Below are 72,089 nucleotides of genomic sequence, written 5' to 3' on the forward strand. Positions count from 1 at the left end.
ACCTCTCAGGAAAATCAAAATAACTCTGCAAAATGTTACTACTTCAAGAACTGGTTCCAGACTTCAATGACCTTGGTATATCTACAATGGGTAAGTCTTAAAGTTGTGATTTCATTTACTTTTAACGCTTTTTATTGTTAGATTGGTGCAAAAATTCAATCTTTCATGAAATGTTCAACCACTGGACGATGTATACTTATTAATTTTCTAAAAATTCCATTTTTGTTGGCTTTTGTAATTGTTTGTAGGAATTCATTGAGTTTGATGAAACCTTCTTTGCTTACTGGGGACAACACATGCTAATGGGCCCAAAATATTTTCGTGATCCGGTAGGAAATTATATTATGGTTGAATTTGAAGATTGTTTGATGGAAAACCACAAATTTCAGATAGCTAGTGAACTTGCAAAGTTTTATAAGTTGGATGATCTCTATTGGTTAGTGATCCTTTATTGTGGAAACCGATATTTCCAGTTTAGAATTTTCAGTTTGCCCATGGAAGAAATATATTATCCTGCACCCAACATGGTTCCTATGCCGCAACGCACTTTGTCTTCTTCAAGGTTTATGACTTGTTTTAAATCCGAGATATTGGTATCTGAGGTACTATTTAAAACTTCACATCATTGTATTTGGTTATCTAAATCATTTGGTTTAAATGATTTTTTTATGTTTAACTTGGTTGTAGAAAATCATTCGCCTAGACGACTCGTTTGTTATTTTTCGGGGACATGAATTGACTATCAACAAATTTAAACTTATTGATCCGCGTCAGAAGAAACATGATGTTGGTATCCAGAGGTTAGACAATTGAGATTTTACAATACATGAAGGCGTCTTAGAGATATGTCAATACTACAATCTGAAGGAAAACAAAGCCATACATATGAATTATGTTGACAAATATACCTTTTTATTCAAGGTTTTTTCTGTTGAAGACATTGAGATTGAATATACTCCGCAATTTGTCAGCAGTAACAATTCAAAATGTTTATCTTCAAATGATGCAAAATCTTCAAATGATGGAGGTTATGATCCTACAGACTTTTACCATTCAATGTCAAAATGCTTATCTTCAAATGATGCAAAATCTTCTTCACTGGTAACAGATTCTTAAACTTGGTTATTTGAATACAAATTTATTTGATGGGTTTTAATTTATTAAAATTCAAACTTTTTTCAGTACTTGGATTCTGAATTTGTTGGAAAAGCTTTAGTTAAACATAATAAGCGCTATGTATTGGTGAATGCAGAAGGTGTTCACTGGCCTTGCAAAATTAGATGGTCTGGAAGAAACAACAGTCAATGTTATTTAACTTGTGAATGGAAAGATTTCTGCAATGAAAATGGATTCAAGGAAGACACTATAATCCAACTTGGTGTTGATAAAGACCTAAGCATGTATATTCATGTAATAGAGATAAAAATATAGTTCTGGTGTTCATCATTTGAAAACATTATCTACATTTTGTAAACATCTTTAATGAACTATTACATATATATATATATATATATATATATATATATATATATATATATATATATATAATGTATATATTATATATATATACATATATATATATATATATATATATATATATATATATATATATATATATATATATATATATATATATATATATATATATATATATATATATATATATATATATATATATATACATATATATATGTATATATATATATGTATATATACATATATATATATATATACATATATATATATATATCTATATATATATACATGTATATATATATATAGATATATAGATATATATATATATATGTATATATATATATATATATGTATATATATATATATATATATATATATATATATATATATTTTGCATACTATTTTCCTAAATGATTGTTTATGTTTCTGGTTGTGATCTCATAATGCTCGATGTTAAGTATTAATATTAATTTGATCATTAAGAAAAAAAACTCAAGAATATAGTTTAAGGAACTTCATGATTTACCAATTTTAATGGTTATTGATACATGTTATTATTATTTTAACCATCAACTTACTTTCACACCAAATAGTATCCCATTTGGGTTCTTGTCCATATAACATTTAAACTTGTAACACCAATTGTAGCATATCACAATTAATAATCAATACTTAATCCTTTAACCCGAAATATATGTATAACGATTCTTAGAATAAAATTAACATAACATTACATCAAATATGGGAATTGTAGAACAAATTTACATATCCAAAAATATTTACATTGTAATAATAATGTGCGATATCCTTTGGTGTTTCCAACATTAATTATAACCATTTTCCATCCTTGATAGCCAACTCCAACAAAATACACCCAAGTCCATGACAAAAAACATTAACATGGCTATGGTTTCCAAAACCCAAGTTAGCATTTACCACCCACATTTAATATATATATATATATATATATATATATATATATATATATATATATATATATATATATATATATATATGTGTGTGTCTAATTACAAACAATAGTGGCCCACAAGTGTGCTTTTCCTGTTTCATTCGTTTCTTAGTCTTGGACCTCGAAAATTCTACACTTGGGGTGTCTTTAAGGTGGTCGCAATCAACTTCAAAGTCCAACAATAAGTACTTTGTAGGGGTAACACAGAAATCAATATAAGGATCATGATCTACTGAACCACTCAGAGTCAACTGTAGCATATCAAAGCAGTATTACTATGACATCCATTTTGTTAGTTATAAAACATTTGATATTTAATAAAATTACATATCTTACCATGCAATTGTCAGCTTCAGTATTATTATTAACACTTGGCTTATCCCTGGATTCTTTAATCTGCGCATTTAAAAATAAAGTGGTTAGAACATGGGAAATTTAGTGCAATGAAATAAGTATACAAACAACTTTAATTAAAGAGACCTTTTGATGAAGGATTATCTTGTTTCCTTTTAGGATTATGAATATGGTGAAGAGTTGTTTAAGGAAAACTCAAGGAAATCCCCGCTAGACATTAAGATAACAAGCTATCTAGATGTGAAGGTTCCTTTCCAAGAGTTCAATAGGAGAAGAGATAGTTTAAGGTTCTTAGAAACGAAAATGGCAAGAACATAACCAAGCTTATGGGGTAAACTTGGCACCAAGCTTCTTTTCTCCACCACTTGTCATCCCCAAAGTGATGGTCAAACCGAGGTGGTTAATAGAACCCTAGGGCAAATGCTAAAATGTATGATAGTGCAAAACATTAGAGAGTGGGAGGAACTTCTTCCCCACATAGAGTTTGCCTACAATAGGGTTGTGCATTCCACTACTTCTCATTCCCCTTTTGAGGTTGTGTATGGGTTCAATCCCCTAACTCCCTTAGACCTCCTTCCCCTACCCACTTATGAGGCATGGACTTGCCAAGATGGTGAGGCCAAAGCCAAGTACATCCAAGACTTGCATTCACAAGTCAAGGAAACCATTGAGAGGAGAGTTAAGAAACAACAAGAGGATGGTAATAAGGGAAGAAAGGAAGTCATCTTCCAAGAGGGAGATTGGGTTTGGCTTCACATGAGAAAAGAGAGATTCCCTACTCAAAGGAAGTCTAAGCTCCTCCCTAGAGGGGATGGCCCCTTTCAAGTCATTAGGAGAATTAACAATAATTCTTATGAGTTAGACTTACCCCCAAGCTACAACATAAGTAAATCATTTAATGTTTGTGACCTTTCTCCTTTTGATGTAGGGTTTAAGAATCCGTGGACGAATTCTCTCCAAGAAGGGGAGGATGATGAAGGCATGACCACCTCCTTAGAAGCTCCCTCAAGAAGGATCACTAGAAGCATGTCTAGAGGGGAGTCTTCTATTCCATCACCTTTATCTTTGTTTTGCATTACTTTAGTTTGAATTCCCTAAGTTGGTTTCTAGTTGATTTATTTTGGTTGACTTGTTGACTTTGATCCAAAGTTGACCTTTGACCAAGATTAGATTAACTTAAACCAACATGCTAATCCTTGTTTGTCTTGTTTTATAGGTAATTAAGAGAAAGTAGAGCATGGCTAGGTGGCACTTGGTGATTGGAGCACTTGGATGAAGTGGAAGAGAGAGGAAAGCAAAAAGCATAAAGCAAAAGCAAAAGTAGACATGTACCTTGTCTCCTTTTGCCTTTATGGTTTATGCCTTAGAAGGTCACTTGGTCTCCTTCCTCTTTTGGCCTAGAATCCTCATGGGAATGCCTCCACCAATCATCTCCCTTCACTTGGCCAAGACTCACTCTCACATTAGCTTTAGGGTTTGCTAGTTAATCCTTTTTCGTGTTTTTGTAATTGCTAAAGGACCCCTATGAACTCCTATTTAAAGGGTGCTCCTTGTCTTGTAAAAGGGTTTATCATTTTGTTATAAACTTTGTGCATTCAACCACCAATTTTCGCGAGCTCTCCTTCTTAGAAGTGAACTCACCTTTGCCTTATCTTGCTTACAAGTGGCAGCACCATCACTCATCTCTAGGGCTTGGTTGGCTTCGATACCCCCTATGAGTGGCATGCTTCTTCCATTCTTCATCTTCTATGCTTTCCATTTTTATTGTTTCTTCTTTCATTTTTCTCTTTAGTGTTGTTATTGCCGTGTGTGTTTAAGCTTGAATCCAACTCTCTTCTTCCTTTCATGAGCTTGAGAAATGAACCTTCACATCTAGATAGCATGTTATCTTAATGTCCAGTGGGAATTTTCAACAAGGTTTCTTAAACAACTTTACCATATTTGATGAAGGATTGACCCCAGAGGCACATGCTTAAGAAGACTAAGCATGTTTAGAAAGAAAGTTCACTAATCCTTCATCCCTTTCATTTGTGTTTGTTATTTTTCATTCCCTAAGTTGAGTTAGTTGAATCAACTTTAGTTTACTTGTTGACCTTTGATTAGGTTTGACTTGTTGACTATAGTTGACTTGACTTAAGCCAACATGCTAATCTATGTTTATTTACTTTGTAGGTTAATTAGGAGTAAGAAAGCAATGCTAGGTGGCGCATGGTGATTGGGGAGCATAAATGATATGGAGGAGAGAGTAAAGTAAAGGCATAAAGCATAAAGTAAAATGCATAAAACAAGTGTACCTATGTACCTTTGGTCTCCTTTGTTTTTAGCACACTTTGGCCACTTTTTGGAGACATATGAGACATATTCTTTGTCTCCTTTTGTGCTAGAACGAAATTAGCCTTGCACACACCATAGTTAGCTCTTTTGTCTCTCATTTTTGTAACCTTATTTGACCTAGTTTCTAGAAGCTAGGGTTAGGTTTTTGTAGAGACATCCTTAGGTATCTTTTATTTGCTTAGAGGCCCCTAAACTCTTCTATATAAGGGGTGCCCATAGACATGTAAAAGGGTTGAACATTTTGAAGTAAAAACACTCTTGTGTCTCAACCATTTGTGAGAGTTTCCTCCCTCAGGAGTGAATACTTTTAAGCCTTGTCTTGCATAGCAAGAGGCGGCACATATCCACTCATCTTCAAGGTTGCCATGGCTTCTAGCCTAGCCTTGTAGTGGCGTGCTTCTCACATTTTTACCATTTCTTTCCTTTCCATTTTATGTTTTCTTCTTCCTTTAATTGTTCTTGGTTTTCTATGGTTTATGTTCTTTCCCTTTCCTTTTTGTTTTGAATCAATCCATCATCTTCTTCTCTTGAGCTTTGTGAAAGGAACCTTCACATCTAGATAGCTTGCTATCTTAATGTCCAATGGGGATTTCACTTAGCTTTTTTAATCAACTCACACCATATTCAATCATCTTAAAAAGGAACAAGATAATCCTTCATCAATATTCATAACTCTAAAAGGAAACAAGATAATGCTTCATCATAAAGTTACAAAAAAGAGAGACAAAAGAGTTAACTATGGTGTGTGCAAGGCTAATTTCGTTCTAGCACAAAAGGAGGCAGAATGTGTCTCATATGTCTCCAAAATGTGGCCAAAGTGTGCTAAAAACATAGGAGACCAAAGGTACATAGGTACACTTGTTTTATGCTTTATGCCTTTGCTTTACTCTCTCCTCCACATCATTTATGCTCCCCAATCACCATGCGCCACCTAGCATTACTTTCTTACTCCTAATTAACCTACAAAGAAAATAAACATAGATTAGCATGTTGGCTTAAGTTAAGTCAACTATAGTCAACAAGTCAAACATAGTCAAAGGTCAACAAGTCAACTAAAGTTTATTTAACTAAGTCAAGTTAGGGAATCAAAAATAATAAACACTTGGGTTGGATTTGGTCTCGGTTTTCATGTTGTATAACCTCTAATCCATTTATTTTGTCTCAAATTTGAGTGTTTTTGTTTTAGGAATCATGGCAAGTTCATCAAATGCACCTACACCAAACAAAAACAATACATTGATGAGATTGGTTCGGGATTTGGAGTTGTCTAGGAACTAGGCCTTTAAGCAATTGGGAAAAGACAAGGATCAAAGTGACCTAAGAATCCAAGAGCACATTCAAAGGCTTGAAGCTAAAGAGCAAGAAAGAGATGCTAGGAAAGAGGGCATTCTAGGCGTAACCCATCACATGAGAAGTAAACTCCAAAGATTCCTAATTTCTATGGAGGAAGGGATCCCAAAATCTTCCTTGATTGGGAAGCTAAATTTGATCAAATTTTCAATGAAACTCATGTAAAGGATCAAACACAAGTTTATCTAGTAGTTTTAGGATTTTTGGAGTATGCCAATACTTGGTGGCATTAAGTTTGTAAGAATTATGACTAAGGGCCACCTGTGGCTTCATGGATGGACATTAAAACTCTTATGCGCGCTAGATTTGTTCCTCCCTCCTATAGGAAGGAACTTCTTTTGAAGCTCCAAAGGCTTCACCAAGGTTCTATGAGTGTGAGTGAGTACTTTAAAGAATTAGAGTCTCAAATGCGTAGGGTTGAAATAAAAGAAACTAACAAAGAGAAAATAAAAAGATTTGTGAGTGGTCTTAGGAGAGACATACAAGACCAAGTAGAGTTGTATAAGTACTCCACTCTTGAAAATGTTTTCACACATACCCTTGGGATTGAAGTTCAATTGAAAAGAAAAAGAAGGGCAAAGAAGAGTTACTCACCCAACCACTACTTTAGTCACTCATGGAAGGAAAAGGATAAAAAGAAACATGATAAGTTCCCTTCTAACTCTCATCAAGAACCACCAAGTAAAAGTAAGTCACCAAGTGATCACATTCACCATTCCACTTCTTCAAGACCAAGTTCCATTAAATGATTTAAATGTTTGGGTTATAATCACATTGCTTTAAATTGCCCAACCAAGAGGACCATGATCTTAAAGAAGAGTAATGATGTTGAAAGTGAACACTCATCTCCCCATTCTCTTTCAAAAGAATCTTCTTCCTCTAGTAAAACTAAAATTTTTGAGAAACACCCTATGTTATTAAGGCGCATGATAGGTCAAGATCAAAGTGAGCTTGAACCCACTCAAAGAGAAAATGTTTTTCAATCTAGATGCAATATTAACAAATGGGTTTGCTCTCTAATTATTGATGGAGGAAGTAGTACCAATGTAGCTAGCACAAGGTTGGTGGAAAAGCTTAGCTTAGAGACCATTCCTCATGCTAGGCCCTATAAGCTTGCTTGGATAAGTAAAGAGGGAGAAATAGATGTCAATAAGCAAGTCCTAATTAACTTCTCTATAGGAAGCTACAAAGATGAGGTGCTATGTGATGTTGTTCCCATGGAAGTCACACATATCTTACTAGGTAGGCCATGGCAATTTGATAAACAAACTTTACATGATGGTCATACCAACCAATACATTTTCTTCATAAATGGGAAAAAGACCACTTTACAACCTCTATCACCTCAAGAAGTTAATAAGGATAGAAATATAATAAGAAAAGATAAAGAAGAAAAAGAAAAGGGGCAAGTTTTCACTAAGGTGTTACTTGCCTACAAAAAAATTCTTCCAAAACAAGATGTGCATCACCCTTCCTTCTCTTCCCAAGCCAAAAAGGAAGGCCCAAAGCACAAGCAAGAGAGCAAGAGTACTCTAGAAAATAAAGATGGCCTAACCAAAGCTAAAGGTAATATCCTTAGAAAGGATGAAACAAGAGCTCAAAAAAGGGAGGCACAAATCCTCCCCAAAATCAAGTCAAGCTCCATCTACAAAGGCTTAAAGAATTTGTGGTCAAATTCTCTCCAAGGAGGGGAGGATGATGAAAGATTGACCCCAACCAAGGATGGAGGCACATGCTTAAGAAGACTAAGCATGTTTAGAAAGGAAGTTCACAAATCCTTCATCTCTTTCATTTGTGATTGTTATTTTTGATTCCCAAAGTTGCCTTAGTTGAATCAACTTTAGTTGACTTGTTGACCTTTGACTAGGTTTGACTTATTGACTATAGTTGACTTGACTTAAGCCAACATGATAATCTATGATGTGGAGGAGAGAGTAAAGCAAAGGCATAAAGCATAAAGTAAAATGCATAAAACAAGTGTACCTATGTGCCTTTGGTTTCCTTTGTGTTTAACATACTTTTGCCACTTTTTGGAGACATATGAGACACATTCTTTGTCTCCTTTTGTGCTAGAACGAAATTAGCCTTGCACACACCATAGTTAGCTCTTTTCTCTCTCATTTTTGTAACCTTATTTGACCTAGTTTCTAGAAGCTAGGGTTATATTTTTGTAGAGACATCCTTAGGTATCTTTTATTTTCTTAGCAACCCCTAAACTCTTTAAGGGGTGCTCCTAGACATGTAAAAGGGTTGAACATTTTGAAGTAAAAACACTATTGTGTCTCAACCATTTGTGATAGTTTCCTCCCTTGGGAGTGAATACTTTTAAGCCTTATCTTGCCTAGCAAGTGGCGGCACACATCCACTCATCTTCAAGGTTGCCATGGCTTCTAGCCTAGCCTTGTTACTTTGGGAGAGTGATCTAAACACTTGGGTTGGATTTGGTCTCGGTTTTCATGTTGTATAACCTCTAATCCATTTATTTTCTCTCAGATTTGAGTGTTTTTGTTGTAGGAATCATGGCAAGTTCATCATATGCACCTACACCAAACAAAAACAATACATTGATGAGATTGCTTCGGGATTTGGAGTTGTCTAGGAAGGAGGCCTTTGAACAATTGAGAAAATACAAGGAGCAAAGTGACCTAAGAATCCAAGAGCATATTCAAAGGCTTGAAGCTAAAGAGCAAGAAAGAGAGACTAGGAAAAGAGGGCATTCTAGGCGCAACCAATCACGAGAGAAGTAAACTCCAAAGATTCCTAATTTCTATGGAGGAAGTGATCCCAAAATCTTCCTTGATTGGGAAGCTAAAGTTGATCAAATTTTCAATGAAACTCATGTAAAGGATCAAACACAAGTTGATCTAGTAGTTTTAGGATTTTTGGAGTATGCCAATACTTGGTGGCATAAATTTTGTAAGAATTATGACCAAGGGCCACCTGCGACTTCTTGGATGGACATTGAAACTCTTATGCGCGCTAGATTTGTTCCTCCCTCGTATAGGAAGGAACTTCTTCTGAAGCTTCAAAGGCTTCACCAAGGTTCTATCAGTGTGAGTGAGTACTTTAAAGAATTAGAGTCTCAAATGCGTATGGTAGAAATAAAAGAAACTAACAAAGAGAAAATAAAAAGATTTGTGAGTGGTCTTAGGAGAGACATACAAGAAGTAGAGTTGTATAAGTACTCCACTCTTGAAAATGTTTTCACACTTACCTTTGGGATTGAAATTCAATTGAAAAGAAAAAGAAGGGCAAAGAAAAGTTACTCACCCAACCACTACTTTAGTCACTCATGGAAGGGAATGGATAAAAAGAAACATGATAAGTTCCCTTATAACTCTCATCAAGAACCACCAACTAAAAGTAAGTCACCAAGTGATCACATTCACCATTCCACTTCTTCAAGATCAAGTTCCATTAAATGTTTCAAATGTTTGGGTTATAATCACATTGCTTTAAATTGCCCAACCAAGAGGACCATGATCTTAAAGAAGAGTAATGATGTTGAAAGTGAACACTCATCTCCCCATTCTCTTTCAAAAGAATCTTCTTCCTCTAGTAAAACTAAATTCTTTTAGAAATACCCTATGTTATTAAGGCGCATGATAGGTCAGGATCAAAGTGAGCTTGAACCAACTCAAAGAGAAAATATTTTTTCAATCTAGATGCAAAATTAACAAATGGGTTTGCTCTCTAATTATTGATGGAGGAAGTAGTACCAATGTGGCTAGCACAAGGTTGGTGGAAAAGCTTAGCTTAGAGACCATTCCTCATGTTAAGCCCTACAAGCTTGCTTGGATACGTAAAGAGGGAGAAATAGATGTCAATAAGCAAGTCCTAATTAACTTCTCTATAGAAAGCTAGAAAGATTAGGTGCTATGTGATGTTGTTCCCATGGAAGTCACACATATCTTACTAGGTAGGCCATGGCAATTTGATAAACAAACTTTACATGATGGTCATACCTACCAATACATTTTCTTCATAAATGGGAAAAAGACCACTTTACATCCTCTATTACCTCAAGAAGTTAATAAGGATAGAAATATAATAATAAAAGATAAAGAAGAAAAAGAAAAGGGGAAAGTTTTAACTAAGGTGTTACTTGCCTACAAAAAAATTCTTCCAAAACAAGATGTGCAGCACCCTTCCTTCTCTTCCCAAGCCAAAAAGGAAGGCCCAAAGCACAAGCAAGAGAGCAAGAGTACTCTAGAAAATAAAGATGGCCTAACCAAAGCTAAGGGTAATATCCCTAGAAAGGATGGAACATGAGCTCAAAAAAGGGAGGCACAAATCCTCCCCAAAATCAAGTCAAGCTCAATCTACAAAGGCTTAAAGAATTTGTGGTCAAATTCTCTCCAAGGAGGGGAGGAATATGAAGGATTGACCCCAACCAAGGATGGAGGCACATGCTTAAGAAGACTAAGCATGTTTAGAAAGGAAGCTCACTAATCCTTCATCCCTTTCATTTGGGTTTGTTATTTTTGATTCCCAAAGTTGACTTAGTTGAATCAACTTTAATTGACTTGTTGACCTTTGACTAGGTTTGACTTATTGACTATAGTTGACTTGACTTAAGCCAACATGATAATCTATGTTTATTTGCTTTGTAGGTTAATTAGGAGTAAGAAAACAATGCTAGGTGGCGCATGGTGATTGGGGAGCATAAATGATGTGGAGGAGAGAGTAAAGCAAATTCATAAAGCATAAAGTAAAAGGCATGAATCAAGTGTACTTATCTACCTTTGGTCTCCTTTGTTTTAGCACACTTTGGCCACTTTTTGGAGACATATGAGACACATTCTTTGTCTCCTTTTGTGCTAGAACGAAATTAGCCTTGCACACACCATAGTAGCTCTTTTGTCTCTCAGTTTTGTAACCTTATTTGACCTAGTTTCTAGAAGCTAGGGTTATGTTTTTGTAGAGACATCCTTAGGTATCTTTTATTTGCTTAAAGGCCCCTAAACTCTTTAAGAGGTGCTCCTAGACATGTAAAAGGGTTGAACATTTTGAAGTAAAAACACTTTTGTGTCTCAACCATTTGTGAGAGTTTCCTCCCTTGGGAGTGAATACTTTTAAGCCTTATCTTGCATAGCAAGTGGTTGCACACATCCACTCATCTTCAAGGTTGCCATGGCTTCTAGCCTAGCCTTGTAGTGGCGTGCTTCTCACATTTTTACCTTTTCTTTCCTTTCCATTTTATGTTTTCTTCTTCCTTTAATTGTTCTTGGTTTTCTATGGTTTACGTGCTTTCCATTTCCTTTTTGTTTTGATTCAATCCATCATCTTCTTCTCTTGAGCTTTGTGAAAGGAACCTTCACATCTAGATAGCTTGCTATCTTAATTTCCAATGGAGATTTCACTTAGCTTTCTTAATCAACTCACACCATATTCAATCATCTTAAAAAGGAACAAGTTAATCCTTCATCATTAAATCCCTTATATGAAATACAACATTCTTGGACTAGGGATTACACCTCACATTGTCCACCACTCTAATAATATCTAAAACCAATATTACCATGAATACAAAATCATTAAATATCTACAGGGTAAAGTAAAAAAGCATTATTATATGTACCTACCGTACACCAAATCAACAAAGAATTTTCCATCAACTATATCCTTGATACTTTTAAAGTTATAAATGTTTAGATGAATACTTGAAATTGGTTGTTCTTTTATAGTTGTTGCACCTATGAACAATAACTTGTAAGGGTGGTCACAAACCCAAAATTGTCCTTGGTTCTTCATGATTTTAAAATTATGCATTATGTAGGTATGACCCTCAACGAACTTTTCTTCCCACAAACCTATATCTTCCTTTTTTACCATTGCAGAAATCATACCCCCCTGGAAAAATAAGGTAAACAGTAAAGATCATTCCATATCCCAAAATAAAGAACACAACAAACTTTATTTACCTTCTGATCCAAAAGAATCAACTTCATATGACGATTCGTATCCCGGTTTTGAACAAACCACAAATCCTTTACTCTCACAGCAAGCTTCAAAGTCTCTTTCTTCTCATCTATATCTTTGATCAAATCAAATTTTCTAGCCATTTGAAGACAACAAATACAACCTACACGAACTCAAGAAGAACACCAACGTCCCACCCTAAAAAAAAGCACACACAAAATAAAATCCATTTACACAACCCGAAAAGTATAAAAATAACAAAAAATAAAACTAAAAAATAAAGCAAAGGAAGATCATACCTCACATAACTAGGGAAACAAAAATACAAACCAAAAGTGTTAAACACATCCAAAACATAATAACAGTAAACAACAAACAATGAACTGAAAAATACAAACACGAAATGTAAAATAATTTCAGAAAATATATTAAAGAGGATCGAAGCAAAAGGAAGAAAAGAAAAATCATCTCAGACCAATTGAGATACACGATCACAATAAACAACATCCAAAACACATTATCAGTTAATAACAAACAATGCACTGAAAAATATAAACAATGCACTCAGAAAAAATAATAAACAGGATCAAACCAAAAGGAAGAAACGAAAAATCATCTCAGACCAACTTAGCTACACCATCAAACCAAAAACTCGAACACAAAAACGAAGAAAACCAATAATGATATCATAGAAAATAGGGTACTGGATCGAAGGAAAAATTCAGACAATAAACTAGAAAAAAAAATCCCATACCCAAACCGGAGAAAAGAAGACGCAAGAACCATATGAAAAAACTAAACCACTAAACACTACCCTTAAAAAATGATTTCAAACACAGTTGAGATAATTAATGCATGCAACTTCAATCAACTCATGCACAATATCCCTCCTTCCAACACTTAACAGGCGGGAAATGCAAAATTACTTTTAATCCCGGGCACTAAACGAAAATTGAATCTGAAGAAAAGGGTTAGACCAGTAAAATACTGAGCTTTGGGTTTCATATCACTGCCAAAACTTTATTTTACGAAAATACCAGTTTAGAAGACAAGTGTCAATCAATTAAGTTGGGGTATTTGAGTAATATCCAGCTGAGAAATTACTAAAAAACCTGAAAAAAGGACACATGTCAATAAGTTAAGTTGGGGTATTTGGGTAATATCGAGAGGTGTTTGTTTTCTTATAGTTTAGACTAGACACTCTAGTCTAAAACTGCTAGAAAAAGGTCTAGGACTCTATTTAACCTTTTTCCTTCTAAAGTTGGTTATTGTAGAACTTTTAAGGTGACAACTTTAATGAGAGTAAAATTTTTTTTTACTTGTCTACTTTTGTTCAATGACGATTATTAACTGCTTTACTTGTATCATCAATGATATTAAAGATGAATAACCTAGGTCTAATGTAAGGCCCACTATATTGTTTCCCTTTTCTGCCCTAAATTAAAAGGGGTTGCCCTAATGTAATGGGCCTAAGGGCTGGCCCAGAGGATAAAACCAAACCCTAATCTTCCCTAACCCACTTACTTTCACTCTTCCACAGAAACGTAGCCGTCTCCCTCTACTGCCCAAAAGAGCTCTGCTAGGGTTCGCTTCCTCGCCTCGAACAAGTCCGCTCAAAGCTCAGTTTTTGTTTTCTGCTCCATGTAAGTGATCCCCAATCTCATACCTTTACTCCGTAAAAGCTCTTTTCCGTATTCCTTCATTTAGGGTTCCATAATAACGTTGTTCTGCTACTGTCCCGCTGTTTCGCCAATTTCCCAGTCTATCTCTCGAGTTGCTGTGCTTCGTGGTCCAATGTCGAAGCCTCGTGTAACCCCTTTCCAGGTACGGGAAGTTAGGGTTTTGCGAAGTAATTGGTATCCATGATTGTTTATGTAATGTTCGTGTGATTTGATGATCTGTATGCTACCTTGAGTGTGTGGAATATGCTATTGTGTTGTTTGGCTGGGTTTTTTGTCTGTTATGCGAATGAACAATGGGCGAGGACTGAAAATCTCACCCAAGCGAGCTTGTCCTGCCCAGGTGAAATGAGCTAGGGCTCGCCCAGGAATTTTCGCGTGAGGGGTCGCTCAGGCGACCAACTCAATTTGTGTGAGCGAGCAACTCGCCCAAGCGAGGAGGATCTCGCCTAAGCGAGACAGTGCAGAGGCCACCGTTCCAGTATTTCGAGCCCTCACCTAGGCGATGAGAGCTCGTCTGAGCGAGAGACTCTCTCGCCTGAGCGAGACTTCTCTGCCTGAGTGAGGGGTTGGGCGAGAGTGCGGTCTAGTTTGGCATTCTTTTCCGATTTTGGATGGTTGGCATGTAATTATTAAGATTACTGTATGATGGCATGATGGGTTTGAGTATATATAATGAGGGGAGGCTTATATGTAATGAAGGGTGAGTTTGGCATGATCTTTTGTGGATATTCCATGAGGGGTTGGATACGTATATGGTCACAAATCGGGCATGAACAACGATGAACATTGATGATTGGAAATTTTGTGGCATGATATTGATGTGAGGGGAGACGATTCTCATGATTGGTAATAGGAGTTGGTACTGGTTGACATGTGATACAGGGGGGTTGTTTATGGATGTTGGTATGAATCTTCTATGCATGGTGTATGTGTTTACTTCTTGGCTGATTATATATGTTGGTAAGTGGTCAGTACGTAATCCCTTGGAGTCTCTAGGTGAGGCTTCAGGGTCGTGCTTCAGTGGTCGGGACGTAATTCCATGGCCCCTGTTAGTGGGTGTCTGTGGTGGTGCCCCATCTGTATGGTCTGGTAAGGATTCAAGGTAAGATTGCATCCTGACACTCTAAGGGGTCAGTTAGTCTCCCTTAAACGGACTGACTCCTGTGGTGAGAGTAGTAGGAGGCCTGTAATACATTAAAGGCTAACCTTGTGGTGAGGGAAATTGATTCATTGTAACACTTGTAACACACAGCTCGGAGGTGAGCAGCTCAGGGTGAGCAGAGGTATCCACCACAAGTGCAAGCATCCGCTGAATCCGACCAGATTGTATGTATCCGGATAAATCAAGTCGAGTCCTTAGTGTTTTGGTTTGAGAGTCATAACATGTTGAGTGGTTATGTATGGTTGACTGTGAAAGTGTATTAGATTTCTTGATGAAATTATTTTTGTGCTCTAACTTACCCTACTTTTATTGTTGTGTGTTCTGTTGTGTGGTACTCTCTTTTGCGATGATCATCAACTTGTTGGTGTGAGCAGATGCGAGGAACACCCGTGGGCAACAGGGAGGTGGTGGTTCTGCTGCATAGTCTGTGTGGATTGGTCTCTAATTTCTTTATGAGTTCCTTTAGGGCTATGACCTGTGTATTTGTTCATTCTTAGATTTATATACTTTTGATTAAACTCTTTATCCAGTTTTCTTTTAGGCATCGTGGTGTGCCTTGGGTTATAAGGAGTTGAGTTTCAAACTCCTGGATTGCGCTTGTATGTTATATTTATGTGACGCTACATTTAAATTCGCTTATTAAATTAAATGAGGTGTTACATTTAATAGGTTATCTGGGAGGATGTTGAGACTTATTTGTCACTATGTCTTGAAGAAAGACTTTTATAATTATTTATGGATTTTAATGTGTTCTTTTTCTAGCCTTTGTCTAATATAAGGATTTTAGAAGAAATTCTTTTTTTTTTTGGTTGTGTGTGGCATGTATTTTGGATGACCTGTAATTTGTTGATTATAGATATTACGTATTTTGAATATGGTTCTTAATGTCCATTAATTCATATATTGATTTGAGTGGTAATTATGAAGAAATAAATTTAAAATTTCTTTAAAGAATTAAAGTAATTTAATAACGCACTAACTCAACTGCAACTGCCTTCATTTTCTTTAACATTACTCTTAAAACTCTTCTATTTGGAAAACACAAACATTCTAATAGAGTCATTTCAAACTTCCTTATATCTTTTAGATTTTCAAAAGCACAAATTTTTCTCAAAAAAAAAAAAAAAAGAAAATCAAATTTCTTGGACACTTAAGAGTTTAAACTTGTTTTAGATGCCAAAATCTTAATTTCAATAATGGGCTGAACGCTCCAATATTGTAAAATTAAGATACTGAATATCTCTACTTTAAAATAGGAGACATAAAATATAAATTTAAAATAAATAAATAGGAAGATTGAAATTGTATTTTAACATAAATTGTTGTTCACCGTTAGATCGGTTCTTGATTACCTTATTTACTTATGAACATTTAGTTTTACACTTTATTGACATATATACCGTTCTTACTTTTTCCCTCGATCTGTCTCTGTTTCTAACTTTCTTTTTTTCCTTATAGTTTAAATCCATGTAAATCATGTCGCCACATGTAATTGTCGAAATGCAGGGAGAAATCACTTTCTTCCTATTTTTATTATGCTCATTCCTTCATGCATTTTGGTCATACTCTATGCGATTAAGATCTTTAGGTGGGGACATTCGCTAAAGCCAATCCAATCCTCGACTCACGTGCCTCCTCCTATCCCATAACAAACGTAAGTGTATTAAAGACAAAAGTAGCATAGTTAATTTTCTTCATTTGACTTGGGGAATAAACTATTTGGAAAAAAGATTGCTTTTTTGAGAGTGAGGAGCGGGCTAGGATCAGCCTTTAGTATACATGTTCCTGTTTTAGACAATAAAGATAAAAGATTTGTGAGAGAATTGACAAAGGGTGGGTTTCCAGTGAGGGTGTTGGAGGTTTAGGGGTGATGGGTTACATGGGTAGGTGTTGGTTGGTTGGGGTCATAATTGTGGTGGGCAGTGTTGGAGTGGAAGGGTATCCTGCTGAGGATTTGGTGGTTAAATTGCCTGGTCAACCTAATGTTGGCTTTAAGCAATTTGCTGGGTATGTTGACGTTGATGCCAAGCATGGAAGGAGCCTCTTCTATTATTTTGTGGAGGCTGAGCAAGACCCTGACAAGAAGCCCCTCACACTTTGGCTCAATGGAGGTTGGTTATGGACTTGTGTGTTATGTCACTCACCCCTTTCTACTCTTTTTCAATTGCCACACCCACTTGTGAATTTTCAAAACAAGCTTGGTTTCATAACTTCATTCATCACACCTGCATGGTTCTTTAACCCTGTGTAGCTTGTTCTGAGATTTGAGTTGGGTCAAGTGAATCATGATGTGGGTGCTCCTAAATGGAGTCAGTATGGTTCTTGAAACTTTCTGGTGTTGTTTGTTTGCAGAAGTTCTTTCTTTTTTCTTCGTGCTTTTGTTTATTTATTTATTTATTTATTTTGTTTTTTTTTTTTATTATTTTGAGGAGCCGTGATTATTTTGATTCCTTTTTCCTTTCTTTTCATGTCAAGCCAAGGAAGGTGTCATTGATTTGTCCACAAGTGATTCAAGTTGTGTTGTCTTTTTACTCTACCAAAAGTGCTGTTTGCTTATACTGTTGCTCTCTTTTGCAGAGCCCGCTGAATATCTGATAAAAAAAAAAGTGAAAACGGCTATGGTTTTCTGTAGTACCTATTTTTTGAAAATACTTTAACAGAGATTCTTCTTCAATGACTGTCAGTCACTCTATCACATAGCTCACAATAAAATTTACTCTAAGCATGGTTCATTTTTCTTTATTTTTAAGGGGAGCTATTGACAGTTGCCGTCTAGTAAGGAGAATTTTGTGAAATGTGCAAGGGTTTGTATGAATGAAAGTTGCAAAAGTGCTTTTAAAATTCCCTCACAAAACAAAAGGAAGAACGTAGAAATTGTTGCTTGGAAAAGAAAAGCAATTTTGTACTCTTCCCACTACTATCCAAACATGCTCTAATTGAAAATTTTCTCATGTTCACTGTAGACAAAACAGTACTTAGTCTATGTTTGTTTATTGGTTAATGCTGCACTAAATCATATACTTATATTTTTAGTTATATCATTGTCACCTGTGTGAGAAGACAGAGCTCGGCGTGTTTAAGGTTAATTTGGATATTTTAAACAACATTGCAATAAAATAATACTTACCCACGTGAATTTTTCACACTCTGTTAGTTTCAAAAGGAGATTACAATAATCTAGAAAAAAAAAAGCCAACAACTTCAATTGTTTTTCAGGCCCTGGGTGTTCTTCCGTTGGAGGAGGTGCTTTTTCTGAATTGGGACCCTTTTATCCTAATGGTGATGGACTTGGTCTCCGAAGAAATTCCATGTCCTGGAATAAAGGTATGAAACATACACATAATGTGGTTCAAATTGGAATCTTGATAATGTCACTTAAGATATGAGATAAATGTTGAGAAGTGTATAATCTGAAGGTTAAGAAAATATAACTTTTATTTATATATTTTTTGGAGTCACACTTTCCTGATATTTTTGTGATTTGTAGCATCCAATCTCATTTTTGTGGAGTCTCCTGCTGGAGTTGGTTGGTCATACTCAAATACAACTTCTGATTACAAAACTGGAGATCTCTCCACTGGTAACAAAATTGACCTATTTTCTCTTTTTTGTCATTTTCAGTTACTATGCTTATATTCTTTAAGGCTTCAAACTTTTATTTTTACATTATCCCCTGCCCCTTCGTTTTCCCATGTGTTCATCTAAAGCTGAGAAAGTGGAAAACGTTTTATAGAAGGACAAATTTGCATACAGTATTGTAGCTGCAGGTGTTCTCCAATCAAACGTTTGGAATTTTATTTCAGTAATTTACATTGGATGCATTGCATATTACTAAGGTGAAATTCTAAATATAATTGGAAAACAACACTGACAGTACCATGAGTACTATATGTAAGTTTCCTCCTTTATATAATTATCTGATTAAAATTTCACGTTATTCAAAGTGATACATATCGAGGAAGATATATTTCTTTAGATTCAAGCTGAGTGAATGAAATGGAAAAGAGATGAAGTTATTATTTGTGATTTAATGGAAGCAGTATGCATTGTAGATAGAATAATATTGAGCTAGATGAGTTGAAATACAAGAATAGATATTTGAATATATTAGGAAGCAAAGTTAGTGTGACACTTAATATGAAAAATAGGATAGAATCACCAAGCTTTGGCCTTGTGAGTGAAAGAATAATACAAGTGCAAGAAATATAGTCTATAGAGGTAAAAGACAAATAAAAAAATTTAAAATGATAATAATGTAAAAGACCTTGATCTAAATGCCCTTTGTGAAAAATGAGAAATTTTTGTGAGAACACGTATACATTTGTTTTTTGCAGCCAATGATATGTATTTGTTCATGTTGAAATGGTACAAGAAGTTTCCATCATACAGAACAAGAGAACTGTTCCTCACTGGAGAAAGCTATGCAGGTTAGAAAACTAATTATCATTCAGTTTTAGAATTTACTTGTTCAATTGAAGTTCCCTGATGAGAATCTCCTCTTTGAAAATATTCTATATAACTGACGTGGTTTAGTTAGACTACAGTTAGTTATGAAAATTTGCAAATGCTAGTAAACTGTGACATCATTCCTAGAGGGGTAGTGCTACAGTATTATAGTACCTAGTACCTACTTTTGTTTTTTATAGTTCATTGCCTTGAACTCATGATATATTAGGTTTCTTATTAAACTTTATTAAGTCATGCAGGACACTATGTACCTCAATTAGCTAATGTTCTCTTGGACCATAATGCTGGTTCAAGTGGTTTCAAATTCAACATCAAAGGAGTTGCTGTAAGATTCCATTCACCTGATTCATCATTTTCCTTGAATTTTCTGTTTGTGTTACAATTGGACAAGTCTCATTTGTCCCATATTTTAAAGGTCACATCGAATGCACCTTTTGTTTTTATTAGATTGGAAACCCACTTTTGAGACTTGATCGGGATGCACCAGCAACATATGAATACTTCTGGTCACATGGAATGATTTCTGATGAAGTTGGCCTTGCCATCATGAATGATTGTGATTTCGATGACTATTCCTATGAAACTCCTCACAACGTTTCTAATTCGTGCAACAATGCCATATATGAAGCAAATGTCATTGTTGGCAATTACATAAACAACTATGATGTGATTCTAGATGTTTGTTATCCATCCATAGCAGAACAGGAACTGAGATTGAAAAAGATGGTAGGCCTTTTACAATTTTGTTCTGGTCAAATGTTATTGGTATTACTTTTATTCTATGAACTTGTATGCTATAATATCCTTATAATTGAACGCAGGCAACAAAAGTAAGTTTAGGTGTGGATGTGTGTATGACTCTAGAAAGACGGTTTTACTTCAATCTCCCAGAGGTTCAGAAGGCTCTTCATGCAAACCGTACAAACCTTCCTTATAGGTGGTCCATGTGTAGTAAGTAAGTAAAGAAAACTTTACAATAGTCAGTGACTATGTCTTGAAAAGACATCAATGGATTAAAGAAGAATGATGTTTATTGATCTTAACTCTAAAGTAATGTCAGATTTTTTAATGTACTAAAACAAATATAAACATTTACTGGTTTATATAATATTTTTGTTATCAACACAATACAGGTATTTAGACCCATGTAAATTATGTCGGGTCAGGGCTTAAATTAATAGAGTAATACTATTAACTAACTTGCCTGAATATTCTATGTTTATGTTTAACTTAGATCCATGTTAAATTGAAGTGGTTTGTAGAGTACCTTTATCTAAGAGCATTTCAAGAAACTTATCTAAATTGATCTATATGCAACTGAGTCCAGTTTCTCTTGAGTTTTTTCGTGTTGTCATATGTGCTTTCAAAATACACTACTTTTCGATATATTTTAAAACATCAAATATATTTTAAAGGTACAACAGAGAACAGTACAATTTCTATGCAACTCCATCTTTCATATCTGTCTTGTGTTATTGATCATGTTTCTACTTTGTAGTTTTCTAAACTACAGTGACACTGATGGTAACATCAACATCCTTCCAATTCTCAAAAGAATAGTCCAAAACCATATCCCAGTATGGGTTTTCAGGTAACTTCAATGAAGGATAGACACCCTTATAGGGAAATCCCCTGTACCATTGGATACATAATAACCTTTTTGTTTATCTCAAATTGTTTAATGTTGAATGATCTCAGTGGAGATCAAGATTCTGTTGTGCCATTATTGGGATCTCGAACACTGATTCGTGAACTAGCTAATGAATTGCATTTCAAGATTACAGTCCCATATGGGGCCTGGTTCCACAAAGGGCAGGTACCTTAAAATATTTAGTTTTAAGAATGTTTTGCATTGTTAGTTTGTTCTTTTGCAATATGAATGAAGACAATTTGAGGAGCTAATTAAGTTATAATTTGATGGTGAATGGTGGCATGTAGGTTGGAGGTTGGGTGACTGAGTATGGAAATTTGTTAACTTTTGCAACTGTAAGGGGTGCTGCTCACATGGTACCTTATTCTCAACCTTCAAGAGCACTTCATCTATTCAGTTCATTTGTGCGTGGTAGAAGGTTGCCCAACACAACACATTCTTCCATTGATGATTGAAGGAAGACACTTAAAGGAGTTGTAGCAAAAAAATGGCATAGGAAGTGAGAGAAAAGACTGTTCCTTTATAAGTTCCTAGTGATTGTATGGAAACGAAAAGGAAAATTAACAAAAAAGAAATTATATTCTGTTGCTTTTACTTTCTTCATTTGGTACTAGCGCAGATTTCTTGGCCTCATTGGTAGGTGCATTGGGATTGTTTTGGAAAATGTAAGCGACTTTTGTTTCAGTTATATGAACTTATTTTTGGTGAAAAATGGATTCTTGAATAATGTCTATGAGGATAGAGCCAAATATTTTTAAGATTGTCTGGACTTAAGCAAACAATCATTTTGCTTATATTAATATAAATAATGTGATCCACTTATAAGTATATGGATACAAAACTGTTCCTCGAGAAGTTGGCTTGAAGTTAGTATGAATAGTTTTTGAGAACCAAATAAAGTCGACATGGATTATTCTAATAGGACTGACAAACAAATTGTTTTTCAATGTAAGTTAGAGTATTTAATTTAGGATTCAACAATCAATACAAAGTCAATATGTAAATCATTTATATTTTGAATCAACTCTATAAATATATATATATCTACTTCATTTAATTAATAACTTGTGCATTTCTTCCAAATAAATAGATTTTAGAAAGCCTTAGACAATTTAGGAATCTTAATACTTGTTTTTCAGTAACATAAATCAGAATATTGAAGATGAAGGTGAATTAAAGATGGTTTGAAAAATAAATATTGCAAAGAGAAACTGCGTGAAACATAAACCACCAAGAAAATAAAGGATCTAACAATGTACAAATGTAAGAAAATAAATGCGGTAAACTAAATTACTGAGGATAAAATAAGAATTGGTAAACTTTTTTTATTAAAGTGGTGACCCAAATTGCTACGATCTTCATCGGAGTTGTCATTATCATATTCCCGACATTCTCAAAGTATTTCTTTTTTGTAAATACAATCTATTTCCTATTTTTGAACACAAATAACCTATTTATATTTTCTATTCTTTTTCACATCTAAGCAAAATATAAAACTAAAGAAAATTACAAAATAATTAGAATAATTGTCCAAAACCACTACATTGTGTCCTTTATGTCTACTAAGCCCACATCAGCAGTAAATTCTTCTCAATGTTTCTTTTGATCTTTATTGTTAACTTCTTCAATTTTATATTTGTGAATGCTTCTTTCAAGAAACTATCCATTCTCTTTCAACTTAGAACAAGAATAAAACAAACATAAACACAATTTATCAATATCATTGTAATGGGTTTTAACATTTACCATTCTACTTAAATAATATATAGCACATTACACTCCATTTGAGTTTTCTTGCGCTAACATGCTTGTTATTGTTTTTGTCGAAGTTGATACATACAATCTCAGCGATTTTCCTTGAGTCACTAGTATAAACACTAGAGGATTAATCAGTACCACTTTCACTTGTTTGAAATCTTCATCTTGTTCTTTCTCCCACTTGAACTCTTGCTCTTTTTTTAATCTTACCAAAGGAAAACACACATGAATTTTTCTTGGTAAATTTGAAATAAATCTCCTAAAATAACTTATTTTACCCAATAGTGATTGCAACAATTTCTTCTTCGTTAGAGCTATTATATCAATTATTTCTTTGACATTTTTTCCATCAATCCCGAAGCCTTTCATAAACAATGAATCCTAAGGATTCACCTACACTTAAACCGAATGCACATTTTAATAGATTCATTTTCAAACCATGTTTTCTCATTCTTTCAAAAGACTTTCTCAAATTATCTGAATTAGAAATTTTTGATTTCAATTTGATCACAATGTAATCAATATATACTTGCACAAAGTCAACATTTAAATCATGAAAAATCAAGTTCATAGCTTTTTGATAACTAGCTCCAACATTTTTAAATCCAAAAAAGGCATTATTAACCATTCATATATTCCTAATGCCCTCGAGCATCAAAAAACTACTTTCAAAATGTGATTTTCAACTATAAAAATATGATTCTACCCAGAATATCCATCTAAAAAACTTACCATTTCACTGTCTACCACCGCATCAATTAACATCTAAAAAATTAGCATATGGTACTCGTCTTTCGAGTAACCTTATTAAGATCTATAAAATCAATACAAATCCTCAATTCTCCATTTTTCTTAAATATTGGAACTATATTTGAAATCCAATCGACATACATGGTTGTTTTGAAGAATTTTGCCTTTAACAATCTTTCGATTTCTTCTTTGATTTTGTCCATCACTCTAGGTACAAATCTTCGCGGGGCTTATTTTATTGGATTATTTCCTCAATAATAGGCCATCGATGAACGAACAGGTACCTATCCAATCTAGGCATCTCTTCATACTCCCAAGAAAACAATTTTTAAACTAACGCAAAAATTCGATCAAGCTTTCTCTCATTTCTACACTTAGCAAATTTGTTGATAAAGTTGGACGTTTGTTTGTCTCTTCCTTCAGATTAATTTCTTCAAGAGGATCTTGTGGCTGAACTGTTTTAACATGCGAAGATATTAACCTTTCAAATCCTAATTGGCTCTGATCATAGATACAATCTAATAGGTTCCTACTTACACCTATATCTACATTTTTTGACTTCGTCGAAACATTCAACTTATTTATACCCACATTACTATACGTATTCCTATCCCATTATTATTTAACTTTATTGATCAATTTTGAACTCAACATACTCAACATAGGCCTCTAGTTTGGTCCATAAAGACAAGTATTTCTCGCCAACCAGCTTCTTTGGCCATTTCGAGTTTGGTTTTCTCATCTGAATCCCTTCTCGAGATTCATTTCGATAACCCATGGTGAATGTATTTTCTTTGAGTTGAAATCTGTAGTTGTCTCAAAAGTGAATGACTTTGTGATAATAAAACTCTTCAAGGGTCGATTAGCCTATGCCACATTACCTCCGAGTGTTCATCTCTATTCCACATAAACAACTTTTGATGAGTTGTCGAAGGGACTGCCCCAAATCCACGAATCCATTCTCTCCCTAACAAAATATTAAAGTTTGCTTAAGATTAGATGATTATAAACATTGTGACTCTTGTGTACCTACGGTCACATCGAGCATGATCATCCCCATCAACCTCGATCGATGACCTTCCGCTGAAATATATTATCATGACATTATTTTAACTCAATCTTGATTTGCTAGATTAGAGCTCTTCAACATGGCTTTGGGAAAGATTTTCATTGTTTGGCCCTCCATCAACCAAAACCTTGTCCACCATTTGTCCTTCGATTTTGATTTACAACATCAAATGCTTTAAATGAAACCTCGTCTCTTTAGAAGGTGGTTCTATCTAAGTGGTTTTTAAAATGCAACCTCCTATATCCATATCACTTTTGGCTCCATCTCAGGTTCATAATGATCTTCATGATGAAAATCATTCATCCTTAACTCATTTTCATAATGAATTGGAAATTTTGCCACCAGGATTGAGATGATGCCAACGCTTAAGTCCTAGTAGTTTAATTTCGTCATCCATGCTAGGGTGATCAAAGTTTTAAAAAAAAACATGATTAGACTAACTCTGGATACCTTGATCGAAGAATCTATTTTCTTGCACTTGCCTCCCAAAAGGGTCATGTCTTTTCATCCTAGGTGCCTTTTGGGTACTCATTTCTCATACTTGGACTAAAAGACAATCTATCAAACTCATTCTTACTCTTGAGCAGCTTTTGATTCGTAGGGTAAAATGGGCATCTTCCAACCTATTCATTCATTGGGGGCTTTGCATGTGGAACAAAAAATTTCACAAACCTTTGCATATTCTCGACCTAAGCCACTTGCTTATTTTTTGTAATACTTGCTGTCTTTCTTCTGACAACCTTGAAAGCCTTTATAGCGCATTGATAAAAACCAATAATGCACCTAGGGTAGAGAGTCACATCCTGATCTTTCTCTCTCTTTTTGGTCAAGAAATCTATCATGGAGTCTCCCGCTTTTGGATAAATTTTATACTCGAACTCGAATCAGTCTAACTCATTCTCGAAGTGATCCTCCAATGTATTAAGTTTCACATGTGTTGGGTTCATGTCTTCAGAGCTAACATCAACCATCATGATGTTTAACACAAGGAATTTTCCAACACCATCTGTAGTGTCAAGATTGGTTCTACATATCTCACCTAATTCTTGAAATGGTCAGTATTTAGTATCTTCGGTTTATCCTAATATTTAACCTTTCCTTTAGTGATTGCATCTGGATAGTATTCCTGAAATGTATGCGGTTATTAGTCATATGACAATGAGGATTGTGAAACTTACAATATTTTCTTCCTCTTCTTTATTCTAAAGAGGGAATCTTATGGTCATCATTAAACTTCATTTCTTTATCTTTCGAAAGAATATCAAAGATTTGGTCAACTTTAGATACATTGAATGTATATGTTCGATTTCCCATTTGTTATTTGTTGGCATAAATAACTTGGATGATTTGGTGCTTGAAGATTTGATAAAGTTTTAATGAAGGTACTTTAAGCCATTGTCTTGGAACATGTTTGAACCATGCTTACATTGATGAAGATGTAAATATTTGATTTTTTATGAGTTGATCAAGCCTTGTGTGCGTGCTCTCTATCTGGATAAATCATGGGAAAAACATGCTTGAAGATTGTAATTTATATTGTAAACCATTTTGCATTAATTAGATGTATATGGTCTTAGTTGTATCTTTTAATTTGTTCAAATGTTTTTCAATAAGTTAAATGGTGTCTTTTAATTTGTTAAATGTATTTTTAACATATTAAAAGGTTAGCTGCAGTAGTCTTAACCGAGAGTTATTCAATCTGTTGATTTATTTTGCAATCAACTGATTTCACTTCAGTTAAGTGAAATCACCGATTGATTTAAAAATCAACTTGTTGAATTTTGTAACAGTTTGACTATAAAAACTATATTTTTTTGAAAGAGAGGTAAGAAGACCATTTTTGAGCACAAAATATTTCTGGAAATTGTGGAATTCTATCTCTTTTGTGATCATAGAAAGTGCATTTGTTGAAGATTGATCTTAGATTATTCTTGGAACATTTTGCTTGGTGTTTGAAGCTTGAAAAAGGTGGTTGTGGTAGGAAAGACTATGCTACCACTAAAGTTTGGTCTTTCTCAAGCTTTTAGGTTGCACCTAGTGGTTTTCCAGGTCTGCAAGATGTGTCTTGTTGGTTGGTTTGGTTCTTGTGTGATTCAAGAGTCATTGTGTGGTGTTCTTGCATATTTTAAAAGTGTACTGTTGTGAACTTTGTAAATCTTTTGAAATAGTGCAAAGTCAGGCTCAAAGTACCTTGACTAGCTGGATGTAGCTCAGGTTTGAGTGAACCAGTATAAAAATCTTGTGCATTGTTATTTTCTCTAACCCTTCTCTCTTGTATTTCACTCTAAAGTTTAAAGAATTTTGATTTGAATAATCTTTTTGACATTCTTGTGTGATCTGGCATTATCTACAACATTTCTCATGTTTGTATAACTCATTTGAACCTATCTTGATTGATCTTTCATATTGTTCTTGCTTTAAATTACAAATTTTCATTTTTGCATTTTTCCCAATTTTTTAGTCGACTATATTTGTGATTTAACCTATTGATTATATTAGAACTGTATCTGTTTAATGAAATCACTCGGCCAACTCTTTTTTTGATCAATTGAAAGTGTCTAGTCTAGGAGTGTTTGCATCCATACTTGGTGGTTGATTTGATTCAATTGAAAACTGTTTTAGGTTTTTAAAAGTCACCTTATTTTTTAACTAGCCAATTCAGCCCCCTTTTTCTTGGCATTTCAACCATTTCAATACTTACATATTCACTTCACGTTTTTGTAATAATTTACACATATAAGGTGGTCCTATTTTCAACTTAGCTAAGTTAACTTCTTAACTTTCACTCATATTGTCCTCATTCATTTATGATATTTCTAATAAAATTACTTCTCGAAGTACCTATATAAGATACTTTCTCTTTCTTTATAGGTTTCTCAAATCTTCAATATCTTTCTTTCTCATATTTAATTTGTTTAATTCTTCTCACTTTATCTGCCAATTAGGCCATATCCCTTAATGGTAAATTTATTAATTTCTTATGTATTGAGAACTCTAACCAGATGTTGTCATCCTTACTAACTCATGTTCTGGAATTTCAGTAACATACCTATATTTCATTCGTTGAAATGTATTCAAATAATCATCCATGTTCTCATTATTGAAACTTTTCACATTCATTACATCAATTAGTCTTACCTGTGTTTCTCTGCTAAAGAACTGTTCACAAAAATTCTTTTCCAATTAAACCTAGTCATGTATTGAATTTGGAGGTAAATTTGTGAACCATGTAAAAGCACATTTTGTCAAAGAACTCAGGAAGTACTGCATTTTCAAGTTTTCACTTAATGTTAAATCCTTACACTCAAATTTAGGTATTTTATACCCTTTAGATGGGAATGGAGACACGAAATAACGTTGATTATAAAGTTTTACTTTCATTCCTTGGTTAGGCCCTTGATTCACATAATTAAACTATATATTGTGTGGATTATAATATTAACCAAAATCATCTTTTGTATAGTTTGTATTTTCCTTCTATCATGTAGTGGACTACAAAATATTTGGTCTAAATTCGAACACTACATTGCTTTTCCATTTTTCCCTATTTTATGAATATCATGGGTATTAAAAAATAAAAAAAAATAGTGTATCTACTTGTACAAATATGACTTTTGCACATTAACCTTTTATAGGGGGTAGTGTTCTTTGAGCTAGCCAATTACACACTGGTTGGTTTGAGGGAGGGCCATGAAGCCTCCCCCTCATGTGGTGCATGCATAACATGGTTTCTCATGGCACATGGGTCGCATTGAGCCTCCCACGGTTGTTTACGTTTAGCCGTCTATCCAAGTTTTGCGGTATGCCACAACTAGCTAGCTTAGTGCCAATATTTGTGAAAAATTGAAATTCATGGTTTTTGAGTTTTGGTGGTTGGAATGGACTACAAATGTCCCTAAATGACTATTTTAAAAGTTATGGTCATTAAAGTTTTGAGGTTTGTGAGTTTTAGACTTATCCAAGTTTGGCTGTTTGTTGCGGCTAACTAGCTTGGTGCCAAGATTTGTGAAAAACTGAAATTTGTGGTTTTTAAGTTTTAGAACTGGAGTGAACTCCAAATGTCCCTAAATGACTACTTTAAAAGTTATGGTGCATAAAATTTTTGAGGTTTGTGAGTTTTGGACTTAATCAATTTTGGTAATTTGTCGTGGCTAGTTAGTTACTGCCATAATTTGTGAAAAACTAAAATTCGTGGTTTTTGAGTTTTGGTGGCTGGAATGCACTCCAAATTTCCCCAAATGACTACTGTAAAAGTAATGGTGTACAAAAATTTTGAGGTTTGTAGGTTTTGGACTTAGCCAAGTTGTCCGGTTTGTCGCAACTAGCTAGCTTTGTGCCAATATTTGTGAAAATTTGAAATTCGTGGTTTTTGAGTTTTGGTGGTTGGAATGCACTCAAAGTATCCCTAAATGACTACTCTAAGAGTTATGGTGCATAAAAGTTTTGAGGTTTGTGGGTTTTGGACTTAGCCAAGTTTGGCGGATTGTCGTGGCTAACTAGCTAGCTTGGTGCCAAAATTTGTGAAAAAATGAAATTCATGGTTTTTAAGTTTTGGAGGTTGTATCACATTCCAATTTCTGAATGACTATTTTAAAAGTTATGATTCATAAAATTTTTGAGGTTTTTGGGTTCTAGACTTAGCCAAGTTTGACGATTTGTCGCGGCTAGCTAGCATGGTCCCAAGATTTGGAAAAAATGAAATTCGTGGTTTTTGAGTGTTGGTGGTTGGAATGCACTCCAAATGTCCTCAAATGACTACTGTAAAAGTTTTGGTGCATAAAAGTTTGAGGTTTGTTGGTTTTGAACTTAGCCAAGTTTGACAGTTAGCCGCGACTAGCTAGCTTGGTGCCTAGATTTGTAAAAAAATCAAATTCATGGTTGGAATGCACTTCAAATGTCCCCAGATGACTATAGTAAAGTTATGGTTCATAAAAGTTTTATTGTTTGTGGGTTTTGAACTTAATCAAGTTTTGCGGTTTGCCACAGCTAGCTAGTTGCATAACATGCTATAGGAGGTTGAAGAACTTGAAGAGGAAACAAGCTGCAATGTACTAGACCTCTACAACTCGAGGCTTCAATTGGAAAACCTTCCACCAAGGATCTTTCCTCTTTCCACCCTTTGTGACTTTCACTTTTATTTCCACCAATTGTAAGTATTTTGTACTATTTCTATCAAATGAGGTTGTGATTTCTGATTCTATTACTGGTAATTGGCATTATCATGTTTTTTTTCTTTTATTTTTATTTTATTTTTATTATCTTTTCATATATTTCAGGTTTGATTTAACAAATTTGGAAAAGATAAATATTTGGTTTATATTTTGTAGATAAGTAGAAATCTAGAGACTTAAGAAAATTATCAACAAAATCAGTAGAGATTACCATATATTTTAAAAAATATATATCAACAAAACCATCCACCAAGTTAGTTACTTCAATTACCATACAAAATGTTTGAAGAATATCTCAAAGATATTGTGCTTTAGAAGATTAAAATATATCTATCTATAATACAATTCAAAGTATCATAAAAAGCAAAATATTACACGTGTCATCTTCTTATCAATTCTCAACCCCTCTTTGTCACTTTCCACCACACTCACTTTTTCTACTCTCTTCACTTTCCCTCTCTCGAACCCTACCATGTCTTTCGCACTCTCCACTTCTCTGCCTCCTCAAACCCTAGCCACCTCTCTGTCGCCGCCTCAAACGCTCTCCTTTGCTCTGCCTCCACAAACGCTCTTCACCTTTCTTCCACCTCTAACGCTCTCCACCTCTCTTCCTTCTCAAACGCATTCAACATTTCTGCCGCCTCAAACCCTCTCGACGTTTCTTGCGACTCAAACCCTCTCTAGTTCTGTGCCACATGAAACCCTACTATTTCAATCTCATATGTTCTTCGAATTGCACTCTCTACCTTTCTGCCTCCTCAAACCCTAGCCACCTCTCTAGCGCCGCCTCAAATGCTTTCCATCGCTCTGCCTCCACAAACGGTCTCCACCTCTCTTCCACCTCAAACGCTCTCGACCTATCTTCCTTCTCAAATGCAATCGGCATCTGTGCCGCCTCAAACCTCTCCACTTCTTTGCCACCTCAAACCCTAGCATTTCAATCTCATATCTTCTTCTAATCATACTTTCTATTTTGATCTCTTCAGTTCTCATTTTGAAACCCTAATTTTTTTCTTAATCTTAGTGATTCCAACTTCTTTTACAGTTATTTTTTTTCTTATAACTCATGTTTTTGTTTTTTTTTTTGTTTGTGTAGATTGTTTTTGGGTTATTCGTTCAATAACTCTAAGAAGATACCTTCATCATGACGAGGATTGCGGATTCCAGTTTCTGATGACACCTTTATCATGATGAGGATTGCGGATTTCAGTTTCTAATCACAATTAAGCAATCTTCCATACTACCGTTTGAAAATTATTTTTTTGTGGCCTATTTAATCTTTTATTGGTTTCTATTACCTAAGAAAGGTGCTTATTAATTGTAGCAGGAAATGCTTCACTGTTAATTGATTTATCTTCATTTGTATATGGACTCAATAATTTATATGTTTTGATTAAACATGTCTTCCATTGTTATTGAGTTTCTGATGTCTGATCAAATCACTTTTCTCCATCCTTGATGTAATTTGATCTTTTATTCTTAATGTCTGTTGAAGTTTGATCTGATTGTCCCTCAACTTTCAAGAAACCCCAACATTTCAGGTTTACTTAATTCTTATGTAGTTTTTATAGTTGCTATTACTTTTCATTCATTACAAAATATACTTCTGTTGAAGATAGGTTATTAAAGCTTATCACTGAAAGCTTATGGTGGTTTACTCATTTTTGTTTTTTTTACCTTTATTACTCAGATAGCTTGATGTCAAACCAAGCTGCCACTGTTGTCTTAGTCAGTTTTGGAATTCCAGGAAAAAGGAAGCAATTTTATTCAAAAAAGATGTCCACCTACTATTCCAGAAAAAATGATGCAATTGGTCTGATAATGCAATCCCTTTAATATGTTGTATTGTTTTTTTTTGTTGTATTGTTGATTCAAAGATCTTCCATACTACCGTTTGAAAATTATTTTTTTGTGGCCTATTTAATCTTTTATTGGTTTCTATTACCTGAGAAAGGTGCTTATTAATTGTAGCAGGAAATTCTTCACTGTTAATTGATTTATCTTCATTTGTATATGGACTCAATTAATACATATGTTTTGATTAAACATGTCTTCCATTGTTATTGAGTTTCTGATGTTTGATGAAATCACTTTTCTCCATCCAGGATGTAATTTGAGCTTATATTCTTAATGTCTGTTGAAGTTTGATTTGATTGTCCCTCAACTTTCAAGAAACCCCAACATTTCAAGTTTACTTAATTCTTATGTAGTTTTTATAGTTGATATTACTTTCCATTCATTACAAAATATATTTCTGATAAACATACTTTCAGGTTTTTCTTTTACCTGTATTACTCAGATAGCTTGATTTTAAACCAAGCTGCCACTGTTGTCTTAGTCAATGTTGGAATTCCATAAAAAAGGAAGCAATTTTATTCAAAAAAGATGTCCACCTATTAAATTTAAAAATTTTAAATTCACCTACCTTTCCATGATTTTTAACGTTTTGTTTATTTGATTTTATGTCTTTTGATATGCAGACATCAAGTCAGTTCTTTCCTTTTTCATCTACGTTACAACATTTATGTTACTGTTTCCATTACTTTAGTTCTTTCCTTTTTCTTCTTTGTGTTATAAATTTTCAAATGTTCAAACGACATTTTTATTTGAAATCAGATCTTTATTTCCTATTTTCGTTTATTTGTCAACCTTTTGCAGCATTTAAAGTGACTTTATGTTGTCTTTTTCTACTGCTCTCTGCCATATTTCCTTTTCTTGCACAACATTGAGCCATGTGAAAAACAACTTTTGGTTTCTTCTGTGGTCTTCATATTTTTGTTAGTCACTTTTCCCAATTTTTACTCCATTTGGTTAACTAAAACCACAGTCTGCGTATTGTTTTAGTAAATATCTTTACTCATGTAAAAAAATTGCTTTTGCTTTTCCCGATTGTTTCTAAATTTGTGAAATGAAAACCAGAGCATGCGTATGGTGTTCTTTTTTATTTATGATCTTCCAATATTTTTTTATTATGTGTTTTTGTTTTGTACAAATACATGTCTCCAGACCTTCCTTCATTCCTTACTATTGTCTAATTTCCCTCATTCCTTACACCATGTCTGTTATCCAAAAACACATTACAAGAACTCAACCCGAAGAAGGAAAGTTAGAATATTGTTGCAAGAGTGGTAAGGTTATGGTTTGTTGAAGATTACACAAAAGGAAAATCTCCATGTTCCATGGAAATTGTTCTTCAAGACAAAGAGGCACCGTCCTAAAACTATAAACACCTTTTATTTTTTTACTTTTCCTAATTTTTGTATTTTTACACATAAGTTTTCATTTATGAATATGTTTTTGCAGGGTTTCCTAATGGATGCATCTGTTAGACGCACATTGATATACAAATTCCAGTCTGAAATCAAAGAATATAAGGTTTACACCATTCAATCTTTTAGTGTTTCATGTAATGGTGGTTCTTATAGAACTACAAATCACACCTATAAGATCAACTTCCAATTTGGAACCAAGGTCAATATGGTTGAAAGTACCTTAGTTCCGAAACTAGAACTTCATACACCCCTTTTTCAACCATCATAGCTTCTGGTTTTGACACAGATTACTTAGTTAGTAAGTATATTTTTGTTTTTTTTTCTTTCTCTTTGCGTTTAACTTTTTGTTAATGTTTTTTTTTCTTACTTTTTCCTTTTTTTGTAGATGTCATTGGAATGTTTACTGGTGTTGGAACAGAGAGGGAGCTAGAGAAAGGTGGTAAGAAAACCAAAATGAATGTCATCCTTATTGAAGCTGATGGGTAAGCGGATTTCATTTGTTTTTCTTCTTTAGTGTTTTTAATTTTTTTTGATGGATTTCATCTGTTTCTCTTTTCATCTGATTTTTTACATGCAATAGTTTGCGACTGGAGTGTACTTTATTTGGTAAATATGTTGATATGTTAAATGCATTTCTGGCCTCTGGAGAGGATCAACATGTTGTCATTGCTTTACATTATTGCAAAGTGAAGACCTTCCAAGGTAACTAACTTTGATTGATTATTACAGTTGTATTAATTTTTAAAATTGTTTTTGACATGTTGTCTTTTATAGATAAAGTTTCTATTCAAAACTCTATGAACTGTACCAAGATAATTTTTAACTGTGATGGTGAAGATGCAACCAAGTTGAAAAAAATGTAAGTATATATACATAAGATATATCTTTGTTTATAGATAGATATATGTATATCTTTGTAATATAACATTTTTTTGACGTAGGATGTGGGATAGTACTGAATCTCCTTCTCAACCTCTTACCCAACTTTGTCCTTCTTCTAAAGTTAGCTTGGAAGATGATTTCATTAAGCTGCATCCTAGGAGTTCAATTGAAGGTCTCAAAGATTTTAAACAGGTTCAAATATTTGTCTCTATGTTGCATATAAATTTTTTTTATTAATTACCGTTCATTTTTTTTTCATATTGTTTCATTATTTATTTTTCAAGAAAGTACTTTTGTAGTAAAGGCTACTATCAAACATGTGCTAGATCATGATGATTGGTGGTATACAGCATGTATCTGCAACAAAGCAGTATATCCTGATTCCAAAATGTTTTTTTGTGAAAAGTGTAACAAACATGTTATTAAGGTTAAACCTAGGTAATATTATTAATCTTCAGAATATGATTTTATTAATATAATATTATAAAAACTTAATAATGTTCATAATGTCTTTAATGTTTTTTTTAGGTATAAACTTAAACTTCGTGTAATTGATGCTACGGATTCTACAACTTTTGTTGTATTTAATCGTGATGCAAGTGCAATGTTGAAGAAATCATGCTCTGATATTCTTGACTTACAAGACAAGGTTAAGTTTCATATGTAATCATTTGTGCTTATATTGTTGACATTTAACTTAAATGTTTTGTTTGATTTTCAAATTAATTCACAATCAATATTTTCCTATTCTATATTGGTGATATCGCTGTCGTTAGGCGATCAAATTACCACTACTTTAGCAACTTCAGTATTGCCAGTTAGTAGTGAACAAAATAGTTAGGGTTAAGATAACCTTGAGTCGTCTCACAACGAATACGGAATTGATCTCAAATATTTGATTCTTAAAAATGCAATTAAAACTAGCAATTATAAAAAAATAGGGGGTTTTGATATGCAAAGAAAATGACACAGAAGATTGTAAACACAGTAATAGTAAATAGGTCAATTCCACTGCTTTTTCTAAATAAGATTCTTCATTGGTTATCTAGAGATTATTGTTAAATTAATTATTGTTGTTGATTTACAAATCAATCAATGTAAAGACTCAATTCATTTGTTGGCATCCTCACTTTTAATCAAAGTACAGTCTCAATTAAAAGTGAGAATTGTTAGATTATCCATAGTAAATTCAATCAAAGTACAGTCTCAATTAATTTTACTATGCCTAATCATGTCTATTCCTTTGTTTCTTTACCAGATAGAAAACTTAATTAATCAAAGTAAAGTCTTGACTAATTTTAGTTAAAGTAATTACCTCTAATCAAATTAAAGTCTCAATTATTGGCAAAAACTTATTTAATCAAATGAAAGTTTCTAAACAAAATCAAAGTAGAGTCTCAATTTAATTTAAAAACCTTTTAACTCATATGATTAGCATGTATGTAGATTTAAAATCATTATTTTCTATTCGATTAAGAAGCAAAGGACATAGATAAACAAAAACCACAACAATAATCAAAATAACAAAACATATAAATTTATCTAACCTCAGAATCCATTTAAGAAATTACAGTGGAATCAACCCTAAAAGCTTAGCCCTCCATGGCTTTGATGGAATACATGATGATATGAAGGAAAGAAAATAAAAGAAGAGAATGAGAGATGTGGTGGAGATGGTATTTGCCAAAACCAGAGAGTTCTAAGTGTCTAAGCTGTAAGCTGTAAATTGTCAGTCGTCCCGCTTCTACTCCCTTAAGTCTCTTTATATAGGCTTCCACTGGACTTTGGGCTTTATCTGTCAGTTGCTAAAATCTTTTATTTTTATTTAATTAATTAGCAATTTAATTGTTGTCAAATTTCCAATTCTGCCCCTCTCATTTAACCATATTTGCAGTTTTGACCAGTGTTGACTGCTGACTTTGACCAGTTGACCAGAGTTGACTGTCCTATCAGATGTTGACACTTGGCGCAGAGTACTCTCTCTCCAGAATTAGGGTTTCACTCTCACACTCTTCTCCCTCCCTCGTGACGGCGCGGCTGACGGCGCGGCGGTCAGATTTTCGGCGTGGTGGCTGTGACTGTGTTTTCCGGCGAGTTTGCAGGTTCGTGGCTGCTTCGATCTGCGGCGGTGACTGCGGAAATGGAGCAGGTGCAATGGTGCGGAGCGTGAACGGAGAGCATGGTTGTTGTGGTGGTGTAGCAAGCTTCTATGGAGTGCGATGCGGTGAAGATGGAGACGGCTGCAGAGGTTGGATGCGGCTGCCATGGCTGGAACAAGCTTCACGCTCGCGGAGAAGATGAACTCGCGGTGGATTCGAAGTTGCAGGGACGGTGGAAGCTCGCGTGAAGATCTGGATCTGTTCTGGTTTATGGTCGTGCGCGAAGGATGGTGGAGTGGAGCTTGCGCGATGGCGGCAGCGGGACTCACGGTGGTTGACGGAGATGACGGCGCGAATGGAGGAAGATGGTGGTGGCGCGCGGAGCTGCTGTTGATGGTGGCGGAACTGGTGCAGATTCGTGGTGGTGGCGAGAAGATGGAAGAACTCGTGCTTTGATGGATGCGTGAACGAAGAAAATGATGGAGAGAAAATGGAGGTGCTGCGTCGCGGTGGTTCTGCAGTTTCCGGTGAGTTTCAGTGGTGACCGGCGAGGTTGGCGGCGGCGACTGCTGGAGGATGGAAGGAGAGGAGAAAATTAGGGTTAGTGTTTTGGGAGATGAAGATGATGACGTGGCAGAATCTGATTGGTTAATTTGGTGAGGGTAGGATTATGACACGTGGCTTGTTCTGGTTGGCTAATTTTAAGAGGTGGGGATTGCCACATGGCATGATCTGGTTTAGTGGAGTTTAAGTGGTAGGAGGGGTGCAACTTAGTGAAAACTGGGGGTGCAGAACAGGTTTTTGTGGTCCACTTGAGGGAGGAGTGTGCAAATAAAATCTGGGGGTGCATTTAGCTCCTGATTTATTCTTTTTCAGAATTTCTTGATTTTGGACTTATTTTGTAACTTTGAATATTTTAAAATCACATTATTAATTGACCAAAAATAAATTCCAGCTGCATCAACAAACGTTAGAATATCCAATAATATTTTATGCAACTAAAATCAATTTTTACGCCACTTTTACCAAACTTACTCAATAAATCCAATAATCACAAATCCTAATTAAATCAATCTTTAAGCACAGAAAATTCAATTAAATCCCCAAATTTAAATATTAAATGAGGGCAAAAATTTGAACTCATCAATTGGGTACTTCTTTTCCAATTATTTTAATCATTATTGTTATCTACAATAATTCTTTTTCATTAAGTTACATCATTTATATTTATCCTTTTTTTAATAGAACACTACTGCTCGAGACTTGCCTAAAGAGTTTGAAGTCCTAATTGATAAGACCCATCTGTTCAAAGTTGAGTGCAAGAATGATTATAATAGCAAATTTGAACAATCATTCAGAGTTAAAAAAGTTTGCATGGATGAAAAAGTAATTGAAAGCTTTACTGATGTTGAAGTTAAGTCTTTGGTAAGATCTTATTTATTTCTTTTTATGTCTTATCCTATATTTTTCTTTAATTGTAATATTATTTCTATTGGATAAAATTTTTAGGATCTATACTCTGCAAATGAAGAAGAAAGCAAAGTAAATGAGTGAACAAATTAAATCTCATCTGATTCCATTGCAGAGGTACTTAAAGATTACAATTTAACTTATTTTGTAAAGCTTTGTCTATGCTAATTTATTTAATTTTATTTTTTGGATTTGCTGATCAAATTCACAGAAGAATCAAATGATGTTGAGACTCTAAGTGATCATTTGAACAATATAGTATCAAGCCATGTTCCTGCAAAGGAATCGTTGAATAATAGTTGTAATTGATGTTGAAATTGATAAGTTAACCCGCAAAGAATCATCTCATCTGGAGAATCTTGACTTGGCTTCTCAACCACCCATCCCAGCACTTAAAAGACAGAGTCACTATATGGTTCTAGAAAATAAGAAGATTCCAGCGAAGATGTTGAAGAAGAATATCAAGATTGAAAAGTGATTTCTGTCATTTCAAACTACAAATTGTAATAGACTATATTTGGTGTTTTATGTTGGTTATGTTATTTTTTTGAAAAATATTTGCTGCTTTTAAGTATTTGTACTCATGACCATTATTTTGTGTTTTTCTTAGGTTGTTATTTTCAAAACATTGACTTCAAGTATGTTTTAATTTAATTATGAATTACATCAAATCTTGCTCAATTATGAATAGATTTCATGCTTATTATTCTTAATTTTGTACTCTATGTTTACAGTCACAATTTGCTAGCTGAATCAAAGTGTGTTGATATAATTTGACATTGTCAACACCATAATCATGCTAGCTACATGAAAGTAATAAAGTTGAGCAAAGTTATTTCCTTGTGTTTTTTATTTCTATATTGTGTTATAAAAAATCGTTTATTTTCACTATTTGTGTACCTTTTTTAAATATATTTCTAAAAATTTAGATACTTTTTTGTTGTCTATGGTTATTTTTTAAATTGAGTATATATTGCTAGCTTAATGTCAAAGTCTTGATATTATTTTTAATGTCAAGTACATTATGATGCTAGCTACATCAAAGTGATTAAGTTTTTATGTATGTGAATATTTTTCAACTACATTATTGGTTTCACAACATATAAAACTTATTTAATGTCTTCAAAACCATTCTTCCTTCATCAAATATTTTACACAATTCTCCTTTCACCGATTGATTAACACAATTCTCCTTGCTCATAATACTGGGCTTCGTTCTCAAGCAACAAATAAAAAAACCTAAATAACTTTGCATGTAAAGAATGAAATTTTATTTTTATTTTCTTAATCATAAATTTTCTTCTTTATTTTGTTTATGTTTTCAAATAAAAAATTATTACTCTTACAATTTTATAAAAAATTGTCTACCTCTTTTTATGTTTAGTGCCTTAAATTTAAATTTTCTATTTTTTTAAATAACTCTAAATCATTTGTTATATTAAAATACAATATTTATAATATTAACATTTTTTCAATATTTAATTAGTTATCTGTTTTTTGAAAACTTTTTATTATTATTTTTATCTGGTATTACTCTTTCAACTTCTGATTTTGTTTTTATTTTTAAAAATATATATTACTTTAAATTTTTTTGAAAATTATTTATACGTTATGAATATTAATTTATAAATATTCTTAAATATGATTGTATTTTCAAAAACTTTTCTTTAATATAGCTTTAATTATCAGTCTTTTCATATCTATATAACCGTCTGTTTGTCTTATTATCCATCAAGTTTTATGTTTATTATAAATCAAGGAAAAAGAACGGTAACTTCCCTAAACTTGCTTCCATGGATTCCTCTTTGAGTGTGACTGCCAGAACAACTTTAGGAATGTTAACTACATATCATTTTGTTCATAATCAGGTACGTTTACTTCACAAAAAGTTCAAAAAGTATGTTCTTTGCTGTTTTTTTCTTTAAAGTTTAAATCGTAGCACATTGTCTCTTCCATCCATCTTAATCGTTCTAAACCATGTATTTCTTTCTTCACTTTGTTGACAATATTACTTATTCTCGATTTTCTTTCTAAAAATTAAACTTTGTTCAATAATCGTTCAAAGGTCGGTTTTTTCTATTTCTTTTCCATGCATCATGTATGTCAAACTATATTTTCTATCATCATCTATGCATTTTTTTTTACTTCTTCTCCAAATCTTAGTTCATCTGTTTTTTGGTTATCAAAATGCCATCTTTCTTCAATAATCGTTCAAATCGGTTACATATTCTGATTTTGATGCATTGTTGATTTATGTGGACCTTTTTTGGCTTTTGTACCACACCTAGTCGACCCCGCTAACATATCAACACATATCACCCTTGACCGACACCTATATCGGCCAAGGCTAGGGGACTAGTGTACCACACCAAGCCAACTCAACAAAATAATAATAAAACGATACCTATATACCAAAGCATTCAAGTAATCAGCCTAGGCTGGGCTGACCTGAGCCTAACCGGCCTAAACTGGTAACCTAAACATCTAGAGGAACAACCTGCATAAGACAGCACATGACCAACACAAACCGCCAAGGAAAGTAGTCGGCTTAGGCCGACAACCCCAATATACTTAGCAAAATCAAAGCCCCCTAGTATTCAATGGGTCCACCTAAGGGTCTGGGTTAGGGCCCAGGCCCACTTACATCCCAAACTAAGGCCCAAGCCAAGGCCCGACCCATAGCATAACCAGACATAATTAATACTCTATAAATACACGTGGACCCCAGTAATTAAAGGTACGCATTCATTACTCCATTAATCACCTAATTTTACCTTTTGAGAGCTTTGACTCACTTGAGCTTCGGAGTCCCTTCTACAGGTAACCCCTCTTGGGTCCAAGCCGACATATATCAATCGGGAAGAGGCTAACTGAGGAGATAGCGGACTACATGGGTAAGGTGACGCTTGTGCCTAACTTATCTTGTTTGTTCTCTGCAGGAACAATTGGCGCCCACCGTGGGGCACGAGACAACACCTTAGTACCCGTTTTTCTCTGAAGATGGTTTCAACCCGCAGCAAAGCTGGAGTTAACAAGCAGGCTGATGCTGGTCCTTCAGGACCCACTAATATCACCCCTGACCTAGCCGCCATCCTAGACGGCCAGGCTAAAATGCAACAAGAGTTAGCAGATCTGAAGAAACGCAGCACTGATGAGATGGAGGCGTTGCGGCAAGAGAATTCTCGCTTCAGGCGAAAGATCGAAGTTGATCCCACCCTAAAAGGAAAAGCCAAGGAGGTGTCTGAGGCTGCAAGGTCCCCAACCTTCTAGCCCACAAAAGAAGCGAGCGAATACAACCCCACCCCTAACACCTTCACTACCACCCAACAAACACCCATTCCCTCTACCCATCCCACTCACTTCCCATCCACCCAACCAGGGCACACCGCAACCCCTACCCCTGCTGCTACCCTCCCCACCACCCAGATCCCCTACAATATACCCACCACCCTACACACCACACATGTTCCACCTTACAATCCACAATACCTCTCGGCAACCCACATTCCCCCTCAAAACTTCACCTCCACCTTCCCCACTATGATCTAGCATCCCATCCCTCCCCATCCGCTCCCACCCTACCAGCCTAGACGTCGCCACCCCTTCACCGATTTTATCGCCAACACCCCCCTTCCTGCCCAGTGGGAACCCTTCACGCTGGAGCTACACTGGTGAAACCGACCCTGACGAACACCTCAAACTCTACATCACCCATGTCGCCCTATACACGTCCCAAGACGCGATCTTTTGCAAAGCCTTCCTCACCACCCTCAAGGGCCATGCTCTAGAATGGTTCACAACCCTTCCACCCTACTCCATCGACAGCTTCGACGCTTTCTCCCATATGTTCTCCACCCATTTCGCTAGCAGCCGCCCACACCAAACTACCACAATCTCCCTCCTGGGCAATAGACAAGAACAAGGCGAACCACTCAGAGCGTTCATTGATCGTTTCAGTAAGGCAGCCCTTCGAACCCCACACCTCAATCAAGAAATGATCCTTCAATGTATGGCATTCACCCTCCAACTCGGCCCCTTCGCCAACAATGTCTACCTCCACCCACCTGCCTCTATGCAAGAGCTCAAGTTGCGTGCCGTTGACTATGTTCGCATGGAGGAAATGCAGATCCTCCACACCAAATTCTGCAATGACTATGCCACCACTTCCGCCAACCCAACCCCCTATCCCCTTCGCTCCGATACCCGTCCACGCGAACCCCGCCAACCCCGTTTTACCAGATGTGCCCCCCTTACTATCGCCCGCTCCCGCATCCTTGATGAGGCCCTAACAGCTAACCTCATCCTGCCACCACGTAAGATAACCACTCCTCCTAATGTTGATATGACCAAGTATTGCCGCTACCACCGCAACCATGGCCACACTACTAAAGACTGCAAAGCACTCTAGGATAATATAGAAGAACTGGTCCGTGATGGTCACTTTCGCCGCTTCATCCGTAGAGATGATCATTCCTCTCAATCCCGCCACCCCCTCGATCCGACCACAGACGCCCTCCACACGACTCTCGCCACGACAGACGCCCAACCCAACCCGCTAACCAGGAAACCCAACCGGCCTGCACCGGCATCACCCCGCCGATCCTCCCCTTCGTGGCACTATCAACACCATCTTTGGTGGCTTCGCTAGTGGAGGATCCACCTCTTCTGCCAGAAAGAAACACCTCTGCCATATTCAATCCATCAACCATATTACCCATTCCCATCACAGACGCCGCATGCCTCCCATCATCTTCACAGACGACGACTTCCACGGCCTCGACCACCAACAAGACGACCCCATGGTTATCACAGTTGAAATCGAAAACTACGCCGTTAAGAAAGTCTTAGTCGACCAGGGCAGCTCTGTTTACATTCTCTACTGGGCCACCTATCAAAATCTCTAGCTACTGGACACGACCATGGTCCTATATGACAAACCAATCTATGGCTTCTCTGGCGAACAAGTTTCCACCCGCGGCTACATCGACCTTCACACCTTGTTTCGTGATGGAACCCAAACCAAAACCATTCCCATCCTCTTCCTTATCGTCGACGCACCCACATCCTACAATGTCCTCCTGGGCCGTCCTTCGCTCATCACCCTCGGCGTTGTCGTCTCCACCCCCCATTGGGCCATGAAATTCCCATCCCCTTTTGGCAACATCCTCACTGTCCACTGCGACCAACGCCTGGCACGCGAATGCTACATGGCCAGCCTGCGCCCATAACTCCCAATCCAGCAAACCAACCACATTGAGCGACCACCTGGCTCTGGCATCGCCCTATCAGGCGAAGATCTAGACCCTAGAGTGGGTCGGGATGTTCGTCTCGAACCTGTTGAGGAGACCTCCCCTTTAGAACTTCCCAATGGCCACTCCATCAACTTAGGCACCGTTTGAACTCTGACGAGCGTGCCATCATCACACCTATCTTTGTTAGCAACACATACCTTTTTGCCTGGTCAACCGCTGACTTACCTGGGGTTGACCCTCTAGTAGCATCCCACAAGCTATCCATCTACAAAGAAGCCTGCTACATCTCCCAGCAAAAGTGCAAACTTGGCGAAGAACGTCGTCTAAGAGCTAAGGCTGAGGCCGACAAGTTACTGAGTGCAGGATTCATCGAAGCAGCTCAATACACCACTTGGCTTTCTAATGTAGTCTTGGTGAAGAAAGCCAATGGCAAATGGCAGATGTGCGTAGACTACACGGATCTAAACAAGGCCTGTCCTTGCGATGCCTATCCCTTACCCAATATCGACCAACTTGTTGACGGTGCGACAGGAAATAAAGTGCTTAGTTTCTTGGATGTATATTCTGGATACAACCAAATCCCCATGGCCGCATCTGACATGAACAAGACCGCCTTCATCACGGATGATGCCAACTACTTTTACAGAGTTATGCCCTTTGGCCTTAAGAACGCTGGAGCAACCTACCAACGCCTGATGGACAAAGTCTTCATCCATCTAATGGGACAATGTGTCGAAGTATATGTTGATGACATGGTTGTCAAGTCTCCAAGCCACCACCAACATGCATAGGACCTCTCGGTGGTCTTCTCTGCGTTGCGCCAATACAACCTTCGCCTCAACCCTGACAAGTGTGTATTTGGCGTCGACCGTGGTAAATTTCTCGGATTTATGTTGACCCAACGTGGTATAGAGGCCAATCCCGAAAAATACAAGGCAATTATCAAGATGCACAGTCCCACTACCATCAAAGAGGTCCAACGCCTCATAGGCCGCCTTACAGCCATTTCCTGCTTCCTACCCAAACTTGCTGAACAAACCCAACCCATAGTCTAACTGCTCAAGAAATCCGCCCAGTTCGCGTGGACAGACGACTGCGAACAAATATTTCAGAAGCTAAAAACCATTCTCACCTCACCACCTATCCTCCACAAGTCGGACACTCGCTAACCCCTGCTAGTGTACATCACTGCTACCAACCACACCGTCAGCGCCGTGCTTGTCCAAGACATAGAGGGCACGCAGCATCCTGTGTACTTCGTTAGTAGGACGCTGCAAGATACTGAAACTAGGTATCAAATGGTGGAGAAATTAGCCTTGTCCTTAGTCCACGCAACTCGCCGTCTACGCCCATACTTCCTAAACCACAACATCATCGTCAAAACCGACTACCCAATCCAAAAAATATTGCAAAAACCAGACCTAGTAGGGCGGATGTCATCTTGGGCCGTCGAGCTGTCGGAATTCAGCATTCGTTACGAACCCCCTGGCCCCATCAAAGCCCAATGCCTCCTAGATTTTGTCAATGACCTCCAGCAAACACCCACAGAGGACCAGTGGACACTTCATGTAAATGGTTCCTCAAATCCGAAAGGTGCCGGTGCGGGGATCGTGTTAGAAGGGCCTAACGATATCCTCATTAAGAAATCCATCCATTTTGCCTTCAAAACATCCAACAACCAAGCCGAATACGAAGCCATCCTTGCCGGCCTCTCCCTAGCCCGCGAAGTTGGTGTCGAAACATTAACGTGCAAAACCGACTCTAAGCTTACTGTAGGACACCTAAATGACGAATTCCAGATTAAAGACTCCATCCTTCAACAATGTTACCATCTGGTCCACGCGGTTATTCAATCCGCCTTTGAACGAGTCCGCATCGAACACATCCCCAGGACCGACAACATCAGAGCCAACATCCTCTCCAAATTAGCCAGCACCAAATTAAAAAGCTGCCACCGATCCCTGTTACAACAAACATTATCTACACCCTCAATCACACATACCTGTCAAAACCTAACCCACTCCCCAGCCGACAATACCACCCCTCCCCAAAGCCACAATTGGACCATCCCCTATATCCAATATCTAAAAACCGGCAACCCCGCACAAGATGCGGACAAAACTTGGCTGGCTAAGGCCGCCAGGTATACCATGATAGGCGATGACCTTTATAAACGCGGATACGGCCAACCGCTTCTCAAATGTGTCACTGCAGAACAAGCGCAGTATATCATTAAATAACTACACAAAGGCATTTGCAGCTACCATTCTGGTGCCCGCACTATGGCCACTAGAATCCTTCGAGCCGGTTACTTCTGGCTGACTATAGAAGCAGACTGCCAGGACTAGGTTAGAAAGTGCAAACCATGCCAAAAACATGGCAACCTCATACACCAGAAACAAGAACAACTCCATTCCATACTATCCCCATGGCCCTTCGCTAAATGGGGAATGGATATGCTCGGTCCCTTCTCCCCTAGCTAGGGACAGGTGAAATTCCTGATTGTAGCCGTTGAGTATTTAACGAACTGGATAGAAGCCAAGCCGCTGACCACTATCACGGCTGATGTGACCCCAACAAGCCCAACCTCAAATGCATCAACAAGCCCAAGCCCACATCAAGGCCCAATAACTAGAAGCATGATGAGAAAAATTCACATGGGCCTCTCACAAGATGATCAAGTCAATCATGGGCTTTTTACATTATTTACATGGGCTAAAGAAATCTCTAAAATATGAGATGATGCATGAAGGAAGTAGTCTAGATTTAAATTGGGCCATTGTTTAGGCTTTGCTTTCAATAAAAGCTAGAACACTTTTTAGGATCAATTGGGTCGAGCCCAATGTACTACCTTTGGCCGAGAATTACTTGAGTGACTCTCCATTTGGATGCAAGCAAAGCATGAACTAAGCAAGGAGAATGTGATGGAAGCATGGTGCGTGTGACTTGGGCAAGTAGAGTGTGATACGCCACTTGGCATCATCAAGACTCATCTACTACATCACATGGTCTACAATCAAGCTTCTTCTCCAAGCTACTTGTGCATTTCATCTTTGTTGCATTTTCTCTTCATTTGGCCGACCATGTGCCTATAAATAGAGCCACTCAAATATTGTAATGGTTACTCTTGAATTGCTAATAGATGCTAGTGTTTGAGATCACTCCACACTTTTATTAATTTGAGAGCATAGATGGCTAACCTTCTCCTTCATCTCCTCTAGCCACCTTCCATACCATAACTCCACTTTTACTCTTCATCTTCACCAAATTTTCCATTTTGGAGAGCTACTTTCCTCTAATTCTCCAAATTTCGCTGCACTCCATCTCCTCCTCATCATTCTCCATGGATTTCCTTCCTCTCCTACTCCAAGGACGTCCATCAATTGGTATCTAGAGTCATCCAAGCCTTTGGTGCATCCATCCTCTTGGTTTGGGTAAGGTTCTTGGTCCATACTTGTCTCCTTTTTCAATTTCCGTTTTGTCTCTCTTCTCCACTGTTTTCTTCACTTTTGCTGCTATTTTTTTCATGTTTTTTATGTTCTCCACCGTTTGACATTGAGGCTACATGAATCTCCATTGATTCATCTTGTAGTACTCCTTGCTTCATTGGTGAAAATTTGTTTTTAGGTTCCATTTTCGTTTTTCCAGCACTTGTTCTTTAGTTCTTGAGTTTTCTGCATTTTTATTCGGTGAATTCAGTCCTTCTTTGCATTTTATCATTCCAGTTATGTTTAAGTCATGTTCTATGCTTTGTTTGTGCTTTAATTCATCTTTTCCACCGTTTAATTTCATTGCTTACAGTTTGATTGAGTTTCCGAGCCACATCTCACAGCCAAGACACTATGATCCTTCAAGGAAGTGTGTGGATGTTTAAGGCCTGAATCCTCACTGTTTTTCATCCATTTCACCGATTGGATTGTGCTTTTGTGTGTCTAAGATGTTCTTATATGATTCATGCTTGATTTCAGTTCATAATCATGTTCTTTAGCTATGCTTTCCATAGAACATCTCCTACAATTTCAGAGAGCAAATCTGCTCCAATTTTCTTCTGTTCTTTTCCAAATCACTGCACGCACAGTCTCTGTTTTTGATTTTTTTGTGAGTAACTCAGTGCACCAAAATTCAATTTGATTTTTGCCTCATTTAGTTAACATCCAGACGAAAAATACAAAAACAGAATCATTCAAAAATGTTGAGTACAAAAAAAATGAAAAATCACGCAAGTTGAGGCTCATATTTCTGTTTTCTGGCACTGTAGTTTCCGAAAGTTCACTGTTCCATTGCTGTTTTGTGCGTGTTTGTGTGTTTTTAGTGCTCGTTTTCACTATTCCATTCATTGTTTTTAATTGCTTTGGAAGTCAATTCATCACTTCATTTGCTACTGCTTTGCAATGAGTACTTCAGCCATATGATTGAGCACTTTTGTTTTGTTGTTTTTGCTGTTTTCATCTATTCTAGTGCCTATCTAGGTTCCTTTTTTGGTGCTTGTTTTTATTTTCCAGCCTTTAATTTTTTGCTTGTCACTTCTTGAACCTCTTTCTAGTCATGTTTCATTTCAATTCTCTTTTGGTTTAGCATTTCTAATTAGCTTTTCTTGCTTTCTCTTTTGTTTGGGTTCATCTACTTGTCTCTCGGTTTTGGTTAATTAATGATGCTATGGAGTTTAGAATGGTTTATATGATATAGTAGCATCTTAGGCGGTGGATATTGAAGTAGAATTTTAGCTTCTGTGTTTTCTATATGTTTGCCTTCTCCTCACCTTTGAAAGTTTGAGAGTTTTGAGCCTATTCATTTGAAAGAGTGTGTGCTAACTAGTTTGCTTGCCATAGTTTGTTTTGTTTCTTTCTTTCACTCTTTTGCAGATTTGGTTGCTCTTTTTGGATGCTGTAGTAGTGTGGTGCTGCAAAGGAAACTTTTACACACTTTGGTGCTTGAATGTGGTCATATACAAAGGCTACCAAAGCCTCTTTTGCTCTCAGGATAGTACATTTTCCAGCCTTTGGAGAGTTTGTTTTGGTGCTGTTTTGGAGTCTTTGGCTGCACATTTTGGACCTCATTTTAGCAACACCTTTTAGTTCTTTAATTGTGTATAATTTGGACACCTCCTTTTGGTACAATTGAAGCATTCTAAGGCATTTTATTGGTTCTCGAAAAAGCCTTAAAATCTTGTTTTCTAGCATCCAATTTGCTCTCGGTTTGCTTCACTTTGTACCAAAATTTGTGCATCAATTTCTTTTGCTTTGAACATTCCATTGTATCAATGGCCTACTTAGGTGTCTTGGGGAACCAAAGGTGTTCAATCCAATCTCCTAAGTAGAACCTTTTTCATATTCTAGTGCAACGTTTTAGTAAGTGAGTGTGTTGAAAGTTCTAAGTGCTTTCTCACCTTGCTTTTAGGCCGCATAGTTAGACGCTTAGTGGTTTAAATTTGTGTGACCAAAGTCTCTAAAATTTTTGCCATTTAGGGGTCCGTTTTTAGTGTTAGTCTTTTCTTTTCTTTGAGTCTTGTTTGCGTTTGTTAGTGCTTAGTGTCTTAAGTGATTCTATTTACTTAGCCTTAAACAATTGTGTGATCTTTGAAACCTTTTGCAAGTACATCTTGGCAAGGATTGGCTTTGGTACTTAAGAAGTCTTTTAGACTCACCTCGCCTAACCTGGAGGTGTACTTGTGCTTGGTTTCTTCTTTCACCATTTTGTTAAAGTTCTAAGTTCTTTCAATCACCATGAGCACTAGAAGGGCTACTCGTGCTAGTACCCAACATCCACAACATGATGAAAACAACCTCCACACAAGTGGTGATGAGGAGGTTGAGGTTGATCCTAGAGTCCTAAATAATCTCTCTCAAGAGGTTAGGGACCTTAAAATTCAAATGGCTTCCATACAAGCCAATCTTCAATTAATTGCCAATCAACTTACCCCTCCCAACCATAATACCCGTGCCTCTCCTAGGCCTTCTCGTGCCCCTTCAAGGCATGAGTATGATTTTGAAGAGGAGGAAGATGAGTGCATTAACCTTAGAAAATTGCCTCGTGTAAGAAGGCAAAGGCGCATACCTCCTCACCCAAAGGAAGTCAAAATTGATTTGCCTCATTTCTATGGAAAGGATAATGTTGAGGTTTTTCTTGATTGGGTTGCCAAAGTAGAACAATTGTTTGAGAGTCATGTTGTGGAGGAAGAGAGGCGTGTGTCTCTAGCTACTCTTAGCTTTCAAGGGCATGCTCTTAATTGGTGGACTTCCTTAGTCCTCCAAAGAAGGAGAAAAGGGCTATATGATATTGAGTATTGAAATGATCTTAAGGAAGCCCTTCATGCCCGCCATGTTCCCTCCTACTACAAAAGAGAGCTCTTGGACAAGCTCCAAAGGCTCCAACAAAGATCTATGTCTATAGAAGAGTATAGACAAAAGATGGAGCTCTACATCATGAGATCCGTAATTGAAGAAGAAGAGGAACTTACCATTGCTAGGTTCTTAAGTGGACTCAATTACAACATACGAGATAAAGTTGAGTTGCTCCCCTACCGCAATTTTAATGATCTTGTTCAAATGAGCATCAAGGTGGAGCAACAACTTTTGAGAGGTCCTTGTCGCAAGGATTCTCCCTCTTTTTCTAAAAGTGATTTTCCAAAGAAAGATTTTTCAAAAGAAAAAGAGTCCACTCTTAAGAGCCTTACAAAGGTAAGTGACAAGGGTGAATCCTCCACCAAAAAAAGAGGTAGTGACATCAAATGTTTCAAGTGTCTAGGTAGAGGTCATGTGGCTGCTCAATGCCCTACCAAACGCACCATTGTGCTTAAGGGCAAAGACCTCTACACTAGCCAAGAGGAGTCATCTTCAAGTGACTCCGACTCTTCTCATTCTAGTGATTCTCAAGAACATTCATATCCAAATGAAGTGAAACTTTTGATGATTAGGAGGCTTCTCAATAACCAACCTAGCATTCCTCTCAATGATCAAAGAGAAAATATTTTCCACACAAGATGTGAGGTTTTGAAAAACACTTGTTCTTTGATCATTGATAGTGGATCTTGTTGCAATTGTTGTAGCACAAGATTGGTTGAGAAGTTGAATTTGACTTTGTTACCCCATCCCAAACCTTACAAACTTCATTGGCTTGATGAAGATGGGGATCTCAAAGTTGAACATCAAGTGAAAGTCAAGTTCTCCAATGGGAAATTTAAAGATAAAGTTTTATGTGATGTAATTCCAATGGAAGCTTGCCATATTCTCTTGGGGAGGGCTTTGCAATTTGATCATAAAACCTTACACAATGGCTACACCAATGAGATCACCCTCCAACATTATTCAAAAACTTTTGTGTTGCATCCCCTCACTCCTAGCCAAGTTGCTAGTGATCAAGTTCAAATGCGAGCTAGGAGAGAGGAAGAGAGTTCCAAGAACTCTAATGCTTCTAAAGATTCTAAGGACAAGACAAAGGTAGAGGAAGTTTCTTCTTCTAAGGATGTTGCTCATGAAGTTCTTTTAACTCATAAAACTCTTTTGCACACTCTTCATAACGAGCAACCTCCATTCCTCTTACTTTGTCAAGCAATCCTTACTTGTCTTGAGCATCCTTCTCTTAAGGATCTACCTCCTTCCATTCGTGCTCTCCTTCATGAATTTCAAGATATTTTTCCAAAGGATGGCCCTCATGGTCTCCCACCTTTTAGAGGGATTGAGCACCAAATTGATTTTGTCCTAGGGGCAAGTCTTCCTAATAGACCTACCTATAGGACAAACCCAATTGAGACCAAGGAGATAGAAACTCAAGTGAATGAGTTGCTAGACAAGGGATGGGTTCAAAAAAGTTTAAGTCCTTGTGCTGTGGCTGTGTTGTTGATGCCCAAGAAAGATGGAAAGTGGCGTATGTGCTGTGATTGTAGGGCTATCAACAACATCACCATAAAATATAGGCATCCAATCCCAAGACTAGATGATATGTTGGATGAATTACATGGAGCACAAATATTTTCAAAAATAGACCTCAAAAGTGGTTATCACCAAATTCGTATTCAAAAAGGTGATGAGTGGAAAACTGCTTTCAAAACAAAATTTGGTCTATATGAATGGTTAGTCATGCCCTTTGGTCTAACCAATGCTCCTAGTACATTCATGCGCCTAATGAATCGTGTCTTGCGAGATTGTATAGGCAAGTTTGTTGTTGTCTATTTTCATGACATTTTGGTGTATAGTACAAGTTCTAAGCTTTATGTGGGTCATCTTAGAGTTGTGTTATCTCTTCTCCGAGACCACCAACTCTATGCTAACATTGACAAGTGCACTTTCTGTGTAGAGAGTGTCATCTTTTTGGGATTTGTGGTCAATAAGAGTGGGGTGCATGTTGACCCCGCAAAAATCAAGGCCATCCAAGAAATGGCATGTGCCAAAGAATGTTGGGGACATTAGAAGTTTTCATGGATTAGCAAGTTTTTATAGAAGATTTGTCCCCAACTTCTCCACCATTGCTTCACCCCTCAATGAACTTGTTAAGAAAGATATATCTTTTGAGTGGGGTGAAAGACAACAAAAGGCTTTTGATGATATCATGACTAGGCTCACCCAAGCTCCCATTCTTGCTTTTCCAAATTTTGAGAAAACTTTTGAGCTAGAATGTGATGCTTCTGGGGTGGGAATAGGTGCGGTTTTGTTACAAGAAGGCCATCCAATTGCCTATTTTAGTGAAAAACTAAATGGTCCTTCTCGTAACTATCCCACCTATTACAAAGAGCTATATGCTCTTGTGCGAGCTCTTCATACTTGGGAAGATTATCTTGTGACAAAAGAGTTTATTATCCATAATGATCATGAAACGCTCAAGTATTTGAAGAGCCAACACAAATTGAATAAAAGGCATGCAAAGTGGGTTGAGTACTTGGAACAATTCCCTTATGTTATCAAGTACAAGAAAGGGAAGGCTAATGTGGTGGCTGATGATGCACTATCAAGGAGATATACTCTCTTAGCCAAGCTTGGGTCCCAAATTCTTGGATTTGACAACATATGTGAATTGTGGTAGGGGACCGTTTTTCTAAAATGGCACATTTTATACCATGCCACAAAGTAGATGATGCTAGCAACATAGCAAGGTTGTTCTTTAGAGAAGTGGTTCGCCTCCATGGTTTACCCAAAACAATTGTGTCTGATAGGGATGCTAAATTCCTAAGCCATTTTTAGAGGACCTTGTGGTCTAGGCTAGGAACAAAACTTTCCTTTTCTACCTCTTGTCACCCACAAACTGATGGGCAAATCGAGGTAGTCAATAGATCCCTTTCCACATTGCTTAGGGTTTTGCTAAGGGGAATCATAAATCTTGGGATGAGTATCTTCCCCACATTGAAATTGCTTACAATAGAGTGGTCCATAGCACCACCAAACTCTCACCCTTTGAGGTAGTTTATGGTTTTAACCCTCTCACACCATTGGACTTCTTTTGGTTTTACCTCTTCCAACTTCTTTTGATTTTGTTTATAGTTTATGGTTTTACCTCTTCCAACTTCTTTTGATTTTGTTCATAAAGAAAGGGTTTCTAAGTCCAAGTTCATACAAGATTTTCATGAGAAGGTGAAACACCAAATTCAAGCCCATGTTGAAAAGATTGCTCATTCTAAAAACAAGGGCAAGAAAGTTTGGTCTTTTAATGAAGGAGATTTAGTTTGGTTGCACTTAAGGAAGGAAAGATTTCCTAATATAAGAAAATCCAAACTTAGTCCCCGAGGTGATGGTCCATTCCAAATCATCAAGAAGATCAATAATAATGCTTATCAATTGGATCTTCATCCGGAATATGGTGTGCATCCTACTTTCAACATTACTGATTTGGTACGTTTTGTAGGTATTTTTGATGAAGAGGGTGACCACCAAGATTTGAGGGCAAATCCTCTTCAAGGGGGAGGGGATGATGTGACCCCAACAAGCCCAACCTCAAATGCATCAACAAGCCCAAGCCCACATCAAGGCCCAATAACTAGAAGCATGATGAGAAAGATTCACATGGGCCTCTCACAAGATGATCAAGTCAATCATGGGCTTTTTACATTATTTACATGGGCTAAAGAAATCTCTAAAATATGAGATGATGCATGAAGGAAGTAGTCTAAATTTAAATTGGGCCATTGTTTAGGCCGAGCCCAATGTGCTACCTTTGGCTGAGAATTACTTGAGTGACTCTCCATTTGGATGCAAGCAAAGCATGAACTAAGCAAGGAGAATGTGATGGAAGCATGGTGCGTGTGAGTTGGGCAAGGAGAGTGTGATACGCCACTTGACATCATCAAGACTCATCTACTACATCACATGGTCTACAATCAAGCTTCTTCTCCAAGCTACATGTGCATTTCATCTTTGTTGCATTTTCTCTTCATTTGGCCGGCCATGTGCCTATAAATAGAGCCACTCAAATATTGTAATGGTTACTCTTGAATTGCTAATAGATAAGGAGCTAGCCAAGTTCTACACTGGCCTCGGCATCGAACACATCACAAGTTCTGTAGAGCATCCACAAACAAATGGACAAGCAGAGGTGACCAACAAGGTTATCCTAGTGGAATTGCACAAGAGATTAGATAATGCCAAAGGTCGATGGCTCGAGGAACTGGTAGAAGTGCTATGAGCCTACAGGTGCACCCCTCAATCATCAACAAACGAGTCCCCATTCAGCCTAGTTTACGGTGCAGACGCCATGATACCGGTTGAAATTGGTGAACCATCCCTACGCCGAGAACTATACGACCCAACCCGCAACCACCAAAACATGGCCACTCATCTCGACCTCCTACCCGAACTCAGAGAAAAAGCCCAGATACGCAACCTAGCCGCCAAACGAAGAGCTGCCAGAAAGTATAACGCAAACCTATGTCTACGATCGTTTGTAAGCGGGGACTTAGTGTGGAGAATGGCTAGCAGTGCAAGAAAGAAGGATGACAAGTTTTCCGCCAACTGGGACGACCCATAGCGCATACGTGAAGACGTAGGAGGAGGAGCTTATTGCCTTGAACATTATCTGGGGAAGAGATACCCAACACATGGAATGTGTCCCACCTCAAATTCTACTTTAGTTAAGTGTATACTGTATTGAACCGAAAACTTGTAACCCTGGGTGTACTCTTTTTCCTCACTTGGTCTTTTTTCCCTAAGGAGGGTTTTGGCCAGTGAGGTTTTAACGAGGCACCCCAAATTCAATGAATAAAACAAAGGGTTCTCAACTGTACGACTACTCTTTATTTAACTTTCGCATTTGTTGAAGTTCCCCACCCTTACCACAAGTAAGCGACCTGGGTCGAACACCCTTAACTCGTGGTTAATTCGTTTAAGTTCCCCACCCTTACCACAAGTAAGCGGCCTGGGTCGAACACCCCTAACTCGTGGTTAAGTCATTTAAGTTCCCCACCCTAACCACAAGTAAGCAGCCTGGGTCGAATACCCCTAACTCGTGGTTAATTCGTTTAAGTTCCCCACCCTTACCACAAATAAGCGGCCTGGGTCGAACACCCTTAACTCGTGGTTAATTCGTTTAAGTTCCCCACCCTTACCACAAGTAAGCGGCCTGGGTCGAACACCCCTAACTCGTGGTTAATTCGTTTAAGTTCCCCACCCTTACCACAAGTAAGCGGCTCGGGTCAAACACCCTTAACATACAATCGATTTCGCCAAACATAACATACATCACAAATCATCCTCATTCGATACACAAAGTAACAAACAAAAAATCAATCACATTAAACATAAACGCCAAAGCAATGTACCAGTTATTACAGACATAAGCTCAATAATATTTTCAAAGCATTAAAAATCAATGTCCTATTCTGTTGCATCATGGCATCATCCCCCTCCTTCTCCTCTTCGGCCGCCTCCTCGTCTGGAATGCTCTCATCCTCCTTCATAAGCTTCTCATCAACAACCTCTTTGTTCACATCAAATTTTGGGTCTGCAGCGTCAACATCTTGGTGAAAGAAGGCCGCTTGCCTCAAACCCTTCTGAAAGTCGTGGATAGGCTCTTGGATGATGCAATTCTTCAAGTCATCGAGTTCACCTACAGCACCATCATATTTTTCCTTCAGCTTATCGTAGTCAGCCTCCAAATCTTCTATCTTCTTTTTCAATTTTCCCTTTGAGTCTAGACAACGAACCTTCCATGTTCCCAGCCTTTTTCTCTCCTCCTCCCAACTCTACCTTTCTTTCTTCCACGCGACCCTCTCCTCCTCAAACTTGTCCACCTTTCCCTGCAACTCTTCCATTTTTTCCCTACCTCCCTCTTTTACTTCCCGATGATATAGAGACCCAACACGACGACTTAATATCAGTGCTTTGCTTCCAAACTTGACCATCGTCCTCACAATATGATCCGGCTCCATACCGTCAATGGAGTTGATGATGGTATCTGGGAGGTTGATCGCAATATCTTTTCTGACAGATATCTCCGATAACTCGATCAATCTGGACTCCGGTCCTTTTGCCACACTGACCGACCCCACCCCATAGCCGACCCGAGTAACGTTGCCCTCACTTTCTTTACATCCTTCCCCTTGCCGGGTCGATGCGACAACTCGGCTTTCCTCTTCGTCCCGCCGTGCACGTGTACCTTGACCACCGATTCCTACAGGTTGGGAACATTAGTCTTCCCAGCTGCCTTGGCTTTAACAACCATTTCTTTCCTCAGCGACTGGAAGAACGCCAAATTCTTCTTCCCCGATTGCGCTATGTGCCCTACAATAACATATTAAACCCCGGTTAGAACAACTTAGAATCATTAACACAATTTAAGTAACAAATAGATACCTTCAATATCAATAATTGGGTGCACGGAATTATAAACTCTAACTAGGCCCTTAGTGGACAACTTATCAACAAACTTCATCAAGGTCTCCACCACCTCCTTATCCCCCACCGACAACTCGTTGGTGCCCATATCCTTATACCGAGAAGGGGTGCCCGTCCAGCTAAACGGGAACTTCGTACTCCCATCTACGTTCAAGAAATAAGGCTTGCCCTCTTCTTTCACCACAACTTTGAAGTATCCGTCCTTAAAATGCTTGAAGGACTGGGAAAATGCGTCCAATCTGCTGATGTTGGGACGACTTATCAGAGACAGCCAAGTAGTCCGTTGGTAGGGCCTAGTATCATAGAAATACAGAAATGCGTAAGGAGAAGGCTGCAGATATAGTGACTGGCACAAGACGCGAAAGGCTTGCATGTAAGCCCAACTGTTTGGGTGCAGCTGCGTGGGTGCAATGTTCAGCACGCGCAACACACCCATAGTGAAATCGTCCAGCGGCAACTGCACATGTAGCTGTTACACCTTTTGCGATAACAGGTGTACAATTCAGCCAAGAATTGAATAGGCGAGACCACCGAAATAAGGATGATTGATTATGAACATCGGTAGCCACCCACCCGTAACCGCCCTTGGCTGGCAAGTTACTCTCCGCCATCTCCTCTAGGGGGTCTTCTCAGACCTCCCTCACCATTTCCATAGGGATTCCACCTACCATACCCTTAGAACTACTGCTCTCTTCTTCAACATGTCTACCTCTACTCCTACCAGACTCTATACTCTCGCTACTAGACGTAGACAATGACACGCTATCACTACTAGACATACCTTTTCTCGTGTTTCTGGAAATATGTCGGTTGGAATTGGGAACTAGTCGGACAAGAAAATGCACACAAGATATCTGACTGGAAATTCTCGCAAATGAACCAATAAATCCTTACTCGTTTTAAAATCCACATTTATAGGCCAGAATTGCAAACGGTAAAAACCCCTTCCCGCCAAAATAACAACTCATACTAATTGACACAATCATTCCAAAAGACATGACCCCTGACATCCCTTCACCTACCATCAACCCTTTATCGCCTTTAGCCTTAACACTGTTCATCACACTTAAAGGCTAGGGGACTGGTGTACCTCACCTAGCCGGCCTCGCTAACATATCAACACATATCACCCTTGACCGAAACCTATATCGGCCAAGGCTGGGGGGAGTGGTGTACCACACCAAGCCAACTCAACAAAATAATAATAAAACGATACCTATATACCAAAGCATTCAAGTAATCAGCCCAGGCTGGGCTGACCTGAGCCTAACCAGCCTAAACTGGTAACCTAAACATCTAGAGGAACAACCTGCATAAGACAGCACATGACCAACACAAACCGCCAAGGAAAGTAGTCGACTTAGGCCGATAACCCAATATACTTAGCAAAATCAAAGCCCCCCAAGTATTCAATGGGTCCACCTAAGGGCTTGGGTTAGGGCCCAGGCCCACTTACAGCCCAAACTAAGGCCCAAGCCAGGGCCCGGCCCATAGCATAACCAGACATAATAAATACTCTATAAATACACGTGGACCCCAGTAATTAAAGGTACACATTCATTACTCCATTAATCACCTGATTTGACCTTTTGAGAGCTTTGACTCACTTGAGCTTCGGAGTCCCTTATGCAGGTAACCCCTCCTGGGTCCAAGCCGACATGTATCAACCGGGAAGAGGCCAAGTGAGGAGATAGCGGACTACATGGGTAAGGTGATGCTTGTGCCTAACTTATCTTGTTTATTCTCTACAGGAATAGTTACTATTACTACATCTCTTAGTAGAATTTCATGGTTCTACCTCCATTGGATCTAGAATGGATTGTACTTCAATTCAAATAACCAATGCTCCAATTTTGCACAACAGCAACATTAGCAACAAGGTACAAATCAAAATTATATTTCTTTTTTTATGCTTTTCTCTTAATAGAAAAAGTACAAACATAGTACTTGAATATATTTTAGTCTTTTTATTAATTTTAGTTTTTCAAAGTCAAATTTAAGTTATTTTAGTTATTCAAATGTATAAATATATTTTAGTGATAAATTAAATTAATAACATAATTACAAAATCATATATATCAATAATATTTAATGTTTTTATAAATTTAGAATTCAGTTCATTAATTTATGGATGTACTTGCAGGTATTGTTCAATTTGATTGTCATATTGGAAGAAGGAAAACGAATTTGTTTAATACACAAGAACGGTTACATAAAGAAATTGTTGGTAGCAGCTCCAGTCATGCTTCACTAAATTGTTCTGCTATTTCTGAAGTTGTTAATCCTTTTTATGTTAAACAAAATTCATTTCATTACTTTAATTTCTTTAATTGTTACAAATTTAGGTTGCTAAATATTCATTTCAATCTATGTTGAAGGTGTACAATTCTGTCAGCCTTCTCGGGAGCAGGCTATTATATCTATTTCAAAGATATTGGATTTTGACAATAATTCTAACGAAGATGAAAATGATGGTAATCAATAATGGTTTATTTTAAATAATAAATACTTACTTTTACTTTATGTAAAATTGGTTTTTTCTTTTTCTTTCAGATAACATAATTGGACATTTCTCCTCTGATTTGTATTCAAAAGCTGAAATTCAAGGTGCAACAATACTTTTTAGTGTTTTTGTATTACTATATTGTACATATAAATATAAATGGTATTTAAGTAATGACATATATGTTGTTTATGTACTTAGCAAATGTTGATGTTGGGGAGTGTTCACTTGAGTGTCCCTATTGTCAAGCTCAACTGTGGTACAAAGAAAGATCTGATAAATTCAAAAGATTAAAACAAGTTGATTTCTCTCTTTGTTGTCAAAAGGGAAAAGTCCAACTTTCATTGTTGAATAAACATCCACAATTGCTTCAAAAGTTGTTCAAAGGTGAAGACACTACAAGCCAGCATTTCTTACATTACATAAGAAGTTACAACAACATGTTCTCATTTACATCCATTGGGGCTAATATCCATTCCTCAATCAATGATGGATCGGGTCCTCCTTAATTTATTCTTAGTGGTCAAAATTACCATAGCATTGGAAGTTTATTGCCTGAAAAAGGATCAAATCCAAAATTTGCACAACTATATATTTATGACACAGAAAATGAAACAACAAACAGAGTTAGTCACTTTGGGTATGTGTACATAGTTTATTTATGTTTTAGCGATCATTGCGCATATAATTATCTAATTTTTAATTTTACAGGTCTGATAGTCAACAATCCATATTTGATAAATCATTGATCGAAGAGTTGAAGAAAATGATTGACAAACACAATATATTTGCTCAAACATTCAGAAGAGTAAGAGATTTTATACATGATGATGAACAATCAAATTTTGGATTAAGGTTATTTAGACATCGCTTTAAGGATCCTAGAGTATACAATACACCAGTAACAGATGAAGTCGCAGCATTGATAGTTGGTGATTTGAGCACCTTAGATGTAGGAAGGGACATCATTGTCAAGAAAGTTTCTGGTCAGTTAACAAGACTACATGAAACACACACATGTTTCATTCCTCTTCAATATCCTTTGATTTTCCCATATGGAGAGGATGGTTATCAAGAGAATATTCCAATTAGAGATTGTCAAAAATATGGACAAAGTAGAAAGAGAATTCATATTTCTTTACGAGAATTCATTGCTTTCAGAATACAAGATAGAAAGGTTGAATTTGGTAAGGTTGTAAATTCATGTAGATTGTTTCAACAGTTTTTAGTGGATACATACACTATGATTGAACCAAAGGTTGTCTTTTATACGAAATAATCAAAAACTCATTCGTTCAGATATTCTGAATGGGTTACAAGAAGCTGTTAACAAAGGTGAAATTGATCCTTCTTCCATTAGTAAGCGTATTGTTCTTCCAGCTTAATTTACAAGTGGTATGAGATACATGTTCAATAATTTCCAAGATGCTATGGCAATTTGTAAGAGGTATGGCTATCCAAATTTGTTTATAACAATCACATGTAATGTAAATTGGCCTGAAATTCTTGATTTTGTCAAATCAAGAGGATTAACTACTTTAGATAGGCCAGACATTGTTTGCGGAGTTTTTAAAATGAAATTAGACCAAATGATGACATATTTCAAGAAGAATAATTTCTTTGGCAAAGACAATGCAGGTATACCATACTACTTTTCTTAATTTATTTTTCTTACTGGCAATTATTTTCTCGAATAATTATGTTCCAAATTTAGGTATGTATACAGTTGAATTTCAAAAGAGAGGTCTGCCACATGCTCATATATTATTATGGTTGAGTGACTCAAACAAGTTAGAAAATGCAAAGCACATAGATCAAGTCATCTCTGATGAACTTCCTCATCCAGATCTCTATCCTGAACTTTCAAAGGCTGTTCAAACATATATGATACATGGTCCATGCGGAGCCGCTAGATTCAACTCACCATGTATGAAAGAAGGTCGGTGTTCTAAATTTTTTCCTAAAAAATTTAGACATTCAACTACAATTGATGAAGATGGATATCCTGTATATAGACGTAGAGATTATGGTTTATTTGTGTTGAAAAATGGACATAAATTAGGTAATGCAAATGTCATGCCGTATAGTCCTCTTCTCTTAATGCATTATCAAGCTCATGTTAATACAAATTATTGCAACAAATCCAACTCAATCAAGTATTTGTTCAAATATGTCAACAAAGGTCCTGATAGAGCAACAATTAAAATTACAGACAAAGACAATGAATCTACAAAAATGCGTATTATTGATGAGATAAAAAGATATTATGATTGTAGATTCATTGTTGAATTTATGGCTTCGATATCCATCATAGATGGCCAGCTGTTCAACGTTTAACTTTTCACTTACAAAATCAACAACCAATTTTGTTCAAAGATGATGATCGAATTGATGATGTATTGCATAGGAATGAGAATATGAACACCATGTTTCTAGCTTGGTTTGAAGCTAACAAAAAATTTGAGGAAGGCAGAAACTTGACTGATGCTGAATTTCCAACAAAGTTTGTTTAGATGTCTCAACAAAAACAATGGAAACCAAGAAAGCAGGGTTATAGTATTGGTCAACTAACACATGTTCCTCTAGGATCAGGTGAATGCTACTACATGAGAATCTTACTAACAAAACAAAAAGGTTGTATTGATCATGATAGTATAAAGATAATTAACGGTAAAACATTCTCCACATACCAAGAGGCTTGCCAAGAATTAGGATTATTGGCAGATGACAAAGAATTCATTGATGCCATTAAAGAGGCTAGCCATCTTGCATATGGAAATCAACTTAGAAGGTTATTTGTTGCTTTGTTAATCATGAATACAATGTCAAAGCCAAATGTTGTTTGGGATGCAACTTGGACTTTACTTGCAGATGGTATCCTATATCAAAAAGGAAAAGACTTGAACATACCAGGTACTAAGTTGAATTAATCTCCACTGTTTTTTCCATAATTATTTATTCATTACATGTTTTATTTTGTAGATTTTCAAATTGAAGAGCATGATTTACACAATCTTTGTCTCCTATAAGTACAAGAATTTCTAAATTCAAATGGGTGAACTTTAACAGATTATAGTTGCCTTCCTCAACCTGATCTTTCAAATTCATTCAAATTTCACAACAGGTTCATTGTTGATGAAATGAATTATGATAAAGAACAAATGGAGAAGCTACACCAATCTCTATTGCAGTCAGTCACTAATGAGCAACTACATGTTTATAACAAAATTATGACAACAGTGAATTCAGAGGTATGGAATTTCTTTTGTCAGTTGCTATTAGAGCCAAGGGAATGATTGCCCTTAATGTAGCTTCAAGTGGAATTGCATCTTTATTGCTTCCTGGAGGAAAAGCTTCTCATTCTACTTTTTGCATACCATTAGCAATCAATGATGAATCAACCTGTAACATCAATCTCGTATTCGTTATATATATGTTGTTTTTCAATTGTTAATTGTTGCTTTACTGTATTGTCAAGAATAAATGTCTAGATACATGTGCTTGGGTGTTACTGAAAAAACAACATTCATTTAAATTTACATAATTGCATTTCATTTCTTTAATTGTATAAATGTTAAAGAATCATAATTCTATAATTTTGTTGTTACTTTTGCTATAACTTCTATACTTTATGTTTTTTGTTACTTTTTGTGTCAGTGAACAATAATAATTTTAAATTTGTTGTCACTGTTTGCACGTGATAATGTTTTCTATTCTGACTTAAACTTTCCCATTCAATTCACAACTTTCACTTTACCATTTCATCCACATCCTTCATCCACCACTACATTTGAACGTCCATTTCTCTGCAATTACAAAAATGGAAATGCAGCAAACCCAAAATCAGAGAACAATACTTTAGAATTTCAACACCATCTACATACTCTCTCAGGTATGTCTTCAATTTTAACACAAATACAAATTTAGATCTAATAGTATGCATTGAGATATTATGTTCTATGTGTTGTTTGTTGTGTTCTGTCTTCCAATTGTATCATCATGATCCCCACTTTACTAGTATTACAGAGGAACACAATCAAATATAGTTTGTTTTTTGGTAAATGAAATAAAATTTACTAACGTTCATTTAGCGTATGTACTGGACTTTCATATATATCTAAAGATTCATAGTTTCTTTATTTCAATCTTCTGAATTTTTACTTTATTTCAGTTTTATTTATTTATTTTTGTAAAGAATTATTAATTCTGGATTTTATTTTTATGAACGTCGATTTATATATAATATAATTCACCCTTCTAATTTATTATTTAATTATTTCACTATTTTTTCTTATTTAGAATATCAGATTTTGTGATTAGAATTTTAAAATAAGTTATATATAAGTATGTTCATAACTTATATATGTTTTGGTTTATGTTTCTGTTCTTGCAGACAAAAGATTGATAATGTCTTTATTGTTTGAAAATAATTTAGTGTCATTATTTTGTAGCCATTTTTATTTGTCGATCGACACTTTGCTGTTGGTTATGCACATGAATTAGGCCCACAGTGGCACTTGGTAGATGTAAATGGTAAGAGCAAAATAACTACCTATAACATGGATTCAGATAACCCAAGGATCAATGAAGGTTGGTTTAATATGAGAAATTTGTATCAAATTCAAAGTGATTCTCACATCCAATTTTAGTATTTGGGAAATTCTTTATTTCACCTAACAATGTTTAAAGGTGGATTTACAACAACAAGTTTGACAACATTTATGCACCGTATTAGTCATCAAAATACAAGATCTATATTTTCAGTGAAATTGACAAAGTATAAAGCAAAGCAAGTCACTTGGTATATTCCTTCTGATTTCTTCTTATGCTTATTAGTATAATTAAATTGAAATACTTATACTAATAATAAACTTATGAATCATGTAGGATTGCCATCAAAGTTTCCCAACTTCATTCGGGAGGAGAACGTAGAAGATGTCTTTCTTATAGGGCCTAAAACTATAGTGAATTTCAAAATACTAATATCGAACAAACAATGAACTTCAACAAAGATAGGTCAAGGTTGGAGGCTATTTTGTTCTGAAAATGAATTAAAAGAAGGAGATATTGTTGTCTTTTAAGCAGACAATGATTTCATCGAACCAAATGTTGAAGTCTTCATTAATGGTTGTTGTTGTGATTAGATTAAGCATAATTTTGTAATGTTGATCAATTATGGTCATTGAACTTTGTTATATGATAATATAGTTGAGTACTTGATCAATTATGGTCATTGAACTTTGTTATATGACAATATAGTTGTTTATAATAAATTTTTAACATTTTTTTATAATTTTATAATTTATAATCAATATTAAAAATAATCTCGTGCATTGCATGGGTCAAAAGACTAGTATATATATATATATATATATATATATATATATATATATATATATATATATTCAAGATATTCCAATATAAATTCAAATTCAAAGTTGTAGGCCCAATCCAATTCGAAAAATCTATAAATAAGGGGTCTGGCAAAGGTGAAAAGAACCACCCTTAAGGCAAAAAAGAAACACTTTGAAAAAAAACCCTTTAGGAGAGAGAGGAAAGAAGTTAGAGGCTCATTCTGAAGGCTGGAGGCATTCATCTTCACCATTATTCTAGTATTCAGAATGCTAAAGAGTAGCCAACTCCCTTATTCATGGGGGTTGGGTGTAATGTATTCTTAACTCTTTATGAATTTCAATATTCTATATAATTCTTTTCCATCACTCATGTGTTCTATTCTTGCTTTAATTGCATGGTATATATTGGTTGCATATTTGTGGGTCTCTAATTATTGGACACAATATTATAACCTATACTGGAGTAGACAACTAATTGATTATGCATCTAGACATTGAGTACATAATTGGTCATTCATAACATCAGAACTTTGATCATTGATGCGAACTTATAATAAAAATTGCTAAGACATTAGAGTTTTTATTATTCAAGTTTAGACTTATCGCTAAGACATTAGGGCTAGTTACAAGAGGTTTGAATGCTATAGTAAGAATTAGAAGAATATTGCTTAATGTTTTTGCTTCAAATTGGATCATGAAACCCAATCACAATGAAGCCTTTATCATATATTGTTGCACACCATATATTGATATAAATATAAAAGAACAAAAAAAGTTTTTTTTTTTTTTGTGAAATTTGGTGTCTAATCAAGTTATAAATTGCAAGAGTTGCAAGTGTTTCACAAGTCTCTTGAAAATAATACTTGTACTTTTCATTTTATTACGTGTACGATTTTGTGCACTTGCCAATCCCGTAACAATTATCACTTGTTCTTCCATTTCATAGTTTCCTTTTATGCTAAATTGATCATGAACAAGTTTTGATTGTTTAAGTATTCATTGATTCATAAAATTACTGGATTAGAATGGAAACAAGTTGAATGTCGGAGGATGCACAATCATCTAACTTTTATCAAAGGTCTTTTGATTAGAATTGAGTATGCTTAAGCAAGTAATTCTAGATTCATGAGCTCAATTATGCGAAACATATTCACACCGTTCCATTCAATCTTCTCTTCAATTTTTAGTTTCGTTTCTTTTTCACATTCATTTCTTGTTTCTAATTTATTTGTGATGCAATACATGATCTATTCACCTCGTTTCCATAGTGATTTCATAGCTCCTCGTGTTTAATTTTGTAATTGCGTGTTTGACCATTAATTTCGTTAAATTAGGGTTCGTGAATTGGGATTTTACATTTTACTCGATCATTTTGCATGATTTCAATTTCTAAACCTAATTGATGTTCTTCCGAACTCTTTTTGTATCTTTAAGTTGTTAATTCATCCATTTTATGTGTACATTCAAAACTGCCAAGCATTTCCATACATGAACACCATTGTGAAATTTTTATTTTTCCTAAGTTTAGGTTCTGATAGCTTACTTGGTGCTTGGTTTATTTTAGTTTAGTTTGTTTAAAGTGATAGATTTAGATTTCCCACACTTTATGGAGGGACACTTAAGAATCATTTGAAGTTAAGTTGCCATTCCTAGGATTGATCCTTAGTTAGTCACTACACTACATTAGTTATCATGTGCAAGTTAGATTTAGGATGTTGGAGAGTTAATTTGTGCAAATTTGTAGAATTTATTTCCTATTTTTTAGAAATTTTAGTATGTTTTTCGATAGTTTAGGACATTTGTATTCATTTGTGCATTATTGATCTAATTTCATCATGCATTATCTTGTTTCGGATCATACATTTAGTTTTGTGCATTATACGTGTAAATAGGTTTGGAGGAATTTAGTTAGATTGAAAATAACGTGTTCCATAGGTGGCTGGTAGATTTTTCCAAAACATTTGGATTTGGCTTCAAAAATGAAAGATTCAAAACAATGTGTTCCACAAGTGCCCGGTGGATTTTTCCACACCTATGGATTTGGCTTCAAAGATCAAGTCAAAATAGCAAGTTCCACAGGTGGCCTGTGGATTTTTTTCCATAACCTATGGATTTTTTAGAGAGATATCTTAAAATGACGTGGACTGACAAGGATTTAAAGCAAAAGGAAAATAAAATAAAGTGAAAAAGGGGAAACAATTAAGGGAGAGAAGTAACCACCTTAACAAAGGGAGAGAACGTGGAAAAGATAAAAGAGGAGGATTGTTCATGAAAAGTTTCTTCTTCTTTTTCTTCTTCATTTTCGTCATTCTCTTCTTCTATTCGTTTTAGTTTTTTTTTTTCATTATGCAGAACTAAGTTTTTTTTGTTGGACGGTTGATGTAAGACTCTAGATTTTAGTTTCTACCCTTACAATTGATGTTTTGTTAATGTTATTTATCTCAATGCTCTGTTTATAGTTTTATTGTTTATTTTATGAGTAATTTCATAATAGGGAAATTAGGATTGTTTGCATTATAAATAATACAAGTTAGGTTATGTCACAATATAGAAATTGGGCATATCTAATTAGTTTGCAATAAAGATGATAATTGATTTTTCATGATTATATTGAATTTTTCTAAACTGACCTAAGGAATTGGGGTTCAAATTCAATGAATAGATTTTACCTGCTAAGGGATTAGGGGTAAAACAACTTTGAGTAAACTCATGTGGATGATTACATTGCTGACATCAATTGAAAAGGAGTAGAATTCTAGAGGAAAGGGTACGAAATCAATCCTCTGATAGTTCTTATATTGATTGAAGTTTTTGTTATAATTTTATGCTTAGATTCCAGAGGACGATCTCTTTTCATCCTTTCCGGTGGCACTAATAGAAAGGAAGTACTTGCCAACGAACCTTGACTCTCTACTCTCTCCCAGCGAATCAAGAAATCTAGTGCGGTCAGTAAATGCATAATTTGGATTGGAATCCCGGGATTGAGAGACAGATATTCGCCAGGTCCGATATTTTATTACTACGATTGTCGAGGATTGGTTTTTCTGTTGATATTAGTGATCTAATTTGCTTAAGATTTGAGTTTTAAATTTTAGGTAGTCATGATTGTTTTGTTTTTAGTTTATTTTTTTCTGTTTTAATTATTTTGTTTGTTGTTAATTTCTTGTCATATGAATTTTTGTTGTTAGAATCTTGTGTCTCTAAGCTGTTTATGCGAGGTATAGTTGCAGAAAAAATCTTACTTTTTGACCCAAAAATTGAATGTACTACTATTGCTAGATGTAATAGGATAATCGCAAGAAAGAAAAAGCAAGAAAGAAAAACAGGATCATCAATTGACAAGAAAGAGCATATATCAACAATGGCTAAGGAACAACTTGTGAGGAGGACTCTGCTTGATTATTCGATGCCAAATATAAATAATTACCAATGGAGCATTATGAGACCTCTTATTCAAGCCAACAATTTTGAAATCAAGCCTGCACTATTACAAGTCATCTAGCGGAATCAATTTGGAGGTGCAGTTTTAGAGGATCGTAATTCTCATATGGAGAATTTTCTGGTCATTTTTGACATTTTGAAGATTAATGGAGTTTCAAATGATTTTATCCGCTTAAGGGTTTTTCCTTTTTCATTATTGGATAAAGCTAAAAGTTGGCTTCAAACACAACCTCAATGCAATATTTCTACGTGGGAAGATATGACTACAAAATTTGTAACAAAATACTTTTTCCATCCAACCAAATACTTTTGTGCAACAAAAACTCTATACGAGGCTTGGAAAAAGGTATAGGGAGCTATGGAGGAAATGTCCACATCATGCTTTACCAAATTAGTTGTAAGTCCAAATATTTTATAATGGTCTTGCACCCTCTTTTAAAGCAATTCTGGGTTCAACAAGTGGAGGATCATTTAATTTGAAAACACTAGAGGGAGCTTTTGAGACTCTTTAGCTAATGGAAAATAATACCGTGAATATGCAATTTGATCATCAAAATAGGAAAGGTGGAATATTAGAGATTAATATTTTGGATGTTATCCTAGCCCAAAACAAGTTGTTAACACAACAAATGACCAAGTTAACTCAAAAGTTGGGTAATATGCAAGCAAAAGCAGTTAACACAAAATCTTAACTATGTGATTTTTGTGGAGGAATGTGTAACGTCTCTATGAACCTTCTCGCTCGTAGTCCGGCCTCTACGAACCTCCCCGGCCGTAGTCCAACACACGTGATCCGTAACATGGTTTCCCGCACATGCTCTATTGGTTGTGGCTGATAGGTATGGCAGCAAGTCATCTTGAAGTAATCACTAGAAGATGTAGAACACGAATAACCTAGTTGTGGCCAAGTGGTATGAACTAAAAGGATGGAATTCATTTGGGATGATTGTATTGTTTATATTGATGTGTTGTATATGTGTATACAATTTTTGTATGCTTTATCTATTAAGCTCACCCTATCTTCTTGTCTTTGGTGATGATCGTGTGCGCGATACACGTGAGCAGATAATGTTGATGCAGGTGGTGCTAGTGAGACTTAGCCACGGAGCAGGGATAGCATGGGGAGCTTTTTATATATTTTATGTTTTTGGAAATAAGTTGTAAACTCTTATGAGATGTTTTTGGAATATTTCACATTTGTAATTATGGATTTTTGGTTTTATCTTTGAAATTTATAAAAGTTTAAATTTCCCGCATTTTTGGGAAATGAGGTATTATTATTAAATGCAATGTCTTTATTATTTTATCTATTTTATTTACTTAAATCCGCCATATCCTAACGGGATGCTACATTTGGTATCAGAGCAAAGGTTTTCAAAATGATTTTTGGGGTCTAAGGGGAGTGAGCTTATCGTGTTACGCTAGTGTGATTAATTGTTTGTATTTTGTACTAATTTTTGGATGTGAAATCCTAAGTTGAGCTGTGTGATGTGCACAGCTGAAATATGTGGCACGCGCAAGCTATGGCCAACAAGAGGAGAAGGAACACTGTTGGAGCTGATGACATAGCTCAACTGATTCATCGCATTGTGGACACGATGCAGCCCACAGCAACGCCATCCTAAGCCATAGTTGCACCTACTAGGCCAGTATCTATGGAGGATTTCATGAAACATAGGCCAACCAAGTTCTCTGGCAAGGCCACTACTAATGAGGCCGATGCCTGGCTACGGGAGTGCGAGAAGATTTGTAGAGTCCTGGAGTGCACAGATGCTCAACGACTATAGTTTGTCACATTCCTTCTAGTGGCAGACGCAAAGTACTGGTGGCAGGGGATGCAACAGTTGATGCAGACCCGTGATGAGGAGGTGACCTGGGCTGCCTTCAGGACGAGGTTCCTGGAGAAATATTTCCCCGACAACGTGAGGCACGAGCGGGAGGTAGAGTTCTTGACGCTCCAGCAGGGAACCATGACCGTGCAAGCTTACATCGAGAGATTTAAGTACCTTGCACGATTCTACTCGCCAGGTGTCACAGAAGAGTGGAGGTGCAGAAAGTTTGAGGGTGGGCTAAAACATGAGCTACGCCGATTCATCGTACCACTCCGGATCCTGGAGTTTCCCATCTTGGTGGAGCAGGCCAAGGCGGTCGAGCAGTTGGAGATGGGGCCTAGTAGAGTGGCCCGACAGTAGAAGACTGCTTCAGATTCCAGATCTTAGAAGAAACCTTACACCAGACTGTAGTCTTCAGCCAAGAAGCTACAATTCTATAATTGTGGCGGGGAACATTTCAGGAGGGACTGCTCTAAACCCTCTAGCAGTTCAGGCAGGAGCAGTAGCATTGGTAAGTCCTACGTTTGTTATCAGACTGGACATTTTGCATGACAGTTCCCTAACAAGAAACCAGTTGGAGGTGCACCAGCTAAGAAACCAGTCGGAGATCAACCTAGAGCACCGGGGCGCGTGTTTTCCCTTACGACCATTAAGGCTGCACAATCAGGTAACCTAGTACAACTTTCATGTTTGTTGTTTAACCATGAGGTTGTGGTGTTGTTTGATTCAGGAGCCATCTATTCATTCGTGTCTAATGAATGCGTGAGGAGGCTCGGACTTGTGATGCGAGAGCTGGGGTGCGAGCTAATAGTTACGACACTAGTCTCTGGCGAGATATCCACCTCTTCTGTAACATTCCTAGTGAATATTACTTGGTTTTATATTAAATATATATATATATATATGTATATGTATATATACATATATATACATATACATATATATATATATATATATATATATATATATATATATGTATATATATATATATAAAACAAACAAACGTTGCAATCTTATTAAGTCTCAAACTCGGAAACTACACAAATTTAATGTTTAATGCGACAAAGTTTTAAATGTAATTAAATCCATAGTCATTACAAGTTTCTATAAGACTAGAAACTCTAATAAAGTTCTAGCTGTATCCCAGCTAGCCCTCACTCTGTCGCCTGAGCACCCTCGGCATCACCTCTAACACCATTTGCTCCCGTGTAACGAATTACACGATCATTGCTAATCACAAACATAAAGGGTGAGCTCAAAAGAATATAAAACACATATCAAATACATAATATAAAACATAAACACCCAATTACATTCTCAGAATTTGACCCTATTCACACTTTTGGTACCCCCACTACTTTTAAAACCTCCAATTTACTCAACAAAGTTAGTCATGGACTCAGGATTCATGATGCTCACACGAACCTGCCCGCTCGTGGTCTTGCCTCTACGAACCTCCCCGCTCGTAGTCCTACTCTACGGACCTGCCCGCCCGTAGTCCAACACATGTGATCCACCAGCTACGTACCTTGATGAAGGATTATCTTGTTTCCTTTTAGAGTTATGAATATGGTGAAGTTGTTTAAGAAAGCTTTTTGAAAATTCCCACTGGACATTAAGATAGCATGCTATCTAGATGTGAAGGTTCATTTCTCAAGCTCATGAAAGGAAGAAGAGAGTTGGATTCAAGCTTAAACACACACGGCAATAACAACACTAAAGAGCAAAATGAAAGAAGAAACAATAAAAATGGAAAGCATAGAAGATGAAGAATGGAAGAAGCACGCCACTCATAGGGGGGGATCTAAGCCAACCAAGCCCTAGAGATGAGTGATGGTGTCGCCACTTGCAAGCAAGATAAGGCAAAGGTGAGTTCACTTCTAGGAAGGAGAGCTCACGAAAATTTGTGGTTGAATGCACAAAGTTTATAACAAAATGATCAACCCTTTTACATGTCTAGGAGCACCCCTTATATAGAAGAGTTTAGGGGCCTCTAAGCAAATAAAAGATACCTAAGGATGTCTCTACAAAAACCTAACCCTAGCTTCTAGAAACTAGGTCAAATAAGGTTACAAAAATGAGAGACAAAAGAGCCAACTATGGTGTGTGCAAGGCTAATTTCGTTCTAGCACAAAAGGAGACAAAGAATGTGTCTCATATGTCTCCAAAAAGTGGCTAAAGTGTGCTAAAAACAAAGGAGACCAAAGGTACATAGGTACACTTGTTTTATGCCTTTTACTTTATGCTTTATGTCTTTGCTTTACTCTCTCATCCACATCATTTATGCTCCCCAATCACCATGCGCCACCTATCATTGCTTGCTTACTCCTAATTAACTACAAAGCAAATAAACATAGATTAGCATGTTGGCTTAAGTCAAGTCAACTATAGTCAACAAGTCAAACCTAGTCAAAGGTCAACAAGTCAACTAAAGTTGATTCAACTAAGTCAACTTAGGGAATCAAAAATAACAAACACAAATGAAAGGGATGAAGGATTAGTGAACTTCCTTTCTAAACATGTTTAGTCTTCTTAAGCATGTGTCTTCATCCTTGGTTGGGGTCAATCCTTCATCATCCTCCCCTTCTTGGAGAGAATTTGACCACAAATTCTTTGAGCCTTTGTAGGTGGAGCTTGACTTGATTTGGGGGAGGATTTACGCCTCCCTTTTATGAGCTTTTGTTCCATCCTTTCTAAGGGTATTACCCCTAGCCTTAGTTAGCCCATTTTTGTTTTCTACACTACTCTTCCTCTCTTGCTTGTGCTTTGGGCCTTCCTTTTTGGCTTGGGAAGAGAAGGAAGGGTGATGCACATCTTGCTTTTGAAGAATTTTTTTGTAGGCAAGTAACACCTTAGTGAAAGCTTGCCCCTTTTGTTTTTCTTCTTTATCTTTTCTTATTATATTTCTATCCTTATTAACTTCTTGAGGTGATAGAGGTAGTAAAGTTGTCTTTTTCCCATTTTTGAAGAAAATGTATTGGTTGGTATGGCCATCATGTAAAGTTTGTTTATCAAATTGCCATGGCCTACCTAGTAAGATATGTGTGACTTCC

General features: G+C 36.3%; 3 protein-coding genes and 1 pseudogene across 3 annotated transcripts; all 4 read left to right on the top strand.

Moving 5' to 3' along the window:
• Nucleotides 1–16,963: 16,963 nt before the first annotated feature.
• LOC114193030 (serine carboxypeptidase-like 42) lies at nt 16,964–22,080 on the top strand. The gene is made up of 10 exons (XM_028082724.2): nt 16,964–17,361; nt 18,467–18,574; nt 18,738–18,830; nt 19,585–19,677; nt 19,957–20,042; nt 20,165–20,443; nt 20,539–20,672; nt 21,216–21,308; nt 21,416–21,533; nt 21,656–22,080. The coding sequence occupies exons 1-10, from the start codon at nt 17,121–17,123 to the stop codon at nt 21,821–21,823; spliced, it is 1,413 nt and encodes a 470-aa protein (XP_027938525.1). The 5' UTR covers nt 16,964–17,120; the 3' UTR covers nt 21,824–22,080.
• Nucleotides 22,081–33,171: 11,091 nt separating this feature from the next.
• On the top strand, nt 33,172–36,571 carry LOC114194891 (replication protein A 70 kDa DNA-binding subunit B-like). The gene is made up of 9 exons (XM_028085299.1): nt 33,172–33,255; nt 33,420–33,603; nt 33,774–33,870; nt 33,969–34,090; nt 34,163–34,247; nt 34,330–34,442; nt 34,555–34,660; nt 34,799–34,933; nt 36,373–36,571. The coding sequence occupies exons 1-9, from the start codon at nt 33,172–33,174 to the stop codon at nt 36,569–36,571; spliced, it is 1,125 nt and encodes a 374-aa protein (XP_027941100.1).
• Nucleotides 36,572–59,175: 22,604 nt separating this feature from the next.
• On the top strand, nt 59,176–68,773 carry LOC146884181 (uncharacterized; annotated as a pseudogene).
• An 86-nt stretch (nt 68,774–68,859) lies between these two features.
• LOC114194892 (uncharacterized) lies at nt 68,860–69,396 on the top strand. Its single transcript, XM_028085300.1, has 2 exons — nt 68,860–68,953; nt 69,011–69,396. The coding sequence occupies exons 1-2, from the start codon at nt 68,860–68,862 to the stop codon at nt 69,394–69,396; spliced, it is 480 nt and encodes a 159-aa protein (XP_027941101.1).
• Nucleotides 69,397–72,089: the final 2,693 nt, after the last annotated feature.

This window comes from Vigna unguiculata, chromosome 8 (assembly GCF_037176805.1).
Source record: "Vigna unguiculata cultivar grain cowpea cultivar isolate G323 ecotype 2 chromosome 8, ASM3717680v1, whole genome shotgun sequence".
Lineage (NCBI taxonomy): Eukaryota > Viridiplantae > Streptophyta > Magnoliopsida > Fabales > Fabaceae > Vigna > Vigna unguiculata.

Coding starts and splice junctions, on each gene's coding strand:
- LOC114193030 (XM_028082724.2), top strand. CDS start 17,121: ATGGGTTACATGGGTAGGTGTTGGTTGGTTGGGGTCATAATTGTGGTG. Junction 17,362..18,466: donor CACACTTTGGCTCAATGGAG/GTTGGTTATGGA, acceptor ATTGTTTTTCAG/GCCCTGGGTGTTCTTCCGTT. Junction 18,831..19,584: donor AACTGGAGATCTCTCCACTG/GTAACAAAATTG, acceptor TGTTTTTTGCAG/CCAATGATATGTATTTGTTC.
- LOC114194891 (XM_028085299.1), top strand. CDS start 33,172: ATGTCTGTTATCCAAAAACACATTACAAGAACTCAACCCGAAGAAGGA. Junction 34,248..34,329: donor GCAACCAAGTTGAAAAAAAT/GTAAGTATATAT, acceptor TTTTTGACGTAG/GATGTGGGATAGTACTGAAT. Junction 34,661..34,798: donor GTATATCCTGATTCCAAAAT/GTTTTTTTGTGA, acceptor TGTTTTTTTTAG/GTATAAACTTAAACTTCGTG.
- LOC114194892 (XM_028085300.1), top strand. CDS start 68,860: ATGGAGGATTTCATGAAACATAGGCCAACCAAGTTCTCTGGCAAGGCC. Junction 68,954..69,010: donor ACGGGAGTGCGAGAAGATTT/GTAGAGTCCTGG, acceptor CATTCCTTCTAG/TGGCAGACGCAAAGTACTGG.